At 40.9% G+C, this 72089-nt stretch overlaps 1 pseudogene; it reads right to left on the reverse strand.

The window, feature by feature from the left end:
• Positions 1–5550: 5550 nt before the first annotated feature.
• On the reverse strand, positions 5551–33792 carry LOC129619536 (calsequestrin-1-like; annotated as a pseudogene).
• Positions 33793–72089: the final 38297 nt, after the last annotated feature.

Raw genomic sequence — 72089 nt, forward strand, 5'->3', positions numbered from 1 at the left:
CACAATGGAGTATTACTCAGTCATTAAAAAGAATACATTTGAATCAGTTCTAAGGAGGTGGATGAAACTGGAGCCTATTATACAGAGTGAAGTAAGCCAGAAAGAAAAACACCAATATAGTATATTAATGCATATATATGGAATTTAGAAAGATGTAATGACAACCCTGTATGTGAGACAGCAAAAGAGATGCAGATGTATAGAACAGTCTTTTGGACTCTGTGGGAGAGGGAGGCTGGGATGATTTGGGAGAATGGCATTAAAACATGTGTAATATCATATAAGAAATGAATCGCCAGTCCAGATTCGATGCAGGATACAGGAAGCTTGGGGCTGGTGCACTGGGATGACCCAGAGGGATGGTATGGGGAGGGAGGTGGGAAGGGGTTTCAGGATGGGGAACATGTGTACACCCATGGTGGATACATGTTGATGTATGTCAAAACCAACACAATATTATAAAGTAATAATAATAATAATAAATAAATAATAATGATGATATCTACTAAGTGTTCTAGATATACTAAATCATTTCCTTTAATGTTCAAAGCTATTTAATGAGTTGTTGACTAAAAAAGATGCACAACTTGAGAGCTGCAAGTTAAGTTTTATTGGGGGCAAAATGAGGACTGCAGCCCAGGAGGCAGCATCTCAGTTAACCCTGAGAGATTGCTGCAAAGCAGCAGTAGGGGAAGGTCAATATATAAGGTTTTGATGAAGAGGGAGTTCAATATCATGGAGCACTCATTTTACAAAAGGTTTTTGTTAGTCATGAGGATCTGATGTCACCATGAAGGTATTTAGTGCTTCTCTAGATATGAGATGCAAGGATTGAGATCATAAAATCTGTCCCTAAAAACATCCAACTATCTAAAGACCTGTCTCACCAGATTCCCTGGAGAACAGAGTGCCTCACTCTGCCCTGAGCTTCCTCAAGGGTTGCTTCAGGTCAACAGCTATACCATCACAGGATTCAATCTCCATTAAGTTAGATGGCAAATGCTTTTGTTGTTCAGTCATTGACAATGCTCTTGGTAAGTACCAATTTGTAGTTGACAGATTCTAGTACTAGCCTACTTTTGAAGTGAGGAAAGTAGAGTCAGTAATTGCCCAATGTGCTATAGAAAGTGCAGGCACCTCAGAAGTCTGCTCTGTGCTTGAGGGACAGGAAGTCACTGCCAGCTCCTCCATACTCAGTCATACAGTCATCTTTCCAGCTTTCATCATAAAGAGAAATTCATCTGCTTCATCTTCTCTGACCAGTAAGCTCCCTACATCTTTCCCTTCTCAATAATATATAAATAAATATGAGAATATATGTGACTTGGGGTATGAATTTCCCTTTTTAGTATTCAAAAAGACTCTTCTGCAATAAAGACAGAAAATAAATTGGTAGAGTTCAGATGCATGGTTCAGAGGACAGTCTCCTTTGCATCCATCTCAAGGAGATTTAATGTTGTTCGTCTCTGGACTTCATGAGTTTTAGTCACAGTTTCACAGAATTGTTTGTGACTGCACCCTGGCTTCATTGGGAACAGCTGTCCTGAATTGCCTTATATCAGGAAGCCTGCTGGGAAATTTATCCAAATGTCCTCCAAGGAAGACAGAGTTCTGAAGACACACATCAGTGTTGTGGGAAAAGAGTCCAGCCTGATGGAGAGCAGCCAGATAGAAGCCCTGAAGGCAAGACTCCTCTACCAGGATATTTGCAGGGCAGCCCAGCATCTCGACCATTTCCTTCTAAAAGGAAATGCCCACAAAGAGCTTTTCAAGCCTCATGTCCTGGCCCTCAGGGATATGGCCCAGCAAGTCTGCATTAAACTCATATTCTTGCACCCAGTGGATTATGGGAGGAAAGCAGAAGAGCTGCTCTGGAGGAAAACATGCTCTGATGTGGCTCTGCTGCTGCTGAAGACCAACAGAAAGCACATGGACACCTCTGAATAGTGGGAAGGCCCCCTGCGGGTGCATCTGAAGGGCAGCCTCGGGTTCTATGAATACCTCTTCCTGTTCCTGCAGGAGCATTATAAACTGGGCTTATGGAGGTTCATCGGCTGGCCTCACAATGCCATCCATTTCATCGGCTGCAAGAGAGAAGGTCTTTCGTTAGAGGAAGAGATGGCCTGGGCACGAATGGCCTGCCACTGCTGCCTGCTGTACCTGGGAGACTTGTTCTGCTTTCAGAATGAGTTCCTGGCCCTGCCCACAAAGGACCTGGAGGAGAGGTGTTATTATCAAGCCCTGTCAGTGGCACCCCATATGGGCATGTGCTTCAACCAGCTGGGAGCTCTCACAGGGAGCAAGTACTAGAACATGGAAGCCACATACTTCTACCAGCACTGCCTCCACTCGAATTGCCTTTTAAAGGAGGCATCCTTATCAAATGACTCTACCAAAATGCAGGAAAAAGATACAGTGGGCTGAAGAGGTACCAGGGGAAGAAGCTCTGTCCCAGCCAGAGGCTGTGTTGGGATAACAAAAGGTTAGCTTCCTCTACCTTCAGAATCTCTTACAGCCTCAGAGGAAATTAAAAGCCACCAGGCTTGTGGCCGTGTGCCAGCTGGTTCTGGGAGACTTCTGTCTCTGTCTTTCCTATCAGCTCTGCCCATCTGACCTGAGCCAGGCCTGCAGAGAGAAAAAGCCCACAAAAGGCTACCAGTTCCTCCCTAACCTCCTCATCTTCCACACGGTGGTCCTCTGCCTCATGAGCATGCACAGCCTGAGGACAGCAGGCTCCAAGCTGCACAGGTCAGCAGTCACCTTCACCATGAACTTTTCTCTCATTTAATTCAACATGTGACAACACGCCTCCAGGCTGAGCTCCAGAAAAGGAAGCTGACTCCAGAGGTGGACATCCCCAGGGACAAGGAAGACCAACAGAAGATGGAGGCTGGGAAGGATCATTGAGACCCTCCAGCCCCCTGCCCTGGGACCCACCACAGCAAATTTCAGAAAAACCACAGGTTATCTCACATTTTCAGTGAGGGTGACAACCCAGAAGCCAGTTATCATTCTTGCTGTGACTGGGATGAGATAGGTGAAGATGAAAACACATCCTTATGCTCACAAGTCAGCTCAGAACTCAGCAGTGAAACCACTTATTCAGACACAACTGACGAAGAATAAAGTGGTTCCCTGAATCCACAAGCAATGCAGGAGGGGTAGCCAAATCCAAAGACAGAATTTCCCCTCCTGGGGACAAGCTGAAGATGTGTCAACCTCCCAGTTAACTCCTAGAACAACCAGTTCTGCTAGCCTGTCAGCCCAGTTGAGTCACAAGCTCCCAGTCAAACATGACTTTCACTTCACTCCTGTCTTCAGCAAGTTTCCTGACATCTCAGAGTCCTGCCTCCAGCAAAGCATCTATCACAGAGGACCATGTGAGCAGCTGTCTCGAGACAGAGCCTCCTGCTGGCTGAAACTCAGGGCAGAAAGCCTCCATCAGCCAACCCTGCCACAATCCCTAGATCATTCAGAAGAAACTGCAGGTCCTTTCTGCAGCGGGGCTGCAGCCATGGTCAAGGTGAACCCGGGCTGGTCCCATGCCAACTGCAGCCTCCTCACCACATGTCAGCAGAGCCTGCTCAGCCTGTGGGACCACCTGTCCATGCTGCTGAACCTGCTGCCCTCCATGTGAGACCTGCAGCAGCCAGGCCTGGGCCTGTCCCACCATCTCTGTGAGCTACTACAGAGCTGCAAGGGCCCACACCTTCCCCAGTTCCTGCACCTCCTGGAGGACATTGCCCTGGGCCAGCACTCACTGCAGTGGGCTTCCCAGGAGAGGGTGGGCCCAGCTCCACTCAACTTCCAGGATGAAGCTGCTGTGTGCATCTGTTTCCTCAGAAACTTTGGCCACTTTGCCATGACTCTCCCTGGACAGTTCTGAGGTACAACTCTCATTCAGGGGTCTTTGTGAGCACTGGGTTTGAAGGACCAGACAACTCATCTTAGCAGTTTCCAGAGAAAACTTCCAGGATTAGATCTTTCAAAGACATAGTGCAACTGTGGCTTTAACATGAGGTGGTGCTGCTGGAGAAGACTCTCAAGCACATCCAGATTCAGTCAGCTTTGACCCCTTACGTGTTCCCTGACCCCCAGGCTCTCTGTGAGCACCTGCCAGTCATCTGGCAGCTTGCCACTGGTGGTCAGCTCCTCCTCATTGTACCCAACATTGTGGTGGACATATTGTATAGCCTGAGAAGGGAGGACAAGCAGGCTTCAGCAGACATAACCTTCCTAGAGGGGGAGCTGAAGAGATGCAACAAGTACCTTCTCTGCCAGGTTTTTGTGTCTGTGATGTTGGTGAAACCCAGGATGACCAGGCCACACTCTGATGCCTGGGACCTCTGTAACATTCTGGACTTCTGCAGAGGTCTGCTGCACTCATCCTGGCCTGGGACCCCCGACCACAATAGCATGATCACCATCCTCATGGGCATCTGTTTAGACAACCCTAGGAATTTCTCATACCACCTGCAGCTGGCCTTGGGGACGGCAACTGAAGCTTGTGTGGAAGTCAAGGACATCCTGCACTTCTACAGGAAGTGGAAGATGGTCAGCTGACATGGTCACATCTCCTTACTTTCTCCCTCAGCACTTACACATCAAACTCAGTCTGTTCACCTCTCTTGTTCACACCTAATGTTAAAGGTGGCCATTATGCAAACTCATATCTGTATCTACATACCTATGGGTAGAGTCTCAATGTACCATCTCCCAGTGGCCTTCACGTTTTCTTCTTTGTCATTTTGGCTTGATATCACATTCTCTGTCTGAAAAATATCTCTAGATTAAACTAACTCATTATTTTGTGTTTTTATGGTAAAGCAGCAACTTAAGAAGGTGTTTCTGAGTCCCCACTCAGATGGTGGAACTGTAATTTGCTTTGTGGGTTTTTTTGTTTTGTTTTTTGCTTTGCTCTGTTTTGTGACATGAAAGTTTTTAATGATTGAAATATCATTAATGTGATGGATCATGTCTATTATGTAAGGTAGGCTTTGCCATCTATGAAATCTCAATAAGTGAAAAGTTAAAAATTTTTTTAAAAGAAAATAAATTGGTAGAAGAAATTCAGAGTATTAAATATTTTTTTAATGTTGCCCCAGATCCTTTACTGAGGTCTCTCATTTGACCCAAATACATTAACAAGAGATTGCTAAAGTTCAGCCCCAAACACAGTACTCTCTCATCCCTCTGGCCAGAGATAGGACAATCAGAAGGATAGAGGACTTGAGAAAGTAAGAAAGAGTTGCTGAGATGGAGGGAACAGAAGAGATAGGGATGCATAGATATGGCAAGAGGGGAATCACAAGAAAGCATATAGGGAGTGATGGAAGAAACAAATAATTGATACAGGGACGTAGTGGGACAGGAAACAGAAGTCAGAGAAGATAGCTGAGCTGTTGTGTCGGGAAATCTCAGCACCTAGCATATAGACCCCAACAAGCCCCATGGCAGAGGACGACCTAGTTAGTGTCCCTGGAGGAGCTCAGGGAAGGAGAGGGGAGCAGGAGGAGAGTGGGTGGGGCCGGGAGATGGCTGCCATGGCAATTAGTCGTTGCCGTCGTCATCGTTGTCGTTGTCGTCGTCATCGTCATCATCCTCTGTGTTGATCTCACCCTCCAGCACATCCTCCAGCCATTCCTCCAGCTTCTTGGCAGAGGGCAGGTCCTCCTCATCATCCATTTCCATCCATATGCTGTCCGCATCAGTAACACTGATAACTCCTATTTATGGGGCTGACAAGCCAGTGTTAAATGTCTTCTCCCAGTATGGAACCAGCAGGGGGAAGTCATCAGGGTCAATCCAGATGATGCTTAGGTCAGGATTGTCCATGTTATCTTGGGCCACGGCCTTGAGTGTCTCTAAGAACTCATAGCCATCAGTATCAGCTTCCTCTGCAAAGGCCACAATATGGATTCCATCCACATCTTCCTCCCAAGTCTCGTACATACTCTCAGGCTTCAGCTTCCTCAGGGTTGATCTTTTGTGTGCCTCCACGAAGTTGATGATCTCCTCTTCACTGTTGGGCTTATCTGGGATGGTCACAGGCTCTTCCATGAAGGCCTCGTAGAAATCAATTTCATTCAGCTTTAGGGTCAGCTTCTTTGCCACCTTGCTGTCGAAGGTGGTGAAGAAGGGGATGTAGGGATGGAACTCCTCCGCCGCATCCTTGTAGGTTTTGTAATGCTCTGAGTCCTTGTTCTTGAAGTAGCCAATGAGTTTGTTATCATCTTCAATATTCTCAAATGCCTGCAGCTTTTGTTCACACTCAATCAATTCCACAGGGTCCTCTAGGATATCAAGCAGAGACTCCACCAGGGTGTCAGCAGAAAACTCGTCATCATACTCAATGACTTCATCCGCCTTGAAAACATAAATGCTGTCCTCTTCAGTCAGTCCTCCACTGCCTCTTAGCCCCTACATATCTGAGGTCCAACCCCCTGGATTTAGCCTAGTTGGTTAGTCTGGCCCCAGGGGCTCTCCAGAGAGAAAGAGGTCAGAGGCGGGTGCTAGGGGAGGACAAAGGGGCATACAGACTTTAGCAAGATATCTCCCTTTCTCTATCTTCCATAACTAAGGACAGATATTCCTTTTACCACCTCTGAGAACTCTGGCTGCTAATTCCTAGCCTGGGACCTTTAACCTCCAGAGTATTAAATCTTGACAAAACTTTGAACATGTAATTATTTTTATCTTTATGTTCATAACAAAACTTTTTTCAAAAAATCACTTGAAAAATGAATATTCTTTTTCAATTTTGAATTGAAAGAAGATAGCAAATAAGTGGAGCATATATCAGAGTGGGTAAAATTATATTTAATATTTTTCTAAGTAATATTGATACACTACCAGATAAAAATGCACATCTTTGAATCATTTTTCAAATATAACAAACAAGAATTAAAATAGATTGTAAAATCAATTAATAGACTACTTTAACCTAAATGAATACTCTTTTTCTAGGAAATTAATTTTTCAGGTGGTGTATTCACTAATTACATTATGTTCCCCTGGTGGCTCCGTGGTAAAAAATTTACCTGCCAATGCAGGAGGTGTAGGTTAGATCCCTGGTTCAGGAAGATCCTCTGGAGGAGGAAATGGCAACCTGCTTCAATATTCTAGCCTGGAAAATCCCAGGGAGAGAAGGGCCTGGCAGGCTACAGTCCATGGGTCACAAAGAATCAGACGATTTAGCAATTGAGTATGCAAATATGTAAGAGGTATATTTCCCCTATTAATACAATTTAAGGTTCTTCTATGTCTAAATATCCAGGAATAAGAATTCTTTTTAGATCAAAAACTAAATAAAGTCTATGTTTTACTTTAAAAAAAAATAAGAAAATGCTATCAGTCCTACAGTTCCTTTTGTTATCAGATTTGCCACTGGCATTTACTTCAGTGAAAAACTACGAACTGACACTTTATTGAATGTACTCTGCTACATAAGAAAAGAAAATACTTCAACACACATACAGAAGATTCCATCAAATGTAAAATATTTAGTTTGAAGCCTTTAAACAGCTACCTGGGGACACCCATTCAGTGAGCCTGAAGTGTCTGCATCCATCTGACTTCCAGGTAGACTATAATCATACCTCCTTCCCAACGGCTTTCACTGGTAGCCTGTGCAAGGTTCAGTGTGGGTGAGGGATTGCAGAAAAGTTAAGAAGGTGGGGCTGTTTCTAAATAATAACACATGATTCTTACCTCTGGAAGTGAATGGACTGTTTCCTAGGTTGCTGGTGGATGTTAAGATGAGGTGGACAATGTTATCTGTCAAGCTGAACAAGCAGGGAAACAAAACCCTTTCTCCAAAGTCATTGGGCCTAACATTTAACCACACCCCAATCAGAGTGAGAAGCTGTCACATGATGGAGAGGACCCCACCCTCTGATAGGAACGTGCTAAAAGAGTGGCTCTGGCTGGGAGCTAAGAGTCTGCAAAGACCCCAGGCCTGCTGGAGCTACTTCAGGGCTGGTTCTGCTGGCAGTTCTTGTCTAAGCTGGGAAGCGTGAGGTCTTTTCCTTAAAATGCATCATAAATAATCAAGAACTTCCTCAGCATGCACAGGGATGCCTTCCTGACTGTGATAGTTATGTTCCTAATGAGCTGCCGTGAATCTGAATTTCTGCAAGTGTCACGTGCAAGTGTAAACTCATAATTCAGTTCAGTCGTTCAGTCGCATGCCAGGCCTCCCTGTCCATCACCAACTCCCAGAGTCCACCCAAACCCACGTCCATTGACTCCGTGATGCCATCCAACCATCTCATTCTCTGTTGTCCCCTTCTTCTCCTGCCCTCAATCTTTCCCAGCATCAGGGTCTTTTCCAATGAGTCAACTCTTCACATGAGGTGGCCAAAGTATTGGAGTTTCAGCTTCAACATCAGTCCTTCCAATGAACACCCAGGACTGATCTCCTTTAGGATGGACTGGTTGGATCTCCTTGCAGTCCAAGGGACTCTCAAGAATCTTATCCAACACCACAGTTCAAAAGCATCAATTCTTCGGCGTTCAGCTTTCTTCACAGTCCAAATCTCACATCCATACATGACCACTGGAAAAACCATAGCCCTTACTAGATGGACCTTTGTTGACAAAGTAACATCTCTGCTTTTTAATATGCTGTCTAGGTTGGTCATAGCTTTTCTTCCAAGGAGTAGACATCTTTTAATTTCATGGCTGCAGTAACAATTTGCAGTGATTTTGGAACCCAAGAAAATATAGTCTCTCACTGTTTTCATTATTTCCCCATTTATTTGCCATGAAATGATGGGAACAGATGCCATGATCTTAGTTTTCTGAATGTTGAGCTTTAAGTCTACTTTCTCACTCTCCTCTTTCACTTTCATCAAGAGGCTCTTTAGTTCTTCTTGACTTTCTGCCATAAGAGTGGTGTCATCTGCATATCTGAGGTTATTGATTCCAGCTTGTGCTTCCTCCAGCCCAGCGTTTCTCATGATGTACTCTGTATATAAGTTAAATAAGCAGGGTGACAATATACAGCCTTGACATACTCCTTTACCTCATAATAGATTCATGCATTTTATTGCCATTCTAGTTCAACTGCAAATTAGTGTCTAAAAATTTATTATCATTTTACTCTTTTTCCTCCTTCTGCCTCACCTTTTCTCCCATAACCAAATATGTTTAAACTTCCTAAAATATGTATTTAGTAAATGTGGGCATGTGCATAACTTCCCCAAAGGAGGAGACACCTACTACTGCATTGAGTATAGAGGTTAGTGAATTCAAAGTGATCTCTTTAAATGTGTTGCCAGTCATCCCCTCCATCCAAGCAGCTGTTATATGAGCTTATGCTACATTTAATGTATTAGCCTAAGACAAGTTAATTGTATAGTTTCCACAAAATAGAACATGTTGTTCATAGTAACTACATGATACTTCCTTTGAATACAACAGTAATTATACAATGACTTTGGATCTTTCAACAATAGTGTGAGTAATTGGCATTTAGTATTTTAAGCTGTGTGAGAGGCCAGCATCCAGGCAGACAATGTTTGTACATAAAAGGACATCTTAGCATCTGCATTTTGTTCCCACAGATTTTGCTTCTTTTTTAATTCTCATGGGTTTGCACACAGACCCCTGGGGTAGGAGAGCTGCTGACCCAGCAGTCTTAATATTTAAGGCCACCACACAGAGGCAGCAAAACTTTTTGGCACAGAACAGCATGTACTGCTAGAAGACAATATCAGTGGTTTCCCAGTAAATATACATCTATGAAATGTTCCATAAACACACAGGTGTAATGGCTTGAATTTTGTGTTTAAATACAACTTTAAAATCGTACTTAATGCTGCGTACTTATGAGAAATTATTACACTTTTAAAGATGTTGGAAGACATGTGCCCTTCTGGATTCCAACTCATAAAAACAAGAGAGAAAAGTCATGTTTGCCTGAAATGCTGATTTGGCTTTGAAGATCTCATTTTATAGAATATTCCACTCTGGATTATATTTACAGCAGTGAACCCCTTGGTGCTTTTAATTAGCATTCCTCCATTGCCTAGTTAATAGTTTCCTCTTTTGTCCCCCAAACCTTTCTTCAGCCCCTCCAGTTTTGATAAGAAAATATACCAAGTATACATTTATTTTTACCTGAATATCCTGTTTTGATTATTTGCTTCAACAGAAATCACCTTAGGAGAGTGAAGTCACAAAGACTCCTGGTGAATTTAAAATGAAAAGTATTTTCATTATAAAACTAAAGGGAAGTAAATAAAATGAAAAAATATAGAAGCCAAATATTTCACTAAGCACTGATTTCATACCTAAGTTTAATAAAATGAAATCAACAGTCTGACAGGTTATAGACTGGCTCCATCCCCCACCCCAACTCTTCTGGTTAGATGAGTGAAAAGTTCTTTAGATTTCAGTTCTGGTGTTTTGGAGTTGGCACCTCCATAAAACTCTCCAGGTTTCCAGTTTAATAACTTAGTTTCCAGCATTTGGTCCAGGTGTGGAAACATTCAGGCCATACTTGGGGCCCTCAGGGAGGCAGGGGATGTCAGGCTGCCCTAGCCTGGAGGAGGGGACACCTGCTCTGACCTGGCCTGGGCAATAACAAAGGCCCTCAGGCACACTTCTTGCCCTCTGTTTCATGTGAAGCAAAATCAGGAACCACGGGCCTGACTTGCTTCAGCCCAGGGAGAATCACTCCTTCTGATTCAGGTATCAGTTCTGTGATGACTTGTTTTCAGGTGGCTCCTGGGAATAATTTCTAGAAACTATAAACTTTGGTTTTAAAAAACTAAAATTGCTTCCAGAGGCAGGGATCGAATTATATCTCTTGCACTGACAGGTGGCTGAGCCACCAGGGAAGCCTATATACATGTATCTGTTGTTGCTGTTATTGTTGTTGTTTAGTCACTAAGTCATGTCTGCTCTTTACAACCCCATGAACTGAAGCATGTCAGTCTTCCCTGTCCTTCACTATCTACCCGAGTTTGTTCAAACTCATGTCCATAGACTCAGTGATGTTATCTAACCATCTAACCCTCTGTCGTCCCCTTTACTTCTTGCCCTTAGTCTTTCTCCTCATCAGGGTTCTTTTCCAATCAGGTGGCCAAAGTATTGGAACTTCAGCTCCAGCATCAGCTCTTCTAGTGAATAATCAGGGTTGATTTCCTTTAGGATTGACTGGTGTGCTCTCCTTTGCAGTCCAAGGGGTTGTTAAGAGGCTTCTCCAGCACAATTCCAAAGCATCAATTCTTCAACACTCAGTTTTATCTATGCTGCAAATCTCGCATCCATGCATGACAGGAAAACCATATTTCACTATATGCATTTTTGTCAAAAAGTGATGTCGGGGGCAGTCCTAAGATGGCAGAGGAATAGGACAGGGAGACCACTTTCTCCCCCACAAATTAATCGAAAGAATATTTGAATGCTGAGCAAATTCCACAAAACAACTTCTGAATGCTGGCAGAGGACATCAGGCACCCAGAAAGGCAGCCCATTGTCTTCGAAAGGAGGTAGAAAAAAATATAAAGGATAAAAAGAGAGACAAAAGAGGTAAGGACAGAGATCTGTCCCAGGAAGGAAGTCTTAAAAATAAAAGAGAAGTTTCCAAACACCAGGAAATACTCTCACCGGTGGGTCTGTGGCGAGTCTTGGACCCTCAGAGGGCAACATAACCAGGAGGAAAAATAAATAAATAATTAAACCCCACAGATTATGTGCCTAAGAGTAACTCCCAGCAGAGAAGCAGGGCAGACGCTTGCATCCGCCACTAGAAAGCAGGGTCTGGACAGGGAGGCTCAGGCTGCATTGCTTAGGGTAAGGACTGGGCCTGAATGCCCCGAGGGCAATATGAGGTAACTAATTTGAGATACCAACCCAGACTGTAGGATAGCTATCCCACGAAAAGCCCTAACCTAAGACACCACCAGGCCCGCTCACAGAACAAGAACTGAGCAGAGATAGCTGGCTGCAGACCGGCCCATCCCCAACCGGAGACAGGCAGGCAAGGACAGCCAGAACTGGAAGGGGGCAACTGCGGCCAGAGAGAGGCATCCTCTACCAAACTGCAAGCAGGCTTCATTGCTAACCAAGACTTCTTGGGATTCTGGATGGTCAACATCCGCAGGGAGGACCACAGCCAGAGATCACCACCCCCCCTCCCCACAGAAGAGACACATGGCACACCTGAGAAGGTGTACCTGTTGTACACCCAGAAAACCGAGCAGCTGGGATGGGGGAGGCGATAAGATGCAGCCCCCAACTGGGGGCGACTACGATTGCCAAGCACCTGGTCACCTGAGCTGCTCAGATATGGGAAGAGCACAAAACGCAGGGCCAACCAAGTCTGCGCCTTTGTGGAGTAACCAAGAACCTGAACCTAAGCGGCTTACAGGCCCACTTCAGACAGTTCCCGGCAGAGCAACCTAGAGCCTGAGCAGTGTAGACTGGGAAAGCACACACGCCATGAGCGGGGACAAACCCAGTGTGGACGATGACACTGCGAACACGCCCCACACACGCCAGTGATATTTGTTTGCAGTGTTCCTCACTTCCCACAGCACAATTGAACAAGTAAGCCTAAAAAAGTGACCATCACCGCCTCCTTGTGCCAGGGCGGAAATCAGACACTGAAGAGACCAGCAAACAGAAGAAGCTAAAATAAACAGAGGGAACCACTTTGGAAGTGACAGGTACAATAGATTAAAACCCTGCAGTTAGCACTGACTACATAGGAAGGAGCCTATAGATCTTGAGAAATACAAGCCAGACCAAGGAACTATCCAAAAATGAACTGACTCCACACTGTCCATAACAGCTCCACAGAAAGTCCTAGATATATTTTTATTATCATTTTTTTAAATTTTTAAGTCCTCTATTACTCCTTTAATTTTCTTTTTTATAACCTACTATTACTTTGCAAAAAAAAAAAAAAAACAACCCTAGTTTTAAAGCAAACTTCATATATATATATATATATATATATATATATATATATATATAATTTTTGTGACTTTGTTTTTTTCTTCAATATTGTATTTTTGAGAATCTAACCTCTACTCTAGATTTTTAATCTTTGCTTTTTCGTATTTGTTATCCATTTTGTAACTTTAAGAACCCAATCTTAAGTATCCATTTTTACTTGGGAGCAAGATTACTGGTTTGATTGCTCTCTCCCCCTTTGCACTCTCCTTTTTCTCCACCAGGTGGCCTCTATCTCCTCCCTCCCCCTTCTCTTCTCTACCCAACTCTGTGAATCTCTTTGTGTGTTTCGGGCTGTGGAGAACACTTAGGGAACTGATTACTGGCTGGATCTGTCTCTCTCCTTTTGATTCCACATTTATCCTCCTGGTAACATCTGTCTCCTTCCACCCTCTTCTCTTCTCTGTGTAACTCTGTGAACATCTCTGAAGCATCCAGACTGTGGAGAGCACACAGGGAAGTGACTACTGGCTAGCTTGCTCTCTCCCCTTTTGATTCCACCTCATCTCATTCGGGTCACCTTTATCTCCCTCCTCCCTCTTCTCTTCTCCATGTAACTCTGTGTACATCTCTGGGTGTCCCTCACTGTGGAGAAACTTTTCATCATTAACGTACATGTTCTATCATGAGTGCTGTATAGATTGAGAAGTCTTGAGGCTACTGTAAGAATAAGACTGAAAACCAGAGACAGGAAGCTTAAGTCCAAGTCCTGAGAACACCAGAGAACTCCTGAATCCAGGGAACATTAATCAACAGGAGCTCATCAAATGCCTCCATACCTACACTGAAACCAAGTACTACCCGAAAGCCAACAAGTTCTAGAGCAAGACATACAATGCAAGTTCTCCAGCTACACAGGAACATAGCCCTGAGCTTCAATATACGGGCTGCCCAAAGTCACACCAAACCCATTGATATCTCAAAACTCATTACTGGACACTTCATTGCACTCCAGAGAGAAGAAATCCAGCTCCACCCACCAGAACACGGACACAAGCTTCCCTAACCAGGAAACCTTGACAAGCCACCTGTACAACCCCACCACAGTGAGGAACCTCCACAATAAAGAGGAACCACAAACTGCCAGAATACGGAAAGGCAACCCCAAACACAGCAATATAAACAAGATGAAAAGGCAGAGAAATGCCCAGAAGGTAAAAGAACAGGATAAATGCCCACCAAACCAAACAAAAGAGGAAGAGATAGGGAATCTACCTGATAAAGAATTCCAAATAATGATAGTGAGAATGATCCAAAATCTTTAAAACAAAATGGAGTTACAGATAAACAGCCTGGAGACTAGGATTAAGAAGATGCAAGAAATGTTTAACAAGGACCAAGAAGAAATTAAAAAAGAGTCAATATATAATGAATAATGCAATAAATGAGATCGAAAGCACTCTGGAGGGAACCAACAGTAGAATAACGGAGGCAGAAGATAGGATAAGTGAGGTAGAAGATAGAATGGTAGAAATAAATGAAACAGAGAGGAAAAAAAATAATTAAATGAGGACAACCTCAGAGACCTCTGGGACAATGCAAAATGTCCCAACATTTAAATTGTAGGAGTCCCATAAGAAGAAGACAAAAAGAAAGACCAAGAGAAAATACTTGAGGAGATAATAGTTGAAAACTTCCCTAAAATGGGGAAGGAAATAATCACCCAAGCCCAAGAAACCCAGAGAGTCCCAAACAGGATAAACCCAAGGCAAAACACCCCAAGACACATATTAATTAAATTTACAAAGGACAACTATTAAAAGCAACAAGGGAAAAACAACAAATAACACACAAGGAGATTCCCATAAGGATAACAGAGGATCTTTCAATAGAAACTTTTCAGTCCAGAAGGGAATGGCAGGACATACATAAAGTGATGAAAGAAAATAACCTACAGCCCAGATTATTGTACCCAGCAAGGATCTCATTCAAATATGAAGGAGAAATCAAAAGCTTTACAGACAAAAAAAAAAAAAGCTGAGAGAATTCAGCACCACCAAACCAGCTCTCCAACAAATGCTAAAGGATCTTCTCTAGACAGGAAATACAAACATGGTGTATAAACTCGAACCCAAAACAACAAAGTAAATGGCAATGGGATCATACTTATCAATAATTACCTTAAATGTAAACGGGTTGAATGCCCCAAGCAAAAGACAAAGACTGGCTGAATGGATACTAAAACAAGACCCCTGTATATGTTGTCTTCAAGAGACCCACTATACAGATTGAAAGTGAAGGTCTGAATAAAGATATTCCACGCTAATAGAGACCAAAAGAAAGCAGGAGTAGCAATACTCATATCAGATAAAATAGACTTTAAAACAAAGGCTGTGAAAAGAGACAAAGAAGGACGACTACATAATGATCAAAAGATCACTCCAAGAAGATATAACAATTATAAATATATATGCACTCAACATAGGAGCACCACAATATGTAAGACAAATGCTAACAAGTATGAAAGGGGAAATTAACAATGACACAATAATAGTGGGAGACTTTAATACCCCACTCACACCTATGGATAGATCAACTAAACAGAAAATTAACAGGGAAACACAAACTTTAAATGATTCAACAGACCAGTTAGACCTATTTGATATCTATAGGACATTTCACCCCAAAACAATGAATTTCATCTTTTTCTCAAGTTCACATGGAACTTTTTCCAGGATAGATCACATCCTGGACCATAAATCTAGCCTTGGTAAATTCAAAAAAATAGAAATCATTCCAAGCATCTTTTCTGACCACAATGCAGTAAGATTAGATCTCAATTACAGGAGAAAAACTATTTAAAATTCCAACATATGGAGGCTGAACAACATGCTGCTGAATAACCAACAAATCACAGAAGAAATAAAAATATGCATAGAAACGAATGAAAATGAAAACACATCAACCCAAAACCTATGGGATGCTGTAAAAGCAGTGCTAAGGGGAAGGTTCATAGCAATATAGGCTTACCTCAAGAAACAAGAAAAAAGTCAAATAAATAACCTAAATACATAAATAAATAAATACACCTAAAGCAACTAGAAAAGGAAGAAATGAAGAACCCCAGGGTTAGTAGAAGGAAAGAAATCTTAAAAATTAGGGCAGAAATAAATGCAAAAGAAATAAAAGAGACCATAGCAAAAATCCACAAAGCCAAAAGCTGGTACTTTGAAAGGATAAATAAAATTGACAAACCGTTAGCCAGACTCATCAAGAAACAAAGGGAGAAAAATCAAATCTACAAAATTAGAAATGAAAATGGAGAGATCAAAACGGACAACACAGAAATACAAAGTATCATAAGAGACTACTATCAGCAACTATATGCCAATAAAATGGAAACTTGGAAGAAATGGACAAATTTTTAGAAAAGTACAACTTTCCAAAACTGAGCCAGGAAGAAATAGAAAATCATAACAGACCCATCACAAGCACATAAATTGAAACTGTAATCAGAAATCTTCCAGCAAACAAAAGCCCAGGACTAGATGGCTTCAGAGTTGAATTCTATCAAAAATTTAGAGAAGAGCTAACATCTACCATACTCAAACCCTTCCATAAAATTGGAGAGGAAGGTAAACTTCCAAACTCATTCTATGAGGCCACCATCACCCTAATACCAAAACCAGACAAAGATGCCACAAAAAACAAGAAAACTATAGCCAATATCACTGAGGAACATAGATGCAAAAATCCTTAACAAAATTCTAGCAATCGGAATCCAACAACATATTAAAAATATCATACATCATGACCAAGTGGGCGTTATCCCAGGGATGCAAGGATTCTTCAATATATGAAAATCAATCAATGTAATACACCACATTAACAAATTGACAAAATTCAACATCCATTTATGATAAAAAAAAAAAACCCTCCAGAAAGCAGAAATAGAAGGAAAATACATCAACATAATGAAAGCTATATATGACGAACCCACAGCAAACATTATCCTCAATGGTGAAAAATTGAAAGCATTTCCCCTAAAGTCAGGAACAAGACAAGGGTGCCCACTCTCACCACTACTATTCAATATAGTTTCGGAAATTTTGGCCACAGCAATCAGAGCAGAAAAAGAAATAAAAGGAATCCAAATTGGAAAAGAAGAAGTAAAACTCTCACTGTTTGCAGATGACATAATCCTCTACATAGAAAACCCTAAAGACTCCACCAGCAAATTATTAGAGCTAATCAATGAATATAGTAAAGTTGCAGGATATAAAATCAACACACAGAAATTCCTTGCATTCCTATACACTAACAATGAGAAGACAAAAGAGAAATGAAGGAAACAATTTCATTCACCATTTCAATGAAAATAATAAAATATTTAGGAATATACCTACCTAAAGAAGCAAAAGACCTATATGAAACTGGTGAAACAAAGCAAAGAAAACACAAATTGATGGAGAAATATACCGTTTTCATGGATCAGAAGAATCAATATAGTGAAAATGATTATCCTACACAAAGCAATTTATAGATTCGATGCAATCCGTATCAAGCTACCAACAGTATTTTTCACAGAGCTAGAACAAATAATTTAACAATCTGTATGGAAATACAAAACACCTTGAATAGTCAAAGCAATCTCGAGAAAGAAGAATGGAACTGGAGGAATCAACCTGCCTGACTTCAGGCTCTACTCCAAAGCCACAGTCATCAAGACAGTATTGTACTTGCACAAAGACATAAATATAGATCAATGGAACAAAATAGAAAGCCCAGAACTAAATCCACGCACCTATGGACACCTTATCTTTGACAAAGGAGGCAAGTATATACAATGGAGAAAAGACAATCTCTTTAACAAGTGGTGCTGGGAAAACTGGTCAACCGCTTGTAAAAGAATGAAACTAGAACACTTTCTAACAGCATACACAAAAATAAACTAAAAATGGACTAAAGATCTAAACGTAAGACCAAAAACTATAAAACTCCTACAGGAGAACATAGGCAAAACACTCTCCGACATACATCACAGCAGGATCCTCTATGACCCACCTCCCAGAATATTGGAAATAAAAGCAAAAATAAACAAATGGAACCTATTTAAACTTAAAAGCTTCTGCACAACAAAAGAAACTATGCTGCTGCTAAGTCTCTTCAGTCGTGTCCGACTCTGTGCGACCCCAGAGGTGGCAGCCCACCAGGCTCCCCTGTCCCTGGGATTCTCCAAGCAAGAACACTGGAGTGGGTTGCCATTTCCTTCTCCAATGCATGAAAGTGAAAGGTGAAAGTGAAGTTGCTCAGTCCTGACTCTTTGCGACCCCATGGACTGCAGCCCACCAGGCTCCTCCATCCATAGGATTTTCCAGGCAAGAGTACTGGAGTGGGGTGCCATTGCCTTCTCCGAAAAGTAACTATAAGCAAGGTGAAAAGACAGCCTTCAGAATGGGAGAAAATAATAGCAAATGAAGCAACTGACAAAGAATTAATCTTAAAAATATACAAGCAACTCCTGCAGCTCGATTCCAGAAACATAAACGACCCAATCAAAAAATGGGCCAAAGAACTAAACAGACGTTTCTCCAAAGAAGACATACAGATGGCTAACAAACACATGAAAACATGCTCAACATCACCCATTATCAGAGAAATGTACATCAAAACCACAATGAGGTACCATCTCACGCTGGTAAGAATGGCTGCTATCCAAAAGTCTACAAGCAATAAATGCTGGAGAGGGTGTGGAGAAAAGGGAGCCCTCTTACACTGTTCGTGAGAATGCAAACTAGTACAGCCACTATGGAGAACAGTGTGAAGATTCCTTAAAAAACTGGAAATAGAACAGCCATATGACCCACCAACACTGAGGAAACCAGAACTGAAAGAGACACGTGTACCCCAATGTTCATCGCAGCACTGTTTATAATAGCCAGGACATGGAAACAACCTAGATGTCTATCAGCAGACAAATGGATAAGAAAGCTGTGGTACATATACACAATGGAATATTACTCAGCCATTAAAAATAATACATTTAGATCAGTTCTAATGAGGTGGATGAAACTGGAGCCTATTATACAAAGTGAAGTAAACCATAAAGAAAAAACAGTAGTACAGTATACTAATGCATATATATGGAATTTAGAAAGGTGTTAATGATAATTCTGTATGCAAGACAGCAAGAGAGACACAGATGTATAGAACAGTCTTTTGGACTCTGTCAGAGAGGGCAAGGGTGGGATGATTTGGGAGAATGGCATTGAAACATGTATAATATCATACGTGAAATGAATTGCCAGTCCAGGTTCAATGCATGATACAGGATGCTCGGGACTAATGCACTGGGATGACCCAAAGGGATGGTATGGGGATGGAGGTGGGAGGGGGGTTCAGATTGGGGAACACATGTACACCCGTAGCAGATTCATGTCAATGTATGGCAAAACCACTACAATATTGTGAAGTAATTAATTAGCCTCCAATTAAAATAAATAAATTTATATTAAAAATAAATAAATAAATGTGATGTCATTGATTTTTAATATGCTTTCTAGGTTTGTCATAGCTTTTCTTTCAAGGAGCAAGCATCCTTTAATTTCATAGCTGCAGTCACCTCCACAGTGATTTTTGATCTCAAAGAGAAAAAAAATTCTGTCACTCTTTCCAGACTTTCCCTTCAATTTGCCATGAAGTGATGGGACTCTATGCCATGATCTTACTTTTTTGAATCCTGAGTTTTTAAGCCGGCTTTTTACTCTCTTCTTTCACCCTCATCAAGAAGCTCTTTAGTTCCTCTTTGCTATCTGCCATTAGAGTGGTCTCATCTGCATATCTGAGGTTTTTTATATTTCTCCTGGCAATCCTGATTCCAGCTTGAGCTTCATCCAGGCAAGCATTTCACATGATGTACTCTGCATATAAGTTAAATAAGCACGGTGACAATATACAGCCTTGACATACTCCTTTTCCAATTTTGAACCATGTCCAATTGAGCACAATTCTAACTGTTGCTTCTTGACCTGCATATAGGTTTCACAGGAGACAGGTAAAGTAGTCTGGTATTCCTATCTCTTTAAGAATTTTCCATAGTTTGTTGTGATCCATACAGTCAAAGGCTTTCACACAGTTTATGAAGCAGAAATAGATGTTTGTCTGGAATTCCTTTGCTTTCTCTATAAGCCAATGAATGTTGGCAATTTGATCTCTGGCTACTCTGCCTTTTCTAAATTAAACTTGTACATCTCAAAGTTCTTAGTTCACAAACTGCTGAAGCCTGGCTTGAAGGATTTTGAGCATTACTTTTGAGCATTACTTTCCAGCATTACTTTCCATCATGTGAAATGAGCACAATTGTACAGTAGTTGGAACATTCTTTGTCATTGTACTTTGGTATTAAAATGAAAACTGACCTTTTCTAGTTCTGTGCCCACCACTGAGTTTTCCAAATTTGCTGATATATTGAGTCCAGCACTTTAGCAGCATCTTATTTGAGTGTTTTAAATAGCTCAGCTGGAATTACATCACCTCCACTAGGTTTGTTCATAGTGATGTTTCTTTTTTAAATTAATTAATTTGTTTTAATTGGAGGATAATTAGCAATATTTTGATGGTGTTACCCATAAATCGACCACAGGTATACATGTGTCCCTTCCATCCTGAACTCCCACCCACCTCTTTCTCCACCCTATCCCTGTCCCAGAGCACTGGCTTTGGGTCACCCTGCTTCATATATTGAACTTCCATTAGTCATCCGTTTTACATATGGTAATGTACATGTTTCAATGCTATTCTCTCAATTTATCTACCCTTATCTTCTCCCACTGAATCCAAAAGTCTGTTCTTTACATCTGTATCTCCTTTGCTGCCCTGCAGTTGGATCGTTGGTACCATGTTTCTAAATTATATATATATATATATATATATATATATATATATATATATTAATATACAGTAATTGTTTTTCTCTTTCTGACTTACTTCACTTTGTATCTTAGGCTCCAGTTTCATTAACCTCATTAGAAGTGATTCAAATGCATTCCTTTTTGTGGCTGACTATATTCCATTCTGTATATGTCCCACAACTTCCTTATCTATTCATCTGTCAATGGACATCTAGGTTGCTTTCATGTCCTACTTATTGTAAATAGTGCTGCAATGAACATTAGGCTACATGTGTCTCTTTTATTCTATTTTCCTCTGGGTGTATGCCCATCTGTGCAATTTCTGGGTTGTATGGCAGTACTATTCCCAGTTTTTTAAGGAACCTCTATACTGTTCTCCATAATGGCTGTACCAGTTTGCATTCCTACCAACACCGCAAAAGTGTTCCCTTTTCTCCACACCTTCTCCAGCATTTATTACTTGTAGACTTTTTGATGATGGCCAGTCTGACCGGTGTGAAATGATACCTCACTGGGTTTGATTTGCATTTCTCTAATAATGAGTAATTGCAGCCATGAAATTAAAAGATGCTTACTCCTTGCAAGGAAAGTTATGACCAACCTAGACAGCATATTGGAAAGCAGAGACCTTTCCAAGAAAGGTCCATCTAGTCAAGGCTATAGTTTTTCCAATGGTCATGTATGAATGTGAGAGTTTGACTATAAAGAAAGCTGAGCACCAAAAAATTGATGCCTTTGAACTGCGGTGTTGGAGAAGACTCTTGAGAGTCCCTTGGACAGCAAGGACATCCAACCAGTCCATCCTAAAGGAAATCAGCCCTGAATATTCATTGGAAGAACTGATGCTGAAGCTGAAACTGCAATATTTTGGCCACCTGATGTGAAGAACTGACTCATTTAAAAAGACCCTGATGCTGGGAAAGATTGAGGGAAGGAAGAGAAGGGGACAACAGAGGATGAGATGGTTGGATGGTATCACCTACTCAATGGACATGGGTTTGGGTGAACTCTGGGAGTTGGTGACGGACAGGGAGGCCTGGTGTGCTGGGATTCATGGGGTTGCAAAGAGTTGGACACGTCTGAGTGACTGAACTGAATAATGAGTGATGTTGAGAATCTTTTCATGTGTTTGTTAGCGAACTGCATGTTTTCTTTGGAGAAACATCTCTCTAGGTGTTTTGTGCACGTTTGGATTGGGCTGTTCATTTTTCTCATATTGAGCTGCATGAGCTGCTTGTATCTTTTGGACATTAATTCTTTGTCAGCTCTTTCATTTGTTTTTATTTTTTCCCATTCTGAGAGCTGCCTTTTTACCTTGCTTATATTTTCCTTCATCATTCCAAAGCTTTTAAGTTTAATTAGGTTCCATTTGTTTATCTTCATTTTTATTTCCATTACTTTAGGGAGGTGGGCCATAGAGGATCTTGTAATGATTATGTCAGAGAGGGTTCTGCCTATGTTTCCTTCTAAGAGTTTTATAGTTTCTGGTCTTACAGTTAGGTCTTTAATCCATTTTGGAGTTTATTTTGTGTATGGTGTTAGAAAGTGTTCTATCTTCATTCTATTACATGTAGCTGACCAGTTTTCCTAGCACTACTTGTTGAAGAGATTATCTTTTCCCTACTGTATATTTTTGCCTCTTTTATCAAAGATAAGGTGTCCATAGGTACATGAATTTATCTCTGGGCTTTCTATTTTGTTCCATTGATCTATATTCCTGTATTTTTGTCAGTGCCATACTGTCTTGATGACTGTAGCTTTGTAGTATAGTCTGAAGTCAGGAAGGTTGATTCTCCATTCTTCTTTCTCAAAATCAGTTCAGTTCAGTCACCCAGTAATGTCCAACTCTTTGCAACCCCATGGACTGCAGCACGCCAGGCTTCCCTGTCCATCACCAAATCCTGGAACCTACTCAAACTCATGTCCATTGCATCAGTGACGCCATCAAACCATCTCATCCTCTGTCTTCCCCTTTTCCTCCCGCCTTCAATCTTTCCCAAAACTAGGGTCTTTACCAATGTGTCGGTTCTTTGCATCAGGTGGCCAAAGTATTGGGGTTTCAGCTTCAGCAGCAGCCCTTCCAATGAATATTAGGGAGTAATTTCCTTTAGTACTGATAGGTTGGACTCCTCCTTGAACTCCTCGCAGTCCAAGGGACTCTAAAGAGTCTTCTCCAACACCACAGTTCAAAAGCATCAATCCTTCAAGCGCTCAGCTTTCTTTATAGTCCAACTCTCACATCCATACCAGAGAAGGCAATGGCACCCCACTCCAGTACTCTTGCATGGAAAATCCCATGGATGAAGGAGCCTGGTAGGCTGCAGTCCATGGGGTTGCGAAGAGTCAGACATGACTGAGTGACTACACTTTCACCTTTCACTTTCATGCATTGGAGAAGGAAATGGCAACCCACTCCAGTGTTCTTGCCTGGAGAATCCCAGGGACAGCAAAGCCTGGTGGGCTGCCGTCTATGGGGCCACACAGAGTCAGACACGACTGAAGTGACTTAGCAGGAGAAGCAGCAGCACATCCATACATAACTACTGGAAAAACCATAGCTTTGACTAGACGGACCTTTGTTGGTAAAGTAATGTCTCTGCTTTTAAATATACTATCTAGGTTGGTCATAACTTTTCTTCCAAGGAGTAAGCGTCTTTTAATTTCATGGCTGCAATCACCATCTGCAGTGCTTTTGGAGCCCACAAAAATAAAGTCTCTCACTGTTTCCATTGTTTCCCCACCTATTCACCATGAACTGATGGGACCAGATACCATGATCTTAGTTTTCTGAATATTGAGCTTTAAGCCAACTTTTTCATTCTCCTCTTTCACTTTCATCAAGAGGCTTTTTAGTTCTTCTTTGCTTTCCGCCATAAGGGTGGTGTCATCTGCATATCTGAGGTTATTGATATTTCTCCCAGTAATCTTGACTCTGGCTTGTGCTTCATCTAGCCTGGCATTTCATATGATGTACTCTGCATATAAGTTAAATAAGCAGGATGACAATTTCAGCCTTGATGTACTCCTTTCCCGATTTGGAACCAGTCTGTTGTTCCATGTCCAATTATAACTGATGCTTCATGACCTGCATACAGATTTCTCAGGATGCAGGCCAGGTGGTCTGGTATTCCCATCTCTTTAAGAATTTTCCAGTTTGTTGTGATCCACATGGTCAAAGGCTTTGGCATAATCAATAAAGTAGCAGCAGATGTTTTCCTGGAACTCTCTTGCTTTTTCGATGATCCAATGGATGTTGGCAATTTGATCTCTAGTTCCTCTGCCTTTTCTAAACCCAGCTTGAACATCTGAAAGTTCATGGTTCACGTACTGTTGAAGTTTGGCTTGGAGAATTTTGAGCATTACTTTGCTAGTGAGTGAGATGAGTGCAATTGTGTGGTAGTTTGAACATTCTTTGGCATTGCCTTTCTTTGAGATTGGAATGAAAACATCTTTTCTAGTCCTGTGGCCACTGCTGAGTTTTCCAGATTTGCTGGCATATTGAATGCAGCATTTTCATAGCATCATCTTTTAAGACTTGAAATACCTCAGCTGGAATTCCATCATCTCCACTAGCTTTGTTTGCAATGATGCTTCCTAAGGCCCATTTGACTTGGCATTGCAGGATGTCTGGCTCTAGGTGACTGATCACATCATTGTGATAGCTTTGGCTATTTGGGGTCTTTTGTGTTTCCACATTAATTGTGAACATTTTTGTTATAGTTCTGTGAAAACAACTATTGGTAGTTTGAAAGTGATTGCACTGAATCTATAGATTGCTTTGGGTAGTATACTTATTTTCACCAAGTCCAAGAATATGGTAAAATTCTCTGTCTATTTGCATCATCTTTGATTTCTTTCATCAGTGTTTTATAGTTTTCTGTGTACAGGTCATTTGTTTCTTTAGGTAATTTTATTCCTAATTATTTTATTATTTTCATTGCAAAAGTGAATGCAATTGTTTCCTTAATTTGTCTCTGATTTTTCATTGTTAGTGTGTAGGAATACAAGAGATTTATGTGTACAAATTTTATCCTGCAACTTTACTATATTAATTAATTAGCTCTAGTAATTTTTTGGTGACTTCTTTAGCGCTTTCTATGTGGTGGATCATGTCATCTGCAAACAGTGAAAGCTTTACTTCTTATTTTCCAATCTGGATTCCCTTTATTTCTTTTTCTTATCTGATTGTTGTGGCTAGGACTTCAAAAGCTATGTTGAATAGTAGTGTGAGAGTGGGCACCCTTGTATTGTTCCTGATTTTAGAAGAAATGTTTTCAATTTTTTTGTCACTAAGGATAATGTTTGCTCTGGGTTTGTCATATATGACTTTTATTATGTTGAAGTATGTTTCATCTATGCCTATTTTCTGGAGAGTTTTTTTTAATAGAAATAGGTGTTGAATTTTGTCTAAGTCTTTCTCTGCATCTATTGAAATGACCATATGGTTTTTATCTTTCAATTTGTTAATATGGTGTACCTCACTGAATGATCTGCAGATACTGAAAAATCCTTGCATCCCTGGAATAAAGCCCACTTGATCATGATATATCTGCTAGAATTTTGTTGAGAATTTTTGCATCTATGTTCATCAGTGACATCGGTCTGTAGTTTGCTCTTTTTGTGGCATCTTTGTCTGGTTTGATATCAGGGTGATGGTGGCCTCATAGAATTAGTTGTGGAGTTTTCCTTCCTCTACAGTTTTCTGGAAGAGTTTTAGTAGGATAGGTGTTACCTCTTTCTAAATTTTGGTAAACTTCACCTGTGTCCTGGGGTTTTGTTTGTTGGAAGATTTTTTTATTACACTTTCAACTTCCGTGCTTGTGATTTGTCTGTTCAAATTTTCTGTTTCTTCCTGATTCAGTTTTACACGGTTATATTTTCTAAGAAATTGTCCATTTCTTTCTTTTTTTTTTTTTTTAGTTGCTTTAGGTGTAAAGTTAGGTTGTTTACTTGATGTTTCCCTTGCTTCTTGAGGTAGGTTTGTATTGCTATGAACTTTCCTCTTAGCACTGCTTTTACTGAATCCCATAGGTTTTGGGTAGTCGTGTTTTCATTATCATTTGTTTCTATGCATACTTTTATTTCCTATTTTAGTTCTTCAGTGATCTGTTGGCTATTCAGAAGCATGTTGTTTAGCCTCTATATGTTTGTGTTTTTTTTATAGTTTTTTTTTCCTGTGGTGATATCTAATCTTACAGCATTTTGATCAGAAAAGATGCTTAAAATGATTTCATTTTTTTTTTTTAATTTCCCAAGGCTGGATTTGTGACCAAGTATGTGATCTATCATAGAGAATGTTCCATGTGCACTTGAGAAAAAGGTGAAAACCATTGTCTTTCAGTGAAACACCCAGTAGATATCAATTAGGTCTAACCAGTCCAATGTATCATTATAAGTTTGTGTTTCCTTGCTAATTTTCTCTCTGGATTATCTGCCCATTAGTGTGAATGGCACCTTAAATTCCTCCACTATCATTGTGTTACTGACAATTTTCCCTTTAATAGCTATTATTTTTTGCCTTCTGTACTGAGGTGCTCCTATGTTGGGTGCACACTATTTATAATTGTTATATCTTCTTCTTGAATTGATCCCTTGATCATTATGTAGTGTCCTTTGTCTCTTATAATGGTCTTTATTTTAAAGTATATTTTATCTAAGTGTTGCTACTCCTGCTTTCTTTTCATCTACGTTTGCATGAAATATCTTTTTCCAGCCCCTCACTTTCAGTCTGTATGTGTCTCTGGGTTTGAAGTGAGTCTCATATAGTCAGCATATATAGGGGTCTTGTTTTTGTATCCGTTCAGCCAGTCTTTGTCTTTGGGTTGGAGCGTTTAACCTATTTATGTTTAAGGTAATTATTGATAAGCATGATCCCACTACCATTTACTTTATGGTTTGGGGTTCATTTTTATAAACCTTTTCTGTCTTTCCTGTCTAGAAAAATCATAGCATTTGTTGAAGAGCTGGTTTTGTGGTGCTGAATTCTGTCAATTTTTGCTTGTCTGTAAACTTTTTGATTTCTCCTTTGAACCTGAATGTTATCCTTGCTGGTTAGTGTAATTTTGGTTGTAGGTTTTCTGTTTCATCACTTTAAAAATATTCTGCCATTCCCTTCTGGCCTACAGAGTTTCTGTTGAAAGATCAGCTGTTACCCTTATGAGGATACCCTTGTATGCTATTTATTGCTTTTCCCTTGCTGATTTTAATATTTACTCTTTGTGCTTAATTTTTGTTAGTTTGATTATTATGTGTCTTGCTGTGTTTTGCATTGGGTTTATCCTACAGAGTTTCTGTTGAAAGATCAGCTGTTACCCTTATGGGGATACCCTTGTATGCTATTTATTGCTTTTCTTTTGCTGATTTTAATATTTGTTCTTTGTGTTTAATTTTTGTTAAACAAATTTTTGATTATTATGTGTCTTGGTGTGTTTTGCATTGGGTTTATCCTGTATGGGACTCCCTGGGCTTCTTGGACTTGGGTGGCTATATCCTTCCCCATTTTAGGGAAATTGTCAACTATTATCTCCTCAAACATTTTTTGTGCCCTTTCTTTTGTCTTCTTCTTCTGGGACACCTATGATTCAAATTCTGAGGCATTTAACATTTTCCCAGAGTTCTCTGAGGCTGTCCTCATTTCTTTTTATTCCTTTTTCTTTTTCCCACTCTATTTATTTCCACAATTCTATCTTCCAATTCATTTATCCTTCCTTCTGTCTCAGTTATTCTACTGTTGTTTCCCTCCAGAATGTTTTTAGTCTCAGTTATTGCATTGTTAATTACTAACTGACTATTCTTTATTTCTTCCAGGTCCTTGTTAAACATTTTGCAACTTCTCAATTCAATTCTCTAGTCTATTTATCTGTAACTTCGTTTTGTTTTCAAGATTTTTGGATCATCTCTACTATCATTATTCTGATTTTTTTTTCACATAGACTCTTTATCTCCTCCTCTTTTGTCTGGTTTGGTGGGGTTTTATCATGTTTCTTCACTTGCTGGATATTTCTCTCCCTTTTCATTTTGTTTAGTTTACTGTGTTGGGGTCTCCTTTCTGAAGACTGGAGGGTCATAGTTCCTCTTAACTATAGAGTCTATTCCCAGAGGGTAGGGTTGGACCAGTGGCTTGTGAAGGTTTCCTTGTTGGGGGAACTTGTCTCTGTGTTCTTGTGGATGGAGTTGGATCTCATCTCTCTGGAGGGCAATGTAGTGCCCAGTAGTGAATTTCTGGGGTGTCTATGGGTTTTGTGTGACTTTGGGATGTCTGTCTTTTAATGTTCAGGGCTGTGTTCCTGTTTTGCTGGAGAATTAGTGTGGGGTGTCTTGCACTGGAGCTTTCGGGCTCTTTAGTGGAGCTTGGTCTCAGTGTAGGTATGAAGGCTTTTGGATGGGCTCTCGTCTATTAATATTCCCTGGGATCAGGAGTTCTATGAGGGTCCAACGTTCTGCAGTTGAGCCTCCTGCCTTTTAGTCCTTCTCTTACTGTAGCATCAAGACTTTTCAGTCCACACAGCACAGAAGACAAAACTCCTAGATTAATGATGAAATGACTCCCCACAATTAGGAATACCCAAAGAGAATCACAGAGTTACACAGAAAAGAGAAGAGAGAGGAGGGAGATAGAGCTGACCAGGAGGAGGAAAAGGGAGAGTCAAAAGGGAAGAGAGCAATCAAGCACAGTAATCAAATCCCTAAGTGAAAATGGATACTAAAAATTAGACTCTTATAAGTACAAAATTAATAATAAATATTAAAAAATAAAAATTAAAAACCTAGAATAGAGATTCAATTCTCAAAAGTACAATATATTAAAAAAAAATTGAACACAAAAATTAAAAAAAAAATGTACTGTAGGTTCAGTTCAGTGTCAGATAATCCCTTGTTCCAGGTTGTAATTGTTCTCAAAGTCTACAATTGTCCCTCAAATGCGCAGCCTCAGTTTAACTTCAGGATTTTAATCTTTTGCACCTGCCACTTCTGAGGCAGTTCCCCTTTCTTTTCTTTGCTTAAGTTGGTCTCTTCGTCTTGCAAGTCTCCTCGGTTTCTAATATCTGCACTGACACAAGGGGGCAAAAGTGGCCACTTATTCAGGGTCACTTGCTCAGTTGTGCTGTGGAAACATCACTTGTTTCTTCTGCAAAGAAACACAACTGGCATATGTGTGGAGTGCTCACAGTGGATGAGCCACAGAGGTGTTGACACAGCCCACGGTGGCATGCACTTCCTAGGTCTAAGCCACTCAGGCTCCCAGGTTCTCTGTGAGGGCACAGTCCCAGGTGGGTCATGTATTTCATATGATTTCCAGGTCCAAGCCTGCTCCAAACTGCTCAGTATCCTGGGTTTGCCATGCATGTACAGTCCTAGGTGGGCCATGCATCTCTTCAGGGTGGCTACTATCAATCTGTGACACTCCTGGCAGATATGACCCATCCAGAATACCAGGCTTAGTGAAAAGGCAGCCTTCTCACAGCTTGGTGGCAGATGCAGTCTCTGTGGCAAGTTTGGAGCAGATCCTTGCCTTCTGCCTCTGGCTGTCATGCACCTGCCTCTCTGCCTCCAGGGAGGCAGGTTTTCTCTCCTTTGGTATTTGCTAGGGCATGATTCTTTGCTCTGTGACCACACCAGAGGTCACAGTGTGGCGTTAGAGCCTTCCCACAGAAAGATCTTTGTTTTTCTTTTTTTGTCTCTCTGGTGTTCCTATGGTTTGGGTTGCTATGCCACATTAGTCCCCTGAGTGTCCTCAGGGCTTTCAACCTCTGTGAAGAAAATAACTGACAACATGGCATCAGTCAGGCTATCCTGTCCCACTTTCTCATGCCCCCTCACCTTGTGTTCTGTAAACAATGATATTGCTGACTTTGTATGGTTATGTAACAGCTGTAGCACTGTGCACATGCATCACATTGTACCTGCCTGACCATGAGTCACATTTGTTCTGTCTTAGCATATCATTCCTACTTGAGTACTCCCAGCTGCTGTTGCCCAGAGAGAATAAACATGTCTGCAGTCCCCATGGCTCCTTGAGTGTTCTTCCAACTTCCCCAGTCACGCCTTATCTACCCTGGGTTCAGTTCACAATACAAGAAGGAAGACAACTGGTGTAGTCAGCAGAATACCCAGCAGGTAGGGGAGCCCGTGGCTCCAATGGAAGGAGGAAGCCAGTGGCCATCACAGAGCATGAGTACCTGATGGCTGTGGTCCTCTTGGCATGGGCGCTGGTGGAACTCTGGGCGGCAGAGAATGGGTCACCATATAGTACTGAAAAGGCATTACAGGCGGTAAGCTCTCATTTGCTGGACAAAGCAGCATGTACTGTCACTGACACCATGGGGTGGATTTTATTGGTGGCCTTGAAGGTGAATATGGAAAGTGTTTTCCATGATGCTCTGCAAGTGTGCAAACTAAAGAGACAAGCAGAGGAACTAGAGCAACTGGTTCAGATGCTGGAACAAAAGCTGCATGGCCTTGTAGAATGTGTCACCTTGGACTATGAGGTAACAGAAGATGAGGAACCCACGGGCCCTTGCTTGTCAGTGAGACCCATTGTACAACAACAACAAAAAAAAAAAAAAAAAAAAACATGAGAAGCCTATATGGCCCAGGGGGGACATCTCAGTGGTGGCTGAGGGGAGCTGCCCTGCTTCTAAGTAAGGAGCAGCGGCTGGGCTTTGCTGGAGCAGCTATGAAGAGAGGCCCCACATCCAACGTAAGAGAAACCCAAGTAAGATGGTAGGCACTGAGAGAGGGCATCAGAGGGCAGACAGACTGAAACTACAATCACAGACAACTAGCCAATCTGATCACACAGACCACAGCCTTGTCTAATTCAATGAAACTAAGCCATGCCATGTGGGGCCACCCAAGATGGCCAGGTCATGGTGGAGAGGTCTGACAGAATGTAGTCTACTGGAGAAAGGAATTGCAAACCACTTAAGTATTCTTGCCTTGAGAACCCCATGAACAGTGTGAAAAGGCAAAAAGATAGGACACTGAAAGATGAAATCCCCAGGTCAGTAGGTGCCCAATATGCTACTGGAGATCACTGAAGAAATAACTCCAGAAAGAATGAAGGGATGAAGCCAAGGCAAAAACAATATTCAGTTGTGAATGGGACTGGTGATGGAAGCAGGGTTCGATGCTGTAAAGAGCAATATTGCATAGGAACCTGGAATGTTAGGTCCATGAATCAAGGCAAATTGGAAATGGTAAAACAGGAGATGACAAGAGTGAACATCAACATTCTAGGAATCAGTGAACTAAGATGGACTGGAATGGGTGAATTTAACTCAGATCTACTACTGTGGGCAGGAATCCCTTAGAAGAAATGGAGTAGCCATCATGGTCAACAGAAGAGTCTGAAATGCAGTACTTGGATGCAATCTCAAAAACAACAGAATGATCTCTGTTCGTTTCCAAGGCAAACCATTCAATACCACGGTAGTCCAAGTCTATGCCCCGACCAGTAACACTGAAGAAGCTGAAGTTGAACAGTTCTATGAAGACCTACAAGACTTTCTAGAACTAACACCCAATAAAGATGTCCTTTTCATTATAGGGGACTGGAATGCAAAAGTAGAAAGTCAAGAAACACCTGGAGTAACAGACAAATTTGGCCTTGGAATACAGAATGAAGCAGGGCAAAGGCTAATAGAGTTCTGCCAAGAGAATGCACTGGTCATAGCAAACACCCTCTTCCAACAACACAAGAGAAGACTCTACAAATGGACATCACCAGATGGTCAAAACCAAAATCAGGTTAATTATATTCTTTGCAACCAAAGACGGAGAATCTCTATACAGTCAGCAAAAACAAAACTGGGAGCTGACTGTGGCTCAGATCATGAACTCCTTATTGCCAAGTTCAGACTGAAATTGAAGAAAGTGGAGAAAACCACTAGACCAATCAGGTATGACCTAAATCAAATCCGTTATGACTATACAGTGGAAATGAGAAATAGATTTAAGGGACTACATCTGATAGACAGAGTGCCTGATGAATTATGGATGGAGGTTAGTGACATTGTAGAGGAGACAGGAATCAAGACCATACCCAAGAAAAAGAAATGCAAAAAAGCAAAATGGCTGTCTGAGGAGGCCTTACAAATAGCTGTGAAAAGAAGAGAAGAGAAAAGCAAAGGAGGAAAGGAAAGATATACCCATTTGAATGCAGAGTTCCAAAGAATAGCAAGGAGAGATAAGAAAGCCTTCCTCAGCGATCAATACAAAGAAATAGAGAAAAACAATAGAATGGGAAAGACTAGAGATCTCTTCAAGAAAATTAGAGATACCAAGGGAACATTTCATGCGAAGATGGGCTCAATAAAGGACAGAAATGGTATGGACCTAACAGAAGCAGAAGAGATTAAGAAGAGGTGGCAAGAATACACAGAAGAGGCCCCCAGTATGACTGAGTTTATGACATATAAGCCATATACTCAGGCAGAATTGGTAATTTGGGGCTGTGGTTTCAACACGGGCTTGGAGAACCCTTGGCAACATGGATGTTGTGACTTTGAGACACAGGGATAGATGGCGTCCTTTGTTCTGGGGAATGAGGTAGAACAGCTGGCATCCCTAACCACGCACTGCTTATTGAGACAAAAATTGCAGAATGCTAGGTGACTTATGCAGGATGCACCTAACCAAACACACAGCCTGCTAGAGTAGATCAATGCTGCCATCCACACCGTGTGGACTAACGCAGGAGAGCTCCCAGGTACTGTTAGTAAGTGGCATATCAATGCTGAGTTGACCCATGTGTTGAGAGAATTGGACATGAGACAGGCGATGTTTAACGTGAACACCTGGAGCCCTGACAAGGAACATTTCACTGGCAGTATGCGAAACACCATTTTGAATAGCACTCTGTCCACCTATTTTGAATCTCTACCTGCTATACTTACACCCTATGTGGGATGCTGTATCTATGAGGTGACCTCGATGATGGCTAGCTTGGGAGACACTGAAGGGTGGTGGCAGGCCAAAAGCATTAGGTTTGTGAAGGCCCCCATGGGAAACCAAGCCAGTAAAGGCCCCACCCAGGTAACATGGATACAAATGTGGACTGCCTTGCTAGAAATGGGACTTGACAAAAATAAAATTGGTGAACAACCTAATGCTGTACTCCTAGAGCTGTGGAAGCAATTGAGATTGGAAAAGCAGTTTACCAAATATGAAAATATAGACAGCTCAGCTAGAGGACTTTATGCCAACTGAAGATATTTCTGCTGATGCCCTATTTTTGCTTTGTATAGGGGTCAGGCCAAGGTGCCCACCCAGAGAGTCCAAGCAGGGACCAGAGGCTCCGTGAAGAACTTATAATTCACTGGTCATGCACCAATGTACAAAGAATTATGGCCCGGGTAGACACCAGTGCTGAATGCAGCCTGATATATGACAAACCAAAAAAAAATTTTCCTGGTCCCAGTGCATATACTGATGGCTACAGTGGCCAAACTATGCAAGTAAAGCCTATGTCCTTACTGTTGGAAATCAGATGGTTTCCCATGTGAGTATACACTGTGTAGGTGTTCCCAACTCCAGAATATATTTTAGAGATAGATGTCTTACAAGGCCTCATGTTACAGACCTCTGTGAGGAAATTTTGTCTTCGAGTGTGTATAATAAAGACAGTCATGAAGGGATATACAAAGCATCCCCCAAGGGTGTTGCCAACACTCCAGAGGGCAGTAAATGTGAGACAATATTATATACCAGGTGACCACAAAAAACAAGTGCCACCATTGCCAAGCTGACAAAAATAGACATTGTATGCCTTGCACAGAGCCCATTCAACTCCCCTGTGTGGCCCATCTGGAAACCTGATGGCTCATGGCAAATGACTGTGGATTACAAGGAACTAAATAAAATGGTGGCACCTATGTGTGCTGCCATGCCATCAATCTACAATTTGATGAACCAGTTAACCACAGCCTTGGGCACTTACCACTGTGGTGGATTTAGCTAATGCCTTTTTCTCCATGATGGTAATAAAGAGATAGTAAAGTATATGCCTGCAATGCAGGAGACCTGGATTCGATCCCTGGGTAGGGAAGATCCCCTGGAGAAAGGAATGGCAACCTACTCCAGTATTCTTGCCTGGAGAACCCATGGAAAAAGGAGCCTAGCAGGCTATAGTCCATGGGATCGCAGAGTCAGACATGACTGATGACTAACACTTTCAGCAGCTTTAGCTGCTGAGAGTCAAGATCCATTTGCATTCACTTAGGAAGGGCATTAGCAGACATAACAGGTCCTTCCCCAAAGATATTTACATAGCCCAACAATATGTCACAGGCTGCTTATGGGAGATTTGGAAAAATGAAATGGCCCTTCATCAGTGAAATTGTTTCATTATATTAATGATGTGTTACTAACTTCTGATTTCTTACAGATTTAGAACAATGTACACCCAGGCTTATAACACATTTGAAATCATGTGGATGGGTGATAAATGCCACAAAAATCCAAGGGCCTAGATTGCCCGTCAAATTCTTGGAAATTGTCTGGTCGTGTAAGACAAAAGTTATACCAAACTTTAAACAAAAGTTAAACCAAAACAAAAGTTATGATGGCTGATAAAAGACAAATGTTCCCACTGCCTACAATGGTGACTCAGTTTCAAACCTATAGAGGACGTTCATACCTCACCTAGCCCAAATGGCATGTCCCTTATGCTCGTTAATAAAAAAAAAAGGGGGGGGTAACTTGGAACTGGTCAGATACTGTGTAACATGTGTTCTGAGCCATCAAACAAGCAGTTCAACAGACCCAGGCACTGCAGGTTGTGAATCCCACAAAACCTTTGAATTAGATGTATACATTGTGGCTCAGAGGGTAAAGCATCTGCCTGCAATGTGGGAGACCTGGGTTCCATCCTCAGGTCAGGAAGATCCCTTGGAGATGGAAATGACACTCACTCCAGTACTCTTCCCTGGAAAATTCTATGGGTGGCAGAACCTGGTAGGCTACAGTCCACGGGATTACAAAGTGTATGCTACTGAGCAACTTCATTACTCATTACCCACTCATTGGGTGGGGCTGTGGCAATGACAAGAGTGGCTAGGTGCTCCTTTGGGATTTTGGTCCCAATTAAGAAGTGGGCAGAAATGAGATACTCGTTGGTGGAGAAGAAACTGGCAGCTGTGTATGACACTTAACTGTCCACAGAGGTGATCATAGGGCAGGCCCTGGTGCTTGTCAAGACAACACATTCTATAGTGGGCAGGCTGTGGTCTTGGGTGTCTGCTCCCAAGACAGGAGTGGCACAAACCCCAACTTAGGCTAAGTCGGGGACATACTTAGAACAAAGGAGTTCTCTATCTGACAGGTCATTATTTCAAGAGTTAGCAGCTAATAATATTTTAGGACCTAATATATTAGGACCGGTGACATTTACAGTCGACACATTGGGAGACACTCCGATGATGAGGCCAGAACCCTCACTGTTTAAGGAAGGAAAAGCCCCAGTAGATGCCCAGGTTTGGTATACTGATGGGTCCAGCTGGGGCAGGCCTCCTCCTGGACTGCCCTTGCCATGCAGTCTACCACAGACACTATATGGTTTAATTCTGGAGTTGGTCAAAGCAGCCAGTGGGCTGAGTTATACACTGTCTGGATGGTGGTCAAAAATGAGGCAGCATCCCTTACCATCTGTACAGATAGTTGGCCAGTTCATAAAGGCCTAACCTTAGGGTTTGCTACCTTAAAGACACAGCAATGGCTAATAGGCAACAGACCCTGTGGGAACAAGCCACGTGGCAAGATCTATGGGACTTAGAACAGGAAAAGGACATAACAGTGATACATGTAACTGGGCACCTGCTTATGGCAAGCCTAGAGATTGAGGAGGCTGACAAGTTAGCACATGTCCTATGGGTGGAGAGGTAGGAACTTGGCTACACCATGCCTGCATCATGCAGGGAAGAAAACTATGTGGGCAGTTGCCAAATGATGAGATCTTCCCATTTCTTGGAGGGAAATAACAGACGCCTGCCATGATTGCTCCACATGTACCCAGGAGGCTCTCCTTTCCCACAGGCTGGCAAGCACTGATGGACAAGTGGTGTAAGGGGAAGCGTTTCTTTGACCCAGTGGCAAGTGGACTCTGTACAGCCTCTGCAAATATCAGAGAATGCCAGCTTTGCTCTGACAGCTGTAGATACAGTTAAAGGTCTGCTGTCTGCCTGGCCCTCCTCTGATTATACACAGTGATCAAGGTACCCATTTTACCATAAAGGAAGTCTTGGACTGGCCACAGTTCAATTCAGTTCAGTTGCTCATTCACGTCCAACTCTTTGCGACCCCATGAATTGCAGAACGCCAGGCCTCCCTGTCCATCACCAACTCCCGGAGTTCACTCACACTCACGTCCATCGTGTAAGTGAGGCCATCCAGCCGTCTCATCATCTTTTGTCCCCTTCTCCTCCTGCCCCCAATCCCTCCCAGCATCAGAGTATTTTCCAATGAGTCAACTCTTTGTATGACGTGGCCAAAATACTGGAGTTTCAGCTTTAGAACCATTCCTTCCAAAGAAATGCCAGGGCTGATCTCCTTCAGAATGGACTGGTTGCATCTCCTTGCAGTCCAAGGGACTCTCAAGAGTCTTATCCAACACCACAGTTCAAAGCATCAATTCTTTGGCGCTCAGCTTTCTTCACAGTCCAACTCTCACATCCATACATGACTACTGGAAAAACCATAGCCTTGACTACACAGACTTTGTTGGCAAAGTAATGTCTCTGCTTTTTAATATGCTATCTAGTTAGGTCACAACTTTCCTTCCAAGGAGTAAGCATCTTAATTTTATGGCTGCAGTCACCATCTGCAGTGATTTTGGAATGCAGAAAAATAAAGTCAGAAACTGTTTCCACTGTTTCCCCATCTATTTCCCATGAAGTGATGGGACAAGATGCCATGATCTTCGTTTTGTAAATGTCGAGCTTTAAGCCAACTTTTTCATTCTCCTCTTTCACTTTCATCAAGACGATTTTTAGTTCCTCTTCACTTTCTGCCATAAGGGTGGTGTCATCTGCATATCTGAGGTTATTGATATTTCTCCTGGCAATCCTGATTCCAGCTTGTGCGTCTTCCAGCCCAGTGTTTCTCATGATGTACTCTGCATAGAAGTTAAATAAGCAGGGTGACAGTATACAGCCTTGATGTACTCCTTTTCCTATTTGGAACCAGTCTGTTGTTCCATGTCCAATTCTAACTGTTGCTTCCTGACCCGCATATAAGTTTCTCAAGAGGCAGGTCAGGTAGTCTGGTATTCCCATCTCTTTCAGAATTTTCCACAGTTTATTGTGATCCACACAGTCAAAGGCTTTGGCATAGTCAATAAAGCAGAAATAGATGCTTTTCTGGAACTCTCTTGCTTTTTCCATGATCCAGCAGATGTTGGTAATTTAATATCTGGTTCCTCTGCCTTTTCTAAAACCAGCTTGAACATCTGGAAGTTCACGGTTTACATATTGCTGAAGCCTGGCTTGGAGACTTTTAAGCATTACTTTGCTAGTGTGTGAGATGAGTGCAATTGTGAGGTAGTTTGAGCATTCTTTGGCATTGCCTTTCTTTGGAACTGGAATGAAAACTGACCTTTTCCGGTCCTGTGGCCACTGCTGAGTTTTCCAAATTTGCTGGCATAGTGAGTGCAGCATTTTCACAGCATCATCTTTCAGGATTTGAAATAGCTCAACTGGAATTCCATCACCTCCACTAGCTTTGTTCATAGTGATGCTTTCTAAGGCCCACTTGACTTCACATTCCAGGATGTCTGGCTCTAGGTGAGTGATCACACCATCGTGATTATTTGGTCGTTAAGATCTTTTTTGTACAGTTCTCCTGTGTATTCTTGCCACCTCTTCTTTCTTTCTTTCTTTCTTTTTTTTTTTTTTTTTTTTGACTGAACAATATGTATTGGTTTTGCCATATATCAACATGAATCCACCACAGGTATACACATGTTCCCCATCCTGACCTGCCCTCCCACCTCCATCCCTGTACCATCCCTCTGGGTCATCCCAGCGCACCAGCCCCAAGCATCCTGTATCATGCATCAAACCTAGACTGGCGATTCCTTTCATATATGATATTATACATGTTTCAATCCCATTCTCCCAAATCATCCCACCCTCTCCCTTTTCCTCTCCCTCTCCCACAGAGTCAAAAAGACTGTTCTATATATCTGTGTCTCTTTTGCTATCTTGCATACAGGGTTATCATTACCATCTTTCTAAATTCCATATATATGCGTTAGTATACTGTATTGGTGTTTTTCTTTCTGGCTTACTTCACTTTGTATAATAGGCTCCAGTTTCATCCACCTCATTAGAACTGATTCAAATGTATTCTTTTTAATGGCTGAGTAATACTCCATTGTGTATATGTACCACTGCTTTCTTATCCATTCATCTGCTGATGAACATCTAGGTTGCTTCCATGTCCTGGCTATTATAAACAGTGCTGTGATGAACATTGGAGTGCATGTGTCTCTTTCCATTCTGGTTTCCTCGGTGTGTATGCCCAGCAGTGGGATTTCTGGGTCATAAGGCAGTTCTATTTCCAGTTTTTTTTTTTTTTTTTTTTTTTTTTTTTTTTTAAATTTTATTTTATTTTTAAACTTTACATAACTGTATTAGATTTGCCAAATATCAAAATGAATCCGCCACAGGTTTACATGTGTTCCCCATCCTGAACCCTCCTCCCTCCTCCCTCCCCATTCCATCCCTCTGGGTCGTCCCAGTGCACCAGCCCCAAGCATCCAGTATCGTGCATCGGACCTGGACTGGCAACTCATTTCATACATGATATTTTACATGTTTCAATGCCATTCTCCCAAATCTTCCCACCCTCTCCCTCTCCCACAGAGTCCATAAGACTGTTCTATACATCAGTGTCTCTTTTGCTGTCTCGTACACAGGGTTATTGTTACCATCTTTCTAAATTCCATATATATGCGTTAGTATACTGTATTGGTGTTTTTCTTTCTGGCTTACTTCACTCTGTATAATAGGCTCCATAAAACTCCTAGAGGAGAACATAGGCAAAACACTCTCTGACATACATCACAGCAGGATCCTCTATGACCCACCTCCCAGAATATTGGAAATAAAAGCAAAAATAAACAAATGGGACCTAATTAACCTTAAAAGCTTCTGCACATCAAAGGAAACTATTAGCAAGGTGAAAAGACAGCCTTCAGAATGGGAGAAGATAATAGCAAATGAAGCAACTGACAAACAACTAATCTCGAGAATATACAAGCAACTCCTACAGCTCAACTCCAGAAAAATAAATGACCCAATCAAAAAATGGGCCAAAGAACTAAATAGACATTTCTCCAAAGAAGACATCCAGATGGCTAACAAACACATGAAAAGATGCTCAACATCACTCATTATCAGAGAAATGCAAATCAAAACCACTATGAGGTACCATTTCACACCAGTCAGAATGGCTGCAATCCAAAAGTCTACAAGTAATAAATGCTGGAGAGGGTGTGGAGAAAAGGGAACCCTCTTACACTGTTGGTGGGAATGCAAACTAGTACAGCCACTATGGAGAACAGTGTGGAGATTCCTTAAAAAACTGGAAATAGACCTGCCTTATGATCCAGCAATCCCACTGCTGGGCATACACACTGAGGAAACCAGAAGGGAAAGAGACACGTGTACCCCAATGTTCATTGCAGCACTGTTGATAATAGCCAGGACATGGAAGCAACCTAGATGTCCATCAGCAGATGAATGGATAAGCAAGCTGTGGTACATATACACAATGGAGTATTATTCAGCCATTAAAAAGAATACATTTGAATCAGTTCTAATGAGGTGGATGAAACTGGAGCCTATTTCCAGTTTTTTAAGGAATCTCCACACTGTTCTCCATAGTGGCTGTACTAGTTTGCATCCCCACCAACAGTGTAAGAGAGTCCCCTTTTTTCTCCACACCCTCTCCAGCATTTATTGCTTGTAGACTTTTGGATAGCAGCCATTCTGACTAGCATGAAACGGTACCTCATTGTGGTTTTGATTTGCATTTCTCTGATAATGAGTGATGTTGAGCATCTTTTCATGTGTTTTTTAGCCATCTATATGTCTTCTTTGGAGAAATGTCTGTTCAGTTCTTTGGCCCATTTTTTGATTGGGTCGTTTATTTTTCTGGAATTGAGCTGCAGGAGTTGCTTGTATATTTTTGAGATTAGTTCTTTGTCAGTTGCTTCATTTGCTTTTACTTTCTTCCATTCTGAAGGCTGTCTTTTCACCTTGCTTATAGTTTCCTTTGTTGTGCAGAAGCTTTTAATTTTAATTAGGTCCCATTTATTTTTGCTTTTATTTCCAATATTCTGGGAGGTGGGTCATAGAGGATCCTGCTGTGATTTATGTTGGAGAGTGTTTTGCCTATATTCTCCTCTAGGAGTTTTATAGTTTCTGGTCTTATATTTAGATCTTTAATCTATTTTGAGTTTATTTTTGTGTATGGTGTTAGAAAGTGTTCTAGCTTCATTCTTTTACAAGTGGTTGACCAGTTTTCTCAGCACCATTTGTTAAAGAGATTGTCTTTTCTCCATTGTATATTCTTGCCTCCTAAGATGTCCATAGGTGTGTGGGTTTATCTCTGGGCTTTCTATTTTGTTCCATTGATCTACATTTCTGTCTTTGTGCCAGTACCACAGTGTCTTGATGACTGTGGCTTTGTAGTAGAGCCTGAAGTCAGGCAGGTTGATTCCTCCAGTTCCATTCTTCTTTCTCAAGATAGCTTTGGCTATTCGAGGTTTTTTTGTATTTCCATACAAATTGTGAAATTATTTGTTCTAGTTCTGTGAAAAATACCGTTGGTAGCTTGATTGGGATTACATTGAATCTATAAATTGCTTTGAGTAGTATACTCATTTTCACTATATTGATTCTTCCAATCCATGAACATGGTATATTTCTCCATCTATTAGGGTCCTCTTTGATTTCTTTCACCAGTGTTATATATATATATCTTTTGTTTCTTTAGGTAGATATATTCCTAAGTATTTTATTCTTTTCGTTGCAATGGTGAATGGAATTGTTTCCGCAATTTCTCTATTTTCTCATTATTAGTGTATAGGAATGCAAGGGATTTCTCTATGTTGATTTTATATCCTGCAACTTTTCTATATTCACTGATTAGCTCTAGTAATTTTCTGGTGGAGTCTTTAGGGTTTTCTATGTAGAGGATCATGTCATCTGCAAATGGTGAGAGTTTTACTTCTTCTTTTCCAATTTGGATTCCTTTTATTTCTTTTTCTGCTCTGATTGCTGTGGCCAAAACTTCCAAAACTATGTTGAATAGTGGTGGTGAAAGTGGGCACCCTTGTCCTGTTCCTGACTTTAGGGGAAATGCTTTCAATTTTCACCATTGAGGATAATGTTTTCTGTGTGTTTGTCATAAATAGCTTTTATTATGTTGAGGTATATTCCTTCTATTCCTGCTTTCTGGAGAGTTTTTATCATAAATGGATGTTGAATTTTGTCAAAGGCTTTCTCTGCATTTATTGATATAATCATATGGCTTTTATTTTTCAATTTGTTAATGTGGTGTATTACATTGATTGATTTGTGGATATTGAAGAATCCTTGCATCCCTGGGATAAAGCCCCCTTGGTCATGGTGTATGATCTTTTTAATGTGTTGTTGGATTCTGACTGCTAGAATTTTGTTAAGGATATTTGCATCTATGTTCATCAGTTATATTGGCCTGTAGTTTTTTGTTTGTTTGTTTGTTTGTGGCATCTTTGTCAGGCTTTTGTATTAGGGTGATGGTGGCCTCATAGAATGAGTTTGGAAGTTCACCTTCCTCTGCAATTTTCTGGAAGAGTTTGAGCAGGATAGGTGTTAGCTCTTCTCTAAATTTTTGGTAGAATTCAGCTGTGAAGCTGTCTGGAGCCACCTTAGGCATTACTGACAAAATGGAGGCACGGCCCTAAACCCCCTCCCTTTGTTCCATAGGCATGGACCCGGAATGAAGGAGTTAGGCTTTGTGATTCTGACTTGTTTTTTCCTTTCCTCAGCTGAGTTGACTGAAGAAAATATTAAGGTGCTTATTGTTTTTGAGAGGAGCATGAGAAGGCATAAAGCCTTCTGCAGCTGTACTCAGAGAATAATTCATAAAGTTAATCATTGACATTTGTTCAATGACTTTTACAAAAGACTGTTTCAGGGTGAGCATGCAGGGTGCAGCTTGAGGCCATGGGAGAGATTGCTATCTGAAGCCCATTTATGAGAAAAGTTTTTATGGCAAAGGAGTTTGATGAATTTAGGGCTTAGGAATAATTAAAATAGTTAGAAGCTAAAGATTTAAGGATTGCTATAATATTAGCATATTCTACTATAGCTTATAGAAATTAGGAACTTTAGAGATATTATTAACTAGAAGCCCTTTCTAAGAAATAGTGAGCTTAGGATACTAGGGGAAAACAGGACTTAGAAAGATAAGAAATAAACTGAGGAATGTGGTATGCAGCCCAGACATTAGCATGAGTTATAGTGCATTCACAAGGACACATGAGAAAAAGTAGATAAGAGAATCGCTGAGGAAGGAACTTCTTTTGAGGGGCAAGAATGATTTTTTGAGAAAAATAAATCTGGGTCAATGGGAACTAAAAATATCAAACCTCTGACCTAATGCTTTTGTAAAAGTATAAAAGAGAATCATAAGCTTGAAATAAACAGGCAGTCCAAGAAAAATGAGAGGCTGCCTCAGTTTCTCACCGACACCGCTCACCCCTTCAGGTTGAATCCCTGGCTGCTGGAGCTGGCATGAAGCCAGCTGGACCTGGAATTTTGTTTTCTGGAAGATTTCTGATTACAGTTTCAATTTATGTGCTTGTGATGGGCCTGATAAGATTTTCTATTTCTTCCTGGTTCAGTTTTTGGAAGGTTGTACTTTTCTAAGAATTTGTCTATTTCTTCCAAGTTGTCCATTTTATTGGCATATAATTGCTGATAGTAGTCTCTTATGATCCTTTGTATTTCTTTGTGTTCTGTTGTGATCTCTCCATTTTCATTTCTGATTTTATTGATTTGATTTTTCTCCCTTTGTTTCTTGATGAGTCTAGCTAATGGTTTGTCAATTTTACTTATCCTCTCAAAGAACCAGCTTTTGGCTTTGTTAACTTTAGCTATGGTCTCTTTTGTTTTTTTGCATTTATTTCTGCCATAATTTTTAAGATTTCTTTCCTTCTAGTAACCCTGGGGTTCTTCATTTCTTCCTTCTCTAGTTGCTTTAGGTGTAGTGTTATTTATTTGACTTTTTTCTTGTTTCTTAAGGTATGCCTGTATTGCTATGAACCTTTCCCTTAGCACTGCTTTTACAGTGTCCCATAGGTTTTGGGTTGTTGTGTTTTCATTTTCATTCATTTCTATGCATATTTTGATTTCTTTTTTGATTTCTTCTGTGATTTGTTGGTTATTCAGCAGCATGTTGTTCAGCCTCCATATGTTGGAATTTTAAATAGTTTTTCTCCTGTAATTGAGATCTAATCTTATTGCATTGTGGTCAGAAAAGATGCTTGGAATTATTTCAGTTCTTTTGAATTTACCAAGGCTAGATTTATGGCCCAGGATGTGATCTATCCTGCAGAAGGTTCTGTATGTGCTTGAGAAAATGGTGAAATTCATTGTTTTGGGGTGAAATGTCCTATAGATATCAATTAGGTCTAACTGGTCTATTGTATCATTTAAAGTTTGTGTTTCCTTGTTAATTTTCTGTTTAGTTGATCTATCCATAGGTGTGAGTGGGGTATTAAAGTCTCCCACTATTATTGTGTTATTGCTAATTTCCCCTTTCACACGTGTTAGCATTTGTCTTACATACTGCAGTGATCCTAACTTGGATGCATATATATTTATAATTGCTATATCTTCTTCTTGCATTGATCCTTTTTCATCATTATGTAATGTCCTTGTCTCTTTTCACAGCCTTTGTTTTAAAGTTTATTTTATCTGCTATGAGTATTGCTACTCCTGCTTTCTTTTGGTCTCTATTAGCATGGAATATCTTTTTCAGGCCCTTCACTTTCAATCTGTATGTGTCCCCTGTTTTGAGGTGGGTCTCTTGTAGACAACATATATAGGGGTCTGGTTTTTGTATCCATTCAGCCAGTCTTTGTCTTTTGGTTGGGGCATTCAACCCATTTACATAAGATAATTATTGATAAGTATGATCCTGTTGCCATTTACTTTATTGTTTGGGGTTCGAGTTTATACACACTTTTTGTTTCCTGTCTAGAGAATCTCCTTTAGCATTTGTTGGAGAGCTGGTTTGGTGGTGCTGAATTCTCTCAGCTTTTACTTGTCTGTAAAGCTTTTGATTTATCCTTCATATTTGAATGACATCCTTCCTGGGTATAGTAATCTGGGCTGTAGGTTATTTTCCTTGATCACTTCATGTATGTCCTGCCATTCCCTTCTGGACTGAAGAGTTTCTATTGAAAGATCCACTGTTATCCTTATGGGAATCCCCTTGTGTGTTATTTGTTGTTTTTCCCTTGCTGCTTTTAATATTTGTTCTTTGTGTTTGACCTTTGTTAACTTGATTAATATGTGTCTTGGGGTGTTTCACCTTGGGTTTATCCTGTTTGGGACTCTCTGGGTTTCTTGGACTTGGGTGATTATTTCCTTCCCCATTTTAGGGAAGTTTTCAACTATTATCTCCTCAAGTATTTTCTCATGGTCTTTCTTTTTGTCTACTTCTGGGACTCCTATGATTTGAATGTTGGGGCATTTAACATTGTCCCAGAGGTCTCTGAGGTTGTCCTCATTTCTCTTAATTCTTTTTTTGTTTTCCTATCTGTTTCATTTATTTCTGCAATTCTATCTACTACTTCACTAATCCTATCTTCTGCCTCCATTATTCTACTATTTGTTCCCTCCAGAGTGCTTTTGATCTCATTTATTGCATTATTCATTATATATTAACTCTTTTTTCTATCTTCTAGGTCCTTGTTAAACCTTTCTTGCATCTTCTCAATCCGAGTCTCCAGGCTATTTATCTGTGATTACATTTTGATTTCAAGACTTTGGATCATTTTCACTATCATTATTCGGAATTCTTTATCAGGTAGATTCCCCATTTCTTCCTCTTTTGTTTGGTTTGGTGGGCATTTATCCTGTTCTTTTACCTGCTGGGTATTCCTCTGTCTCTTCATCTTGTTTATATTGCTGCTTTTGGTGTGGCCTTTCTGTATTCTGGCAGTCTGTGGAGCTCTCTTTATTGTGGAGTTTCCTCACTGTGGGTGGGGTTGTATGGGTGGCTTGTCAAGGTTTCCTGGTTAAGGAAGCTTGTGTCGGTGTTCTGGTGGGTGGAGCTGAATTTCTTCTCTCTGGAGTGCAATGAAGTGTCCAGTAATGAGTTATGGATGTCAATGTCTTTGGAGTGACTTTGGGCAGCCTGTATGTTGAAGCTCAGGGCTATGTTCCTGTGTTGCTAGAGAATTTGTGTGGTATGTCTTGCTCTGGAACTTGTTGGCCCTTGGGTGGTGCTTGGCTTCAGTTAGGTATGGAGGTGTTTGATGAGCTCCTGTTGATTAATGTTCCCTGGAGTCAGGAGTTCTCTAGTGTTCTCAGGATTTGGACTTAAGCCTCCTGCCTCTGGTTTTCAGTCTTATTTTTACAGTAGACTCAAGAGTTCTCCATCTACACAGCACCACTGATAAAAGATCTAGGTTAAAGATGAAAAGTTTCTCCACAGTGAGGGATACCCAGACAGGCTCACAGAGTTACATGGAGAAGAGAAGAGGGAGGAGGGAGATAAAGGTGACCCGAATGAGATGAGGTGGAATCAAAAGAGGAGAGAGCAAGCTAGCCATTAATCACTTCCTTATGTGTGCTCCACAGTCTGGACCACTCAGAGATGTTCACGGAGTTACACAGAGAAGAGAAGAGGGAGTAAGGAGACAGAGGTGGCCAGGAAAATAAAGGGGGGAATCAAAAGAAGAGAGACAGATCCAGCCAGTAATCAGTTCCCTAAGTGTTCTCGACCAACTGGAACACACAAAGAGATTCACAGAGTTGGGTAGAGAAGAGAAGTGGGAGGGAGGAGATAGAGGCGACCTGGTGGAGAAAAAGGAGAGTCCAAAGAGGAAGAGAGCAGTCAAGCCAGTAATCTTGCTCCCAAGTAAAAATGGGTACTGCAGATTGGGTTCTTAAAGGTACAAAATTGATAACAAATACCAAAAAGCAAAGATTAAAAATCTAGAGTAGAGGTTGGATTGTCAAAAATACAATATTAAAGAAAAGGAAAAACACACACACACACACACACACACACACACACACACACACAGAGTCACAAAATTATAATATATATATGAAGTTTGCTTTAAAAAATAAGGTCTCTCTTTTTTTTTTACAAAGTAATAGTAGGTTATAAAAATGAAAATTAAAGGAGTAATAGAGGACTTAATTTTTTTAATTAAAAAAATAAAGAATGATAGTGAACACATTAAAAATATATCTAGGACTTTCTCTTGTATTGTGGACAGTGTGGGGTCAGTTCATTTTTGGATAGTTCCTTGGTCTGGCTTATATTTCACAAGATCTATAGGCCTCTTCCTATGCAGTAAGTACTAACTACAGGGTTTCAGTCTATTGCACCAGTCACATCCAAGGAGGTTCCCTCTGTTCTAGCTTCTTCTGTTTGCTGGTCTCTTCAGTGTCTAATTTCCACCCTGACACAAGGGGGAGGTGGTGGACATTTGTTCAGTCATGCTGTGGGGAGGGAGAGATGCTGCAAACAAATAACACTGGTGTGCGCTCCCAGTGTCTCAGCCACACTGGGCCTGGCCCCCACTCATGGCACCTGTGCCCTCCCTGCCCACACTGCTCAGGCTCTAGGTTGTTCCGCCGGGAACCATCCAATGCCGGCTCTGGGCTGCATGCACCTTCCAGGTCTAAGCCATTCAGGTTCAGGCACTTAGGCAGTCCTCAGAGGTGCAGATTCAGTTGGGCCTGCATTTTGTGCCCTTCCCAGGTCTGAGCAGCTCAGGTGATCAGGTGTTTAGTGAGCACAGTCGCTGAGACTTATCGCCTCCCTAGTCCCTGCCGCTCAGTTGTCTGGGTGTACAACCAGTGCACCTTCTCAGGCAGATGTTGACCTTCCAGAATCCCAAGAAGTCTTAGTTAGCAAAGAAGCCTGCTTGAAGTTATAGTGCCTCTCTGGAGCCGCGATTGCCCCCTTCTAGCTCTGGCTGCCTGTCACCAGAGGGGGATGGTCTGCAGCAGGCTAGCTCTGTTCAGTACTTTGTTCTGTGAGTGGGCCTGATGGTGTTTTAGGTTAGGGCTTTTCACGTGGTAGCTATCCCACAGTCTGGTTTGCTAGCCCTAGTTAGTTCCCTCACTTGGGTTTCTCTTACCTTGGACGTGGGGTATCTCTTCAGGGCTGCTCCAGCAAAGTACAGTCACTGTTCCTTACCTTGGATGAGGGGTATCTCCTCACTGCCGCCCCTCCTGACCTTGAACATGGAGTAACTCCTCTCGGTCCTCCTAAGCCCGTGCAGCCACCGCCCCTTGGATGTGGGGTTGCTCCTCTCAGCCACGGCCCTTGACCTCGGGCATGGGGTAGCTCCTCACAGCCGCCGCCCCTGACCTTGGAGGTGAAGAGATACCCCACGTCCAAGGTAAGACAAACCCAAGTAAGATGGTAAGTGTTGCAAGAGGGCATCAGAGGGCAGACACATTGAAACCATAATAACAGAAAACTAGTCAATCTAATCACACGGATCACAGCCTTATCTAACTCAATGAAACTAAGCCATGCCTTGTGGGGCCACCCAAGACAGGCAGGTCGTGGTGGAGAGGTGTGACAGAATGTGGTCCACTGGAGAAGGGAATGGCAAACCACTTCAGTATTCTTGCCTTGAGAACCCCATGAACAGTATGAAAAGGCAAAATGATAGGATACTGAAAGAGGAACTCCCCAGGTCAGTAGGTGCCCAATATTCTATTGGAGATCAGTGGAGAAATAACTCCAGAAAGAATGAAGGGATAGAGCCAAAGCAAAAACAATACCCAGTTGTGGTTGTGACTGGTGATAGAAGCAAGGTCCAATGCTGTAAAGAGCAATATTTCATAGGAACCTGGAATGTTAGGTCCATGAATCAAGGCAAATTGGAAGGGGTCAAACAGGAGATGGCAAGAGTGAATGTCAACATTCTAGGAATCAGCGAATGAAAGTGGACTGGAATGGGTGAATTTAACCCAGATGGCCATTATATCTACTACTTCAGGCAGGAATCCCTTAGAAGAAATGGAGTAGCCATTATGGTCAACAGAAGAGTCCAAAATGCAGTACTTGGATGCAATCTCAAAAACAACAGAATGATCTCTGTTCGTTTCCAAGGCAAATCATTCATTATCACAGTAATCCAAGTCTATGCCCCAACCAGTATCGCTGAAGAAGCTGAAGTTGAACGGTTCTATGAAGACCTACAAGACCTTTTAGAACTAACACCCAATAAAGATGTCCTTTTCATTATAGGGGACTGGAATGCAAAAGTAGGAAGTCAAGAAACACCTGGAGTAACAGGCAAATTTGGCCTTGGAATATGGAATGAAGCAGGGCAAAGGCTAATAAAGTTTTGTCAAGAGAATGCACTGGTCATAGCAAACACCCTCTTCCAACAACACAAGAGAAGACTCTACACATGAACATCACCAGATGGTCAACACCAAAATCAGATTGATTATATTCTTTGCAGCCAAAGATGGGGAAGCTCTATACAATCAGCAAAAACAAAACCGGGAGCTGACTGTGGCTCAGATCATGAACTCCTTACTGCCAAATTCAGACTTAAATTGAAGAAAGTAGGGAAAACCACTATACCATTCAGGTATGACCTAAATCAAATCCCTTATTATACAGTGGAAGTGAGAAATAGTTTTAAGGGCCTAGATCTGATAGATAGAGTGCCTGATGAACTATAGACGGAGGTTCGTGACATTGTACAGGAGACAGGGATTAAGACCATCCCCATGGAAAGAAATGCAAAAAGCAAAATGGCTGCCTGGGGAGGCCTTACAAATGGCTGTGAAAAGAAGAGAAGTGAAAAGCAAAGGAGAAAAGGAAAGATATAAGCATCTGAATGCAGAGTTCCAAAGAATAGCAATGAGAGATAAGAAAGCCTTCTTCAGCGATCAATGCAAAGAAATAGAGGGAAAAAACAGAATGGGAAAGACTAGAGATCTCTTCAAGAAAATTAGAGATACCAAGGGAACATTTCATGCAAAGAGGAGCTCGATAAAGAACAGAAATGGTATGGACCTAACAGAAGCAGAAGAGATTAAGAAGAGGTGGCAAGAATACACAGAAGAACTGTACAAAAAAGATCTTCATGACCCAGATAATCATGATGGTGTGATCACTCTTCTAAGCCAGGCATCCTGGAATGTGAAGTCAAGTGGGCCTTAGAAAGCATCACTATGAACAAAGCTAGTGGAGGTGATGGAATTCCAGTTGAGCTATTTCAAATCCTGGAGGATGATGCTGTGAAAGTGCTGCACTCACTATGCCAGCAAGTTTGGAAAACTCAGCAGTGGCCACAGGACTGGAAAAGGTTAGTTTTCATTCCAATCCCAAAAAAAGGCAATGTCAAAGAATGCTCAAACTACTGCACAATTGCACTCATCTCACACGCTAGTAAAGTATTGCTCAAAATTCTCCAAGCCAGGCTTCAGCAATATGTGAACTGTGAAATTCCAGATGTTCAAGCTGCTTTTAGAAAAGACAGAGGAGCCCGAGATTAAATTACCAACATCAGCTGGATCATCGAAAAAGCAAGAGAGTTCCAGAAAAGCATCTATTTCTGCTTTATTGACTATGCCAAAGCCTTTGACTTTGTGGATCACAATAAACTGTGGAAAATTCTGAAAGAGATGGGCATACTAGACCACCTGACCTGCCTCTTGAGAAACCTATATGCAGGTCAGGAAGCAACAGTTAGAACTGGACATGGAACGACAGACTGGTTCCGAATAGGAAAAGGAAAACGTCAAGTCTGTATATTGTCACCCTGCTTATTTAACTTCTATGCAGAGTACATCATGAGAAATGCTGGGCTGGAAGAAGCACAAGCTGGAATCAAGATTGCCAGGAGAAATATCAATAACCTCAGATATGCAGATGACACCACCCTTATGGCAGAAAGTGGAGAGGAACTAAAAAGCCTCTTGATGAAAGTAAAAGAGGAGAGTGAAAAAGTAGGCTTAGTGCTCAACATTCAGAAAACTAAGATCATGGCATCTGGTCCCATCTCTTCATGGCAAATAGAATGGGAAACAGTGTCAGACTTTATTTTTGGGGGGCCTCCAAAATCACTGCAGATGGTGCTTGCAGCCATGAAATTAAAAGATGCTTACTCCTTGGAAGGAAAGTTATGACCAACCTAGATAGCATATTAAAAAGCAGAGACATTACTTTGCCAACAGGGGTCCGTCTAGTCAAGGCTATGGTTTTTCCAGTAGTCATGTATGGATGTGAGAGTTGGACTGTGAAGAAAGCTGAGCGCCTAAGAATTGATGCTTTTGAACTGTGGTGTTGGAGAAGACTCTTGAGAGTCCCTTGGACTGCAGGGATATCCAACCAGTCCATTCTAAAGGAGATCAGCCCTGGGTGTTCTTTGGAAGAACTGATGCTAAAGCTGAAACTCCAATACTTTGGCCACCTCATGCGAAGAGTTGACTCATTGGAAAAGACTCTGATGCTGGAAGGGATGGGAGCAGGAAGAGAAGGGGATGACAGAGGATGAGATGGCTGGATGGCATCACCGACTCCATGGACATGAGTTTGGGTGAACTCCGGAAGTTTGTGATGGACAGGGAGGCCTGGAGTGCTGCAATTCATGGGATTGCAAAGAGTCAGACACAACTGAGCAACTGAACTGACCTGACTCTCACCCCCATCAGTGTATCTCATCCTCTAGCCTTTGGCAACAGAGCACCCACCCCTTGTGACTTACCTCTACATTTTGTTTATTTTCTATTTGCTCTCACTGGAATAAAAGCTCTTTGAAAGCAGATCTAGGGTCAGTCTTGTTCTCTGATCTTTACCCACACAATCTGGCAAGTATTAGGTACCCAATAGAGGTTTGCTGCAGAAATGACCAAAATCCAAATCCCCATTCCAAAAATAACAGATTAAAGTTGGTTGAAAAAGCATAAAACAGTAGAGCAATGTATCCTTGCAGTTTTCCCCCACTCCTACTGGTCTGGTAATGAGATAACTGCTCACTTACAAGACTTAATGGGGGAGGGAGGTTGGGCAGCAAATGAAAGAAAACAGGAATTAATCAGGGACTTCATAGGAAACTCTTCCCACATGAAAAGTTGTTGTTTTGGACTGAGTAACACTGATAAGATTGTTTGGCAGCCTGATGTAGAAAGTAATCTATATAGTAGCAGTATACCAAATAGTCTTTTGGTACTTACATGAGTTTACACTGAGTTTACATTAATATGTGTATTAATTTATTGTCAGTCCCTACTGAAAACATGTGCTTTAACAAAAAATTCACATTAAATATGGTATCTTTAGAATTTCTTTCCCACATCTTACATTCTTTTAAGAATTTTCTTTTTAAAGTGAAAAAGGCAAGTGCCTTGCTTTGTTCACACATTGTTTCTGGGATCTGTCCTGTGACATCCAAGGTAAATCAGTTCTAGTTTGCTTGATTAGTTAGTGACCTGTCCACACCCTGTGTATGCACAGAATTTTCCTTTAAACATCTGAATCAAAATAATGTTCACATTGATACATGGGCATGTGTACTCTTCTGATGGAAAAGAACCTTGGGAATTTGTGTAAAAACTGAACAAAGTACAAGAAAAACTAGAGCCCTCCCAGGTCCACCACTAAGCAGCCATAATATCATAGACAGGAAACAAGGTGCTGAAGTCTGGAAAATGGAAAGAAGAAGAATCCCTAATTTACGGTGTTGTGAGAATTAAGTAAACATGTCTGGCAAATTGTAATAGCTCATCATTTAGCAATCTTATCATGAGAGACCAGGATTCAATCCCTGGGTGGAGAAGATCCCCTGGAGAAGGGGGTGGCTACTGTGGGGAGAGAGCAAATTAGCCAAGATGGCATGTTCATGGCAAAATGGCACGGCTCTCACCTCACATTTTGTAAATAATGACTATGTGGCAGCTGAGACCATTTACAGCACTTGTGCATGTGTCACAGAGGTTAATGTAACAGCTGAGATCATTCGTAGCACTGCATATGCACATCATCTTGTGTAGCTCAGTTAAGCTTCTCATTAATTGTATCCTCCCAATAATGGAATGGGACTTCCCTGGTGGCTCAGAGGTTAAAGCATCTGCCTGGAATTCGGGAGATCCAGGTTCGATCCCTGGATTGGAAAGATCCCCTGGAGAAGGAAATGGCAACCCACTCCAGTACTCTTGCCTGGAGAATCCCATGGAAGGAGGAGCCTGGTAGGCTACAGTCCATGGGGTCGCAAAGAGTCAGACACAATTGAGCAACTTCACTTAATAATGGAGTAGTGTTTTTATTTTACTCAAAAATCACAAGTTCAATTAAAGTGCTCTTTCCCCCAGAGGAGTAGCATCCTTGATATGATAGGGGCAAAGAAGAGACAGACAACAAAGTTAATGTATAACTTCCTGGGATTTCTTTGGAAGGAATGATGCCACCTCGTGCGAAGAGTTGACTCATTGGAAAAGACTCTGATGTTGGTAGGGATTGAGGGCAGGAGGAGACGGGGACGACAGAGGATGAGATGGCTGGATGGCATCACTGACTCGATGGACGTGAGTCTCAGTGAACTCCGGGAGTTGGTAATGAACAGGGAGGCCTGGCCTGCTGCAATTTATGGGGTCGCAAAGAGTTGGACATGACTGAGCGACTGATCTGATCTGATCTGATATGTATATTAAATATTAGTTTAATTATTTTAATTGATATTATATTAATATTTAATCTATTGCATGTTGTATTTTATATTAAATATATATTTGAAATTATAAACCAAATGAATACAACAAAAATGCATAATTATTCATTGAGATTTATGGGCAGTTTTCTGTGATCAAAAATTCCCTGGTGGCTCAGTGGAAAAGAATCTGCCTGCCAATGCAGGAGACACCAGTTTGATTGCTAATCCAGGAGGATCCTACATGCCATAGAACAACAAAGCCTGAGTGTCACAACTATCAATTCTGTGCTCTTGGAGCCTGGGAGCCGCAACTACCGAACCCAAGTGCCACAGCAACTGAAACCTGCATAGCCATGCTCCCAAACAAGAGAAGCCACCACAATGAGAGGCCCTCACATCACAACTAGAGAGTAGACTTGCTTGCCGCAATGAGAGAAAAGTCTGCACAGCAATGAAGACCTAGTACAGTCAAAGATAAATAGAAATAAAATTTTAAATCAATAATCAGGGGAACCACATCAGGTTATGTGGTCAGGAGAGGACTCTTAGAAGAGGTGGTAATTAAAAGAGAGACCTCTAGAACCAGCTGGGCAAAGGGTGGAAAGATTACCACTCCAAGCAGAGCAATATCCTCCCTTTCCTTGCTCTGTGCTTAATAATCAGGGCAGAAACATTTGTGTAGGGAATGTTGATTTCCCTGGAATTTCTGTCATACTACCCAAAAGATGAGTAACAGTAGATGTTAACCAATCATGGAGATGCTGGTCTCCTTCCCCAGTGATTGGATTGGGAGTGGGTGTAAGACTGTATACTGGCAAGAACTTAAGCAGATTTTGAGACCCTGAAGCAATATACAAATATGCTCTGTATGACTGAATCAGTTCAGTTTAGTCTCTCACTCGTGTCTGACTCTGCAACCCCATGGACTGCATCATGAAAGGCTTCCCTGTCCATCACCAACTCCCAGAGCTTGCTCAAACTCCTGTACATTGAATCAGTGATACCATCTAACCATCTCACCACCCTTCTCCTCCTGCCTTCAATCTTTTCCACCATCAGAGTCTTTTCTAATGAGTCAGTTCTTTGCATCAGGTGGCCAAAGTATTGGAGCTTCAGCTTCACCATCAGTCCTTCCAATGAATATTAGGGACTGACTTCCTTTAGGATTGACTGGTTGCATCTCCTTGCAGTTCAAGAGACTCTCAAGAGTCTTCTCCAGCACCACAATTCAAAAGCATGAATTCTTTGACACTCAGTTTTTGTATGGTCCAACTCTCACATCCATACATGACTACTAGGAAAACCATAGCTTTGACTATCTGGACCTTTGTCAGCAAAGTAATGTCTCTTCTTTTTAATGTGCTATCTAGATTTGTCATAGCTTTTCTTCCAAGGAATAAGTGTCTTTCAATTTCAGGGCTGCAGTCACCATCTACAATGATTTTGGAGCCTCAAAAAATAAAGTATGTCACTGTTTCCATTGTTTCCCTGTCTATTTACCATGAAGTGATGGGACCAGATGCCATGATCTTCATTTTTTTGAATGTTGAGTTTTAAGCCAACATTTTTATTCTCCTATTTCACCGTCTTCAAGAGACTCTTTAGTTCCTCTTCCCTTACTGCCATAGAGGTGGTAGCATCTGCATATCTGCGGTTATTGATATTTTTCCCTACAATCATGATTCCAGCTTGTGCTTCATCCAGCCTGGCATTACACAAGATGTACTCTGCATATTCATTAAATGAGCAGGGTGATAATATACAGCCTTCATGTACTCCTTCCCCAATTCTGAACCAGTCTGTTGTTCCATGTCTGATACTAACTTTTGCTTCTTGACCTGCACACAGGTTCCTCAGGAGGCAGGTAAGGTGGTCTGGTATGCCTACCTCTTTAAGAACTTTCCACAGTTTGTTGTGATCCACACAGTCAAAGGCTTTGGCCTAATCAATAAAGCAGAAGTAGATGTTTTTCTGGAATTCTCTTGCTTTTTTGATGATACAACTTATGTTGGCAATTTGATCTCTGGTTCCTCTGCCTTTACTAAATCCAGCTTGAACATCTGGAAGTTCATGGTTCACAAACTGTTGAAGTCTGGCTTGGAGAATTTTGAGCATTACTTTGCTAGCATGTGAGATGAGAACAATTGTGCGGTAGTTTAAGCATTCTTTGGCATTGCCTGTCTTTGGGATTGGAGTGAAAACTGACCTTTTCCAGTCCTGTGGCCACTGTTGAGTTTTCCAAATTTGCTGGCATAGTGAGTGCAGCACTTTCACAGCATCATCTTTTACGATTTGAAATAGCTCAGCTGGATTTCCATCACCTCCACTTTGTTCGTAGTGATGCTTCCCAAAGCCCACTTTCTTCCCATTCCAGGATGTCTGGCTCTAGATGAGTGATCACACTATTGTGGTTATCTGGGTCATTAAGATCTTTTTTGTATAGTTCTGTGTATTCTCGCCACCTGTTCTTAATATCTTCTGCTTCTATTAGGTCCATACCATGTCTGTCCTTTATTGAGCTCATCTTTGCATGAATATTCCCTTAGTATCTCTAATTTTCTTGAAGAGATCTCTGCTGCTCCTGCTGCTACTAAGTCGCTTCAGTCATGTCTGACTCTTCGCGACCCAATAGACTGCAGCCCACCAGACTCCTCCATCCATGGGATTTTCCGGGCAAGAGTACTGGAGTGGGGTGCCATCGCCTTCTCCAGAAGAGATCTCTAGTCTTTCCCATTCTATTGTTTTCCTCTATTTCTTTGCACTGATCACTTAGGAAGGCTTTCTTATCTCTCCTTGCTATTCTTTGTAACTCTACGTTTAAATGGATATATCTTTCCTTTTCTCCTTTGCCTTTTGCTTCTCTTCTTTTCTCAGCTATTTGTAAGGCCTCCTCAGAGAACCATTTTGCCTTTCTTTTTCTTGAGGATGGTCTTGATCACCACCTCCTGTACAATGTCATGAAACTCCATTCATAGTTCTTCAGGCACTCTGTCTATCCAGTCTAATCCCTTGAATCTATTTGTCACTTCCACTGTATAATCATAAGGGATTTGATTTAGGTCAAACCTGAATGGTCTAGAGGGTTTTGCTACTTCCTTCAAGTCTGAACTTTGCAATAAGGAGTTCATGATCTGAGCCACAATCAGCTCCCGGTCTTGTTTCTGCTGACTGTGTGAAGCTTCTCCATCTTCGGCTGCAAAGAATGTAATCAGTCTGATTTCATTATTGACCATCCAGTGATGTCCATGTGTAGAGTCACCCCTCTTGTGCTGTTGGAAGAGGGTGTTTGCTATGACCAGTGTTTTCTCTTGGCAGAACTGTTAGTCATTGCTCTGCTTCATTTTGCACTCCAAGGCCAAACTTGCCTCTTAACTAGGTATCTTTTGAGTTCCTACTTTTGCATTCCACTCCCCTATGATGAAAAGGACATCTTGTGTGTGTGTGTGTGTGTGTGTGTGTGTGTGTGTGTGTGTGTGTGTTAGTTCTAGAAAGTCTTGTAGGTCATCATAGAATCATTCAACCTCAGCTTCTTTGGCATTAGTGGTTGGGGTATAGACTTGGATTACTGTGATACTGAATAGTTTGCCTTGGAAATGAAGAGAGATCATTCTGGTGTTTTTGAGACTGCACCCAAGTACTGCATTTCTGACTCTTTTGTTGATTATGAGGGCTACTCCAATTTTTCTAAGGGATTCTTGCCCACAATAGCAGATATAATGGTCATCTGAATTAAATTCACCCATTCTGGTCCATTTTAGTTCACTGATTCCTAAAATGTCAATTTTCATTTTTGCCATCTTCTGTTTGACCACTTCCAATTTACCTTAATTCCTGGACCTAACATTTCAGGTTCCTATGCAATATTGCTTTTTACAGCATTGAACTTTGCTTCTATCACCAGTTACATCCAGAACTGGGTGTTGTTTTTGCTTTGTCTCCGTCTCTTCATTCTTTCTGGAGTTATTTCTCCACCAATCTCCAGTAGCATATTTGGCACCTACCAACTTGGGCAGTTCCTCTTTCAGTGTCTTATCTTTTTGCCTTTTCATACTGTTCATGGGGTTTTCAAGGCAAGAATCCCAAAGTGGTTTTCCATTCCCTTCTCCAGTGGACCACGTTTTGTCAGAATTCTTCACCATGACCCATCTGTCTTGGGTGGCCCTACATGGCATGGCTCATAGTTTTGTTGAGTTAGACAAGGCTGTTATCCATGTGATCCGTTTGGTTAGTTTTCTGGGATTGTGGTTTTCATTCTGTCTGCCCTCTGATGAATAAGGATAAGAGGATTGTGGAAGCTCCCTAATGGGAGGGACTGGGTCTGGGAGAATCTGGGTCTTGTTCTGATGATTGGGGCCGTGCTCAGTATATCTTTAATCCAATTTTCTGTTGATGGGTGGAGCTGTGTTCCCTCCCTTTTGTTTGGCCTGAGGCCAAACTATGTTTGGGGTAATGGTGATCTCCTTCAAATGGGCTTAAGCCAGCACTGTTGTATTCAGTGCCCCTGACTATGCGGCAGGCCACTGTTGGCCCCTGCCTCCGCCAGAGACTCCTGGATACTCACAGGCAACTCTGGGCCAGTTCTGTGGGGTCACTGCTCCTTTCTCCTGGCTCCTAGGCTCCACAAAGCTTTACTTGTGCCCTCCAAGAGTCTGTTTCCCTAGTCCTATGGAAGTTCTGTAATCAAATCCCACTGGCCTCCAAAGTCAAAAATCACTGGGGTTCTCAGTCCCTTCCTCAGATGCCCATGTCAGGAAATCTGTTGTGAGTCCTAGAAATTTAGCAACAGTGCAATACTTTCTTTTGTATAATTCTTCTCCAGTTTGTGGTTTGTCTGCTCAGTGGCTCTATGGTGGGGCTAATGGCAACCTCCTCCAAGAGGAATTACACCACCTGGCTTGTCTCCCAGGTGTCCTGCAGCCAGAGCCCCTGTCCCCTGGCAGGCCACTGCTGACCTGTGCCTCTTAAGGAGACACTCAGACACTCGAAAGTAGCTCTGGCTCAGTCTCTGTGGGGTCTCCAGGTCCTGGTGCACACAAGGTTTTGTTTGAGCCCTCCAAGTGTCTCTGGTGGGTATGTGGTTTTGATTCTAAATGTGATTTTGCCCTCCTACCATCTTGTTAGGGTTTCTCCTTTGCCCTTGAATGTGGAGTATCTTTTTGTGTGTGTGTGAGATCCAACATTATCAGGGCTTCCCTGATAGTTCAGTTGGTAAAGAATCTGCCTGCAATTCAGGAAGCCCCAGTTCATTTCTTGGGTCCAGAAGATCTCCTGGAGAAGGGATAGGCTCCCCACTCTAGTATTCTTGGGCTTCCCTTGTGGCTCAGCTGGTAAAGAATCCTCCTGCAATGCGGGAGACCTGGGTTCGATCTCTGGGTTGGGATGAGCTCCTGGAGAAGATAAAGGCTACTCACTCCAGTATTCTGGCCTGGAGAATTCCATGGACTGCATAGTCCATAGGGTCACAAAGAGTCAGACACGACTGAGTGACTAACCATCACTTCACATCATGCTCCTGTTGATGGTTGTTCAGCAGCGAGTTGCAATTTTGGAGTTCTTGCAGGAGAAGATGAGCACACGCCCTTATACTCCACCATCTTAGGAACAAAAGAATACAAAATGATGCATCCCTGATGAACGTATTGAGTCATTGGACAGCCTTGAAATCTGCTACCAGACTTCACCTAATGTGAGATAAATAAAAATATATTTTTTAGGCAATTGCTAGTTTTTTTCTGTTATTTGTATCTTAAAACATTCCTGAATACAGCAAGGTAGTGGCATAATCATATTTTTAAGATCTAGCTTAAGGGAGATCCTCTGTTTGGGGATCTTATAAGAAGATTTCAGTGCTAAAGTTAGATCACTAACTAAACATTGCAGCAAATTTTCTGTGATGAGCACAGTTTAGGCCACAAATTTCTCATCACACAGACTTAGCAGATGCAAAGGGAGACTTATCACCTTAGAATGAGAGGAAAGACTTTGGAAACCCCTCTCCTTAGATGGAGATTATCTGTTGGATAAGTGTTGACTATTCTGAGAAAAAGCAGAGTTAAGTCTTGGTAATAACTGCTACATCAGACTTCATTCAGTCTTTTCTTTATGCCAACTGCTTACCTGTTAGGGAAATAATTCTCAAAGTCCTTCTGTAGTAAAAGTTATGATATTTGATGTTCTATGACTCATTTCTCTGCTGCTTTACATAATTTCTGTGAGAATGAAAATCGGATATGGGATGCAAATAAGCTTTCATTTCCATGGCCAAAAAAAAAAAAAAGAAGAAGAAGAAGAAGAATGCTTGAAGAAAAAAAAAGATAATAATATTGTCTCTTGATAAAAAGGATGAGGACCCTTTAGGATAATGATATAGACGAAATGTGACAAGCAATCAGGACTTCACAATTTTTATTATGATATATCAAGACATACTTACCACAAAAAAGGTATCAATGTTGCTGAAACTTCAAACAGAAAAATAAATAAAACCTGAACTTCGAATCCAATTATATCCCATCAGATTAAACTCAATATACAATTCCCACTTCTGGGAGGATTTGAGTCAAATCAAGTTCCATAGCCCTGAAATTTTATGCCTCTCTAATTAATAATACAGACCCAGCCAGAAACTTTCCATAGGATTTAAACAGTGAAGAACAAGTAGTAATGAGGAAATAATACCACCTAGAATAAGACTTAAGGTCTAATCTGTCCATGGCAATCAATGAGTTAATCAATCTATGACAGATATTTTTAAAAATCTACTAAATGGCAGCCTTTGACTGTGTGGATCACAATAAACTGTGGAAAATTCTGAAAGAGATGGGCATACTAGACCACCTGACCTGCCTCTTGAGAAACCTATATGCAGGTCAGGAAGCAACAGTTAGAACTGGACATGGAACAACAGACTGGTTCCAAATAGGAAAAGGAGTACGTCAAGGCTATATATTGTCACCCTGCTTTTTTAACTTCTATGCAGAGTACATCATGAGAAACGCTGTGCTGGAAGAAGCACAAGCTGGAATCAAGATTGCTGGGAGAAATATCAATAACCTCAGATATGCAGATGACACCACCCTTATGGCAGAAAGTGAAGAGGAACTCAAAAGCCTCTTGATGAAAGTGAAAGAGGAGAGTGAAAAAGTTGGCTTAAAGGTCAACATTCAGAAAACGAAGATCATGGCATCTGGTCCCATCACTTCATGGCAAATAGATGGGGAAACAGTGAAAACAGTGTCAGACTTTATTTTTGGGGGCTCCAAAATCACTGCAGATGGTGCTAGCAGCCATGAAATTAAAAGACGCTTACTCCTTGGAAGGAAAGTTATGACCAATCTAGATAGCATTTTGAAAAGCAGAAACATTACTTTGCTAACAAAGGTCCATCTAGTCAAGGCTATGGTTTTTCCAGTAGTCACGTATGGATGTGAGAGTTGGACTGTGAAGAAGGCTGAGCACCAAAGAATTGATGCTGTTGAACTGTGGTGTTGGAGAAGACTCTTGAGAGTCCCTTAGACTGCAAGGAGATGTAACCAGTCCATTCTAAAAGAGATAAGTCCTGGGTGTTCTTTGGAAGGAATGATGCTAAAGCTGAAACTCCAGTACTTTGGCCACCTCATGCAAAGAGTTGACTCATTGGAAAAGACTCTGATGCTGGGAGGGATTGGGGTTGGGAGAAGGGGATGACAGAGGATGAGATGGCTGGATGGCATCACTGACTTGATGGAAGTGAATTTGAGTGAACTCCGGGAGTTGGTCATGGACAGGGAGGCCTGGTGTGCTGCAATTCATGGGGTCGCAAAGAGTTGGACACAACTGAGTGACTGAACTGAACTGAATTGAAGTCAGTTTAACCAGTACTTACAAACATTAATATATAACGTTGCACCAAGTACTATAAGCAGTAAGATACATATTTTATGTATCTGTGAGTAAAAGAGGATTTGGAAAGATTAAAAACATAATGACATGCATTTTCTTTCTTAATTAAATAGTTAACAAATTTCACTTATTCCAAAACTACAATTAGTGACATTTGTCAATTGTATATGTCATTGTTATTTCTCTAAGGTAATATTATGGGATAATTTGAGGAAAATACAAATATAGAAAGTGCTATAAAAATAAGTATGCTACCCAGAGCAATATCACAGACATACTTAGAGTAGCTGGCTTCTCTAGTTCTCTGTGGTAAAGAATCTCTCTGCCAGTGCAAGAGACACAGTTTTGATCTCTGTGTCAGGAAGAAGCCCTGGAGGAGGAAAGGGCAACCTACTCCAGTTTCTTGCCTGGGAAATCCCAAGGACAGAGAAGCCTGGAGGGGGCTACAGTCTATGGAGTCATAAAGAGTCAGACACAACTTAGCAACTAAACAACAACAATGATGAGTTAGCTACAAGTATTGTGCCCCATGTATACCAAAGGATCAGACAGCCTTCCAGAACACCATAACTAGTTAAAAGTCAATACATATATTTATTTTTTGCACAAGACATTTATTATTTTTTTCACAGAATCATTTATTTCACTTATTCAGTCATCAACAGGGTTATTATGTCCATCATGTGTTTGTTTGTTTTCTTTTTAATCATTTATTTATTATTATTTATTTAGTTTTTTTACTTTACAATATTGTATTGGTTTTGCCATACATCAACATGAATCCACCACGGGTGTACACGTGTTCCCCATCCTGAACAGCCCTCTCACCTCCCTCCCCGTACCATCCCTCTGGGTCATCCCAATGCACCAGCCCCAAGCATCCTGTATCCTGCATCAAACCTGGACTGGCGATTCATTTCTTATATGATATTACACATGTTTCAAAGCCATTCTCCCAAATCATCCCACCCTCTCCCTCTCCCACAGAGTTCAAAACACTGTTCTAGACATTTGTGTCTCTTTTGCTCTCTCGCATACAAGGTTATCGTTACTGTCTTTCTAAATTCCATATATATGCGTTCAGATCAGATCAGATCAGTCGCTCAGTGATGTCCAACTCTTTGCAACCCCATGAATCGCAGCATGCCAGGCCTCCCTGTCCATCACCAACTCCCGGAGTTCACTGAGACTCACGTCCATCGAGTCGGTGATGCCATCCAGCCATCTCATCCTCTGTCGTCCCCTTCTCTTCCTGCCCCCAATCCCTCCCAGCATCAGAGTCTTTTCCAATGAGTCAACTCTTCACATGAGGTGGCCAAAGTATTGGAGTTTCAGCTTTAGCATCATTCCTTCCAAAGAAATCCCAGGGCTGATCTCCTTCAGAATGGACTGGTTGGATCTCCTTGCAGTCCAAGGGACTCTCAAGAGTCTTCTCCAACACCACAGTTCAAAATCATCAATTCTTCGGTGCTCAGCCTTCTTCACAGTCCAACTCTCACATCCATACATGACCACTGGAAAAACCATAGCCTTGACTAGACAGACCTTTGTTGGCAAAGTAATGTCTCTGCTTTTGAATATACTATCTAGGTTGGTCATAACTTTCCTTCCAAGGAGTAAGCGTCTTTTAATTTCATGGCTGCAGTCACCATCTGTAGTGATTTTGGAGCCCAGAAAAATAAAGTCTAACACTGTTTCAACTGTTTCCACTGTTTCCCCATCTATTTCCCATGAAGTGGTGGGACCAGATGCCATGATCTTCGTTTTCTGAATGTTGAGCTTTAAGCCAACTTTTTCACTCTCCATTTTCACTTTCATCAAGAGGCTTTTGAGTTCCTCTTCACTTTCTGCCATAAGGGTGGTGTCATCTGCATATCTGAGGTTATTGATATTTCTCCCAGCAATCTTGATTCCAGTTTGTGTTTCTTCCAGTCCAGCGTTTCTCATGATGTACTCTGCATATAAGTTAAATAAACAGGGTGACAATATACAGCCTTGACGAACTCCTTTTCCTATTTGGAACCAGTCTGTTGTTCCATGTCCAGTTCTAACTTTGTTAGTATACTGTATTGGTGTTTTTCTTTCTGGCTTACTTCACTCTGTTTAATAGGCTCCAGTTTCATCCACCTCATTAGAACTGATTCAAATGCATTCTTTTTAATGGCTGAGTAATACTCCATTGTGTATATGTACCACCGCTTTCTTATCCATTCATCTGCTGATGGACATCTAGGTTGCTTCCATGTCCTGGCTATTATAAACAGTGCTGTGATGAACATTGGGGTACATGTGTCTCTTTCCATTCTGGTTTCCTCGGTGTGTATGCCCAGCAGTGGGATTGCTGGGTCGTAAGGCAGTTCTATTTCCAGTTTTTTAAGGAATCTCCACACTGTTCTCCATAGTGGCTGTACTAGTTTGCATTCCCACCAACAGTGTAAGAGGGTTCCATATTCTCCACACCCTCTCCAGCATTTATTGCTTGTAGACTTTTGGATCGCAGCCATTCTGACTGGCATGAAATGGTACTTCATTGTGGTTTTGATCTGCATATCTCTGATAACGAGTGATGTTGAGCATCTATCTTTTCATGTGTTTGTTAGCCATCTGTATGTCTTCTTTAGAAAACTGTCTGTTTAGTTCTTTGGCCCATTTTTTGATTGGGTCGTTTATTTTTCTGGAATTGAGCTGCAGGTGAAAGAAATCAAAAAGGACTCTAATAGATGGAGAAATATACAATGTTCATGGATCGGAAGAATCAATATAGTGAAAATGAGTGTACTACCCAAAGCAATCTATAGATTCAATGCAATCCCTATCAAGCTACCAACTGTATTTTTTGCAGGCCTAGAACAAATAATTTCACAATTTGCATAGAAATACAAAAAACCTCGAATAGCCAAAGCAATCTTGAGAAAGAAGAATGGAACTGGAGGAATCAACCTGCCTGACTTCAGGCTCTACTACAAAGCCACAGTCATCAAGACAGTACGGTACTGGCACAAAGACAGAAATATAGATCAATGGAACAAAATAGAAAGCCCGGAGATAAATCCATGCACCTATGGACACCTTATCTTTGACAAAGGAGGCAAGAATATACAATGGATTAGAGACAATCGCTTTAATAAGTGGTGCTGGGGAAACTGGTCAACCACTTGTAAAAGAATGAAACTAGAACACTTTCTAACACCATACACAAAAATAAACTCAAAATGGATTAAAGATCTAAATGTAGGACCAGAAACTATAAAACTCCTAGAGGAAAACATAGGCAAAACACTCTCTGACATAAATCACAGCAGGATCCTCTATGACCCACTTCCCAGAATACTGGAAATAAAAGCAAAAATAAACAAATGGGACCTAATTAAAATTAAAAGCTTCTGCACAACAAAGGAAACTATAAGCAAGGTGAAAAGACAGCCTTCAGATTGGGAGAAAATAATAGTAAATGAAGCAACTGACAAACAACTAATCTCAAAAATATGCACAAGACATTTAAGTAATCTGCTGCTTTGGTGGTATTTGAAAGCCAATCATAATGGCTTAAGGATATCCCCTTTCTGAAAGTGGGAAATATAATAAAGAATTGGATAAAAACAGTAGGATTAGAAATCATCTGAACCCAAGAATTCCATGGGAAACAAGTTACCATTTATATTTTATCCACATGATTTTATGTTATTTTAAAGATAATATAGGAATGATTTATAATATTTTCCCATATGTGTTAGCCATATTTTATCAAGGATATTAAATACTCTAAATAAATTTCCTACTCTATAGAAAATAAGTATTATGACAAGGAAATCAATCTTTTTTTTTTTCATTTTTTTTAAATTGTATTTTATTTTTAAATTTTACATAATTGTATTAGTTTTGCCAAATATCAAAATGAATCTTAATCATTATCTATTAGGCAAGGTTTCAGTAGATTATTTCTTTTAAAAAAATAATAAACTTAAGGTTTAGGGGTATAAAGTCTTAGCAGTACAGGGCCTTTTTGTACCTTGAAGTTTCTCCAAAAGCACTCCAGATTTTAAATTCTCTGAGAAAACTCTCTGTGACTGTAACTCTCAGATTAATGTCATTACTTCAGATGGGATTTTTTAAATTATATAATTATAAAAGTCCACAAATGAAATGAGTGTGAAATGTTTACTGCTATATCAGTAAACAAGGATGTCACAGTCATCAGTGATTCTAGCCCTCCAAATGTGAAGTTCTGAGTCCTAAGGATGACCAAGAGGAAGAAAAATATCTGTTATCCAGCAGCCATCAGGCTGCAGCCACTCCCTACAGTGAACACTGAGAAACTCCAGATGTACAAACGATGCAGGATACTGGCCTCAGATAACTGAGAGGCAAATGAAAGGAATGATTTCAATGAGTCCAAACTCTTGCATCTTCCCATACATAAAAAAGCACTAAGTTCCTTAACTTGAGATATCTGGTTTCTTTAATTTTCAAATATATTTTTTATGTTCAGACTATCTGCCTTTTGTTGCAAACTTCTGTATAACCTGACTACTCCCTCCCCCAACTGCCTCCTCAGAGCAGCTCTCTCTGAGTTATTTGAGATGCTCTCAGGATTGAAGTCCTAAAAAGTCCAAGTGAATAAAAAATAACTCTCAATTTTTAGGTTGTGACTGCTTTTTTAAGTCAATATGAGTTAGCAGGGAAGAGTTAGAGAGGACAGAATGGGAGTAGGGGCTTAGAAGTAAGGTTAAAATGTTTTTAAAAAGACTAAAACAAGGGTTTTCTAATGATGAACTAATGATAATAAAATGGAATGAATTAGGGATAATAAAGTTCTTAATCATTCTGAAATCTAAAAAGTATTTTTTTAAAGGGAAGGTGGCAGTATTTTCTGGATGGGCAAAATTTATCTAACAGTAATTTTCGAGTTTTCACTAGAGAAGTGCTGTGGTTCTGAAAATGTGGTCACTGGGCCAGCTGTTTCAGCATCCCCTAGGAACTTGTTGCTGCTGATGCTGCTAAGTCGCTTCAGTAGTGTCCAACTCTGTGCGACCCCAGAGACGGCAGCCCACCAGGCTCCCAAGTCCCTGGGATTCTCCAGGCAAGAATAGTGGAGTGGGTTGCCATTTCCTTCTCCAATGCGTGAAAATGAAATGTGAAAGGGAAGTCGCTCAGTCGTGTCTGACTCTTAGCGACCCCATGGACTGCAGCCTACCAGGTTCCGCCGTCCATGGGATTTTCCAGGCAAGAATACTGGAGTGGGATGCCATCGCCTTCTCCAAGGAACTTGTTAGAAATGCAAATTATCAGGCCAGATCCCAGACCTACTGAACCAGAAACTCTGGGTGGGGCCCAGTAATCAAATGTTAACAAAGCCCAAAGATGATTATAATGTTTCAAAGAGGTAGAGAACAAAATTAATAACACTTGGGAACTTATAGAACTATCAATGCCCAAGCTGGTCTGAAGCAATTAAATCAAAATCTCTGAGGCTGTAGCCTTGGCATCATTATGGTTTTCAACACTCAGGTGCTTCCATGTTGGTTACAGAATCACTTCCTGAGAAAGCCTTCATCAACCCAAGAGAGAGAAAAGAGCCAGTGACAGAGCTCCAAATTTAACCCTCCTCAACAGGATTAATTAAATCTTGAACTGGTTTGTTTTACTTCTTTTTCAATGAAAGATTTTCTTTAAAGAAGTGTGAAACCACAAGCAGAATACAGTCAGGACTGATTAATTCTATTTAAATTTATTAACACTTTTGTCAGTATGTTGCAGGGAGAGGTCAATTCTGGTTCTATGTTGAAATTGTTTCTTTGACTTGCTTTCCATTGAATTGTTATCATAATCATTCATAATGTCCTACCTCAGAGAATCCTGCCCCTCTTCCTGACTGTTAAGCTAAAGTGCCTCTGTTCATAAACCTGTCCACCTGTAGATTGCAGGAAGAAAGAAATTAACATACCCCCCTGCCTGAGGCTTGCCATTCTAAGATATATTTGCAAGATTAATGGCCTTTTTAATTTTGTTTCCTCACCTCTCCCCTATCTCTGATCCATAAAAGAACTTGGCTTCCAGACCCTGACAAGATGGTTATTTTGAGACATTACTCTGCCATCTTCTTGGTCTGCTGGTTTTCCAAATAGTCTTATTCCTTACCTCCACATCTAGTCCCTCAGATTTATTGACCTCTTGTGCAGCAAACAGAGTGAGCTTAAACTCGGTAACAAGTAGATCCAAACTCTGAAGAAATAGGGACCCTAGGCTTAATTTTTGTATGTCCAGAAATGGGAGGGGTGTGGTGACCATCTTGGTCCATGGGGTACAGTGAGGACACCTCAACTGCTGAAAATATGGAGAAAGAGCCAGGGCTCCAGTGAAGGAGAAGGTAGAAGAGTTGTACCATCAGAATTCAGACTAGCCCAAACAAGGGTTAACAACAACAAAAACCTGGTATGGTGTCACAGATAAATCTGCATCAGTCAAAATTTACCTGAGGCTACCCTTGTACAGCCAAATGGAGATTAGTCAGACATAAAGATTAGTTATCTGTGAAATTATTCTGAAAAATCACAGGGAACCTTTTAAAAATTTGCTGATGTTAAATGTACATGCAAATTTCAAGGCACTTACCTCAGCAGATGATACCCAATCATCCCCACTAAAGGTTCTCTGAAATGTGAAATGCAGTGCTTATCAGCAAGTTGTTCAAGAGGCGTTGCTTTTAGGTGTTCCCTGGAAGCTAACCTGAAGAGAAACAGACAGAAATCCAATACTCTTCTGCTATTATTTTCTCTTCACCAAGATTTCAAGAAATTTTATTGAAACTGTAGCAAACATTGTTATAGGGATTTCCATTCTTCATAAGAAAAGTAACATCCAAAAACTGAGACTAATTCACTGATGGGTTTATTAAACATAAAATTTTAATATTCTGATTTAAAAGAAATTAGACAGAAATTAGTTTAACTTTCAATTGAAGATACTAAGTGATGTAGTTACATGACCCAGTATTTTTCTGTAGCATTATACCAAATAATAAGATGTGATTTGGAAATTTGGTTTAGACATTAAAAATCCTGCAGATACAAAAAATTAACATTAAAAAATGAAAAAGAATAGTTGGGAATCTCAAACGTATAATTTCTTATTTCTAAGACAGCATAAAAATGTTCTTTAATTTTTCCCTGCAGCAATAGTTCAAAAGCTTTATCTGCACCACAGTCACCAGAGACATAGATCACTGGGCCCCACTCCTGGAGTTTCTGAGTACAGCAATCTAGAGTGCAGACAAATATTGCATTTATAACAAATTCAATGGTGATGTTAAGGCTCTTGTTCTGGGGACCACACTTGGAGAAGCACAGATTTAGAGCACTAAGGAGACCCCAGCATGTAAAATTTGTTTAAAATTACATGGCATATAAGATTCACAAAGAGACAAAACATAAGTAAATAAATGTACTTCACATACCACCTAACCTAAGAAATTAAACATTACAGTGCAATTGTTGTTGTTGTTCAGTCACTAAATCATGACTCTTTGTGACTTCATGTACAGTATGCCAGACTTCCCAGTTCTTCACTGTCTCCCAGAGTTTACTCAGACTAATGTCCATTCAGTTGGTGATGCCATATAACCATATATCATCCTCTGTCACCCCTTTCTCCTCCTGCCCTCAATCTTTCCCAAGGTCAAGATATTTTCCAATGAGTCAGCTCTTCTGATCAGATGGCCAAAATACTGGAGCTTCAGCTTCAGCTTCAGCATCAGTTCCTACCAATGAATTATTCAGAGTAGATTTCCTTTAAATTGACTAGTTTAAATCTCCTGTCGTCCAAGAGACTCTTAAGAGTTTTCTCCAGTAACACAATTCAAAAATGTCAATTCTTTGGCAATCAATCTTTCTTATGGTTCAAATCTCACATCTAAACATGACGGCTGGAAAAAACATAGGTTTGACCATACAGACCTTTGCAGCAAAGTGATGACTCTGCTTTTTAATACTCTGTGTAGGCTTTTCATAGCTTTCTTTCCAAGGAGCAAGTGTCTTTTAATTTTGTGGCTGCAGCCACCACCTGCAGTGATTTTGGAAACCAAGAAAATAAAATCTGTTTTTTTGTTGTTGTTTTTTCCACCCCTCCACTGTTTCCGCTTTTTCCCCTTCTATTTGCCATGAAGTGATGGGACAAGGTGCCATATCTTTGATTTTTGAATGTTGAATTTAAATCCAGCTTTCTCACTCTTCTCTTTCACCCTCATCAGGAAGCTCCATTAAAGTTGTATCATCTACATATCTGATGTTATTGATATTTCTCCCAGAAATCTTGATTCCAGCTTCTGCTTCATCCAGCCCAGCATTTCGCATGATGTACTCTGCATATAAGTTAAATAAATAGGGTAACAATACACAGCCTTGACATCCTCCTTTCCCAATTTTGAACCAGTCCTTTGTTCCAAATCTGGTTCTAATTATTACTTCTTACTTGCATACAGGTTTCTCAGGAGACAGGTAAAGTAGTCTAGTATTCCCATCTCTTTAAGAATTTTTCAGTTTGTTGTGATCCACTCAGTCAAAGATTTTTTGCATAGTCAGTGGAGGAGAAGTTGATGTTTCTCTGGATTCCCTTGCTTTGTCTATGATCCCATGAAAGCTGAAAAGTTGATCTCTGCTTCCTCTTCCTTTTCTAAATACAACTTGTACATCTGGAAGTTCTCAGTTCACACACTATTGAAGCCTAGTCAAAAGGATTTTGAGCATTACCTTGCAAGCACTGCTGAGTTTTCATAATTTGCTGGAATTTTGAGTGCAGAAATTCAACAGTATCATCTTTTATGATCTGAAATAGTTCAGCTGGAATTCTATCACCTCTATTAGCTTTGTTCATAGTAATGCTTCCTAAGGCCCACTTGACTTCACACTCCAAGATGTCTGGCTCTAGGTGAGTGATCACAACATCATGGTTATCTGAGTCATTAAGACTTTCTTGGTATAGGTCTTCTGTGTATTCTTGCCATCTCTTTTTAATCTCCTCTACTTCTGTTAGGCCCTGCCATTTATATCCTTTATTTTGCCCATCTCTGCATGACATGTTCCCTGGATATCTCTAATTGTCTTAAAGAGATCTCTAGTCTTTCCTGTTCTATGTTTTCCTCTATTTCATTGCACTGTTCACTTTGGATGGCTTTCTTATCTCTCCTTATTATTCTCTGGAACCCTGCATTCAACTGAGTATATCTTTCCCTCTCTCCTTTACCTTTCACTTCTCTTATTTTCTCAGCTATTTGAAAGGTCTCATCAGAAAATACCATGAACAGTATGAAAAGGCAAAAAGATATGACACTGAAAGATGAACTCCACAGGTCAGTAGGTACCCAACATGCTAGTGGAGAAGACAGGAGAAAAAGCTCTAAAAAGAGTAAAGAGGCTGAGCCAAAGCTGAAACAATGCCCAGTTGTGGATATGTCTGGTGGTGAAAGTAAAGTTCAGTGCTGTAAAGAACAATATTGCATAGGAACCTGGAATGTTAGGTCCATGAATCAAGGTAATTTGGAAGTGGTCAAACAGGAGATGGCAAGAGTGAACAGCAATATTTTGGGAGTCAATGAATTAAAATGGACCAGAATGGGCTAATTTAATTCAGATGACCATTATATCTACTTCTGTGGGCAAGAATCCCTTAGAAGCAATGGAGTAGCCCTTATAGTCAACAAAAGGGTCCAAAATGCAGTACTTGGGTGCAATCTCAAAAATGAAAGAATGATCTTGGTTTGTTTCCAAGGCAAACCATTCAGTATCACAGTAATCCAAGTCTATGCCCCAACCACTAATGCCAAAAGCTGAAGATGAATGGTTTTATAAAGACATACAAGACCTACTATAACTAACACCACACACACACAAAAAGTCCTTTTAATCATAGGGAATTAGAATGCAAAAGTAGGAGATCAAGAGATACCTGGAGTAACAGGCAAGTTTGTCCTTGGAGTACAAAATGAAACAGGGTAAAGGCTAACAGTTTTACCAAGAGAACTCATTGGATTTGTAAACACTGTCTTTAAACAACACAAAAGATGACTCGAAACATGGACATGACCAGATAGTCAACACTGAAATCAGATTGATTATATTCTTTGCATCCAAAGATGGAGAAGCTCTATACAGTCACAAAAACAACACGTGGAGCTGCCTGTGGCTCAGATCATGAAATCCTTATTGCCAAATTCAGACTTAAGTTGAAGAAAGTAGGGAAAACCACTGGGGCATTCAGGTGTGACCTAAATCAAGTCCCTTATGATTATACAGTGGGAGTGACAAATAGGTTCAAGGAATTATATCTGACAGACAGAGTGCCTGAAGAACCATGGACAGAGGTTTGTGACATCATACAGTAGGATATGATCAAAACCATCCCCAGGAAAAAGAAATGCAGCAAGGCAAAATGACTGTCTGAGGAGGCCTTACAAATAGCTGAGAAAAGAAAAGATGTGAAAGGCAGAGGAGAAAAGGAATGATATACCTATCTGAATGCAGAGTTCCAAAGAATAGGAAGGAGAGAAAAGAAAGCCTTCCTAAGTAAGCAACGTAAAGAAATAGAGGAAGACAATAGAATAAAAAAGACTAGAGATCTCTTCAAGAAAATTAGAGATACCAAAGGAACATTCCTTGCAAAGATGAACACAATAAAGGAGAAAAACGGTATGGACCTAACAGAAACATAAGCTATTAAGAGGTGACAAGAATACACAGAAGAACTATACAAAAAAGATCTTTATGACCAGATAACCACCATGGAATGATCCCTCACCTAGAGCCAGACATCTTGGAGTGCAAAGTCAAATGGGCCTTAGGATGCATGAACAAAGCTAGTGAAGTTGATGAAATTTCAGCTGAGCTATTTCATATCCTAAAAGTGATGCTGTTAAAGTCCTGCACTCAATATGATAGCAAATTAGGAAAACTCAGCAGTGGCCACAGGACTGGAAAAGTTCAGTTATCATTCCAATCCCAAAGAAGGGCAATGCCAAAAAAATGTTCAAACTAATGCCCAATTGCACTCATTTCACACGCTAGCAAAACAATGCTCAAAATTCTTGAAGCTAGACTTCAACAGTACATGAACTGAGAATTCCAATGTATGAGCTGGATTTAGAAAAGGTGGAGGAACCAGAGATCATATTGCCAAAATCCATTGGCTCATATAAAAAGCAAGAGAATTCCAGGAAAACACTTACTGATGCTTCATTGACTAGACTAAAGCCTTTGACTGTGTGGATCACAACAAACTGTGGAAAATTCATCACGAGATGGGAATACCAGACCACCTTACCTGCCTCCTGTGAAACCTGTATGCAGGTCAAGAAGCAACAGTTAGAACTGGATGTAAAACAATGGACTGATTCCAAATTGGGAAAGGAGTATGTCAAAGCTGTTTATTGTCACCCTGCTTATTTAACTTATTTGCAGAGTACATCATGCAAAATGCTGGGCTGG

The sequence above is a fragment of the Bubalus kerabau genome, chromosome 9 (assembly GCF_029407905.1).
Source record: "Bubalus kerabau isolate K-KA32 ecotype Philippines breed swamp buffalo chromosome 9, PCC_UOA_SB_1v2, whole genome shotgun sequence".
NCBI classification, from domain to species: Eukaryota; Metazoa; Chordata; class Mammalia; order Artiodactyla; family Bovidae; genus Bubalus; species Bubalus kerabau.